Below are 65,423 nucleotides of genomic sequence, written 5' to 3' on the forward strand. Positions count from 1 at the left end.
ATGTCGTGGCACGAGTCACCACATTGTACCCCCCCCCCTTTTTTACCCTACACAATTTTGAAACTTAATTTTAATAATTACGAAAAAAAATTCCAATAACTCGCCCCCTCCCTTTTCCAATTTATTGGTTTAAAGTATAATTGCTCTGACAAGACTAGATAGGTTTTTCAAATTTGTAATAAATAATAAAAAGAGAGAAGAGATAAGACTTGTAAATATCTCGTAATATGTGTGTACTGTGTAAAGAGCAATAAATAAACAAATCCTAGAAATTTTTAAGGTTGTTACAGCTTTATATGTTCTTTTTTAAATTACAAGATATCTACAATAGTCCTCCTTCCTTTCATAAAAACAACAATTAAAACAGGACCAGGGACAAAGTTTCTGAAAAACAAATAGTAAAACAGACTATAGGGTATATTTCCTAAATCTTTTTCTGTCCTGTTTTACTATAAATTTCCCAGATGTCTGTCTGTTGATGTTGATTGAAATATCTATTGTTGCTCCGGCTGGTTGTCTGCTAACTGTTCTTCGTCTCCTAGACAATCATAAATGGCAATGATTTCAATAGATATGGACGAGGATATAATCTTAAATTTAATTCTTAACTGTAAAAATATGACTTTAGTAACTTAAAACGTTGAAAGAGTTGTTGATTAGTTCAACTTTCATTATACTATCCCTCCCAGAGAGTTATTAAGAAGAGGGTAATATAAGGATATATGTCCAACTGTTAGGATTCCATTCATGAAAGGGGATTAAAGATCAACCTTTATCAAATTTATATTGGCGTTATCCTCTTAGAAATTTTTTTTTTCAATTTTATACCCCACCCACTACCGACGAATAACTATTTTAGGTTAGGTTTTAGGCTAGGGAGCCGAGCGCTTCGGCTAGGCAGGCAAGGGGGCCGAGCGCTACGGCCAGAGTTCATAGTTCGCTGTCGGGGGGGGGGGGGGGGAAGGGGGGGGGGAGTGTACAAAATTGAAAAAAAATTTTCTAAGAAAATAATACCTACCTTTATATTAGATGTATTACCCTGGATGCTTATTCTAACATAAAAGTCTGCCTATCTTAAAAAGGAAATTCTAGCAGACAAAAACTTTTGTTCATAATATTCAGTAAAATTTTTCTCATTTTATTATTCTAAGAAATTTTAACTGGATGAAATGATAAAAAATTTACTTTTCATGCCACTTTTTAACCAATAATGAGGTCGTCTTGTTTCTGCACTTTGTTACTGTTGGTCCAATGATAGGATTGACCATCTATACTTTGTATTTTTATACTCTAGTTGTATATCCTCAAGGAACTAAAGGGATAAGACAATGGCCGATAAATTAATGTACATCCCATTCCCCAACGATGGTATGACACAAATTACCCCTTCTGTAGACTACAATTAGTAGTTGAAACGTTTGAACACTCAATTTAATGAACAAACCATTTAAAATAAAAAAGTCTCAAAGGATGTTAGGCCAACCAATAGGAAAACGTTATTATAAGACCTTTGGGACTAGTGAAATAAACAGTACAATGTCCCCTCAATCCCTGGTGCATACCTGATGGTCAGGAGGGGGTGGCCTCTGGGTCCCTCTCTGTGCCAAGCTGTAGCAAGGTGTTGTACTCCCGCTCCAGAATTGTCCGGGCACCTTGGTTCTAAAATTTATTTAATAAATTAAGTTTGTCTTATTTCGGGTTATCTTTGAGCTTATGGAACTAAAGGGGTGTATATTCTGCGCGGGATCCCATGCTGAGGTGGAAGGGAGAAAGGGGGTTTGTGAATGAGAAAATAAGGTGAATCTGTCATCAATTTTAAACAATTTTCGACAGAGAGAGGGAAAGAAAAGCTGGTTTCCCAATGGTTTAATAATTTGCAGCTCTAAGAAGCTTTTTACTTAGGTAAAAAAGCTTATATAAACGAAAAATAAGGGGGCGGGGGGAAATGATATTTTTTTTGCAACGTGGAAAAAATAAACTTTGCGTAGAATAAAAAAACCCTGTTGAATTAACAAAGGATCATAAGTGAATCTTAACGATCACGTAAACCATTAATCTAGTAATAATTCTTGTCTTGAAAAGACTATAGAATATATGATTTAGTGGGGATTAAGATAACATTTTAATTTTATTGACGTACTTATGATAAAGGTCAGAAGGATGAACATTGAAATGTTTATAGTTATAAAGAATTAGGAAGATTTATTGACAATACCTGTGTTGGAATTTGCAGGGCCAGAGCCATAGATTCCCAAGTAAAGGATGTGTCCAAAGCTATGAGAGCACCATGAACACCAGATTCTATTAATGCGGGTGCATAGTCCTACAAAAATATAAGATTATAATACCAGCAAGTGTGAGGATTTCCTCTAAGAGTAGCCTATTTTTCTATACTATGTACCTTTGCTTTTTGCAATTTTTTTTATCTTTTTAATGTATGCTTAGTTTAAAATACATATTTATTTTTAACAATCGTGTGTATGTATGTAGCCCTGATTCTCAGAAGTTAGGATTCAGATGCAAACGGAGATTGGAAGTGAGAGTCCTTTGGCCAATCGTAGATTGGTAAGCTTCGCGCACAGCTGAGTGTATTTTATATGAGTGTATGTGTTACATTATTAGCAGACCCGCAATTGAAAAGTCTTGCAAGATGCTTTCAAGAATTATCTAATTCTTTGTTGATGATAAAAGTATAAACAACCGCCTGACAAATCCTTTGATTGCGCATTTTTTGTTTTGCAATGAATAAAAAGTAGAGCCTGTCAATGGGTCAACCTACCACTAATGTCAGTTTCATGGATCTGACATAGCACCAGCAGGTAGGCACCTATAATTTTATTGTCTTTATTTATGATACGATTCATAATTATAATTGAACCTATCGACTAAATGTAAACAAGCTGATGCTCGGGGATTAATAACTATAAAGATTTTATTTTTATTACCTTTAAACCTATTCCCATGATCCATCTCATTACTCTATCATTACTCCAAACTAATACATCCTAGAAAAAGTATTAAATTCATTACAAACATAACAAAATATTTTTTTTTATGATTGGCCCCCTAGAATGCAAATTTTTATAACCATCCTCCTTTTTAAAAGTTGAATGCTCATAATGTTTAAGAGTTCACTTACATAGAAAAACTTATGACTGACAAAAACAAACCCGATGTAAATCTGTATGTTTTAAAGTTTAGGTTTGTTTAATTTTTACAAAAATACAACATAATATAACCTAGGATTACATAAAAATATGAATGTTTAATTATCAGTAAATATAAAAGACAAAAAAAAAAACATAGGGCCATAAAATAGTAACTGACATTAGTAGGATTAGAAAAATCCCCGATCCCCTTATTTTCATTTTATTTCAAAAATATGGGGGGAGGGGGATATATTTGTAACTTGTAGCACAAAAGTTATACTGCAAGGAAAGCACTGCTACTCTAATACTTACTTTAATATCACATTCAGCCTGTCTACGGCGATCTGTCAATTGGTCTCGGTCAAAATTTATCATCTTCAAACATTTTATACCAAACATTAGACTAGTCCTAAAATAAAAAAAAATCGTTAGAAAAAGTTTTTTTGTAAGGTTAGTAGGTAGTAATAAGTAATTTTTTCTCCTAGATCTATAAAAATACACATTTCTTAATCTCAAAATTCCACTTGTGGTCTAGACGCTATAGGAGTAAAACCGGTGAAATTCATTACAAAAATAGCAATCTACTCCTTGAAGTAGAAGAGCAAGCCAAATTTCTGGCTTTAGGCAGACAAGCAAAATGAGTTATTGAGTAGCTTCGCTACTAAAACTAGTAGGTAAAAGTTTAATTTTTACCTATGAAAACTATCAACAAGTTTAAGTTGCACCCTAAGGTCTTTTTTAGTTAAATGGTCTAACATCCGCGCATCTACTAAACATTCCATAAATGTCGTCCTAAAAAAAATAAATATAATAAAACAGAGTAGATTAAGATTTAATAATATGATTGTCACATCTTTCATTCCTTTTGTCTATTTGGCGGAGGGGTGTGTCACTCCTCCAAGAGATAGGTTTATAATGTCACCCTTCCTCCCCCCCCAAAAATCATTCTTTAATCAAGCAAAATAAATGTTTGGGGGTTCCAACCCGTACACTATAAGGGCTTTGCTATATAAGCCTAGGGGCGAAAGCAGCAATTTAAAAAAATAATCATCAATTTTTCTTATACTCTTCTGCCAGTCAATAATTCAAAATTTGTAGGTACTATTTCTTCATTATTAACTTACTAAGTATAATTTAGAAAAAATCTACATTTTACAATATAAAAATGTTCTACTTTATATTTAAAAGATTTTTAAGATTTATTTGATCTACAATACAATTGTTGACCTATCACTGAATATTTACATACCTATATTGTGAAAGGCCAAGTGAGGGAAGCCAATCATTGCCAATCCACTCGTGGTTCATATCACCGTAGGCTAGGGTTGTCCGGCTAGTTGCTGGCGCACTTGGAGAGGTCAGGCTTACCATTTCCTAGATAGATTAATAGTTGAATAAATGTTTAAATAGATGGATAGTAGAACAAAGTTGACCGACTGGTTGCTGGCGCACTAGGGAAGGTCAGGCTTACCATTCCTTAGACAGATAGATAGATATTTAGAAAAATAATAAAAGAGATGACCGGCTGGTTACTGGCGCACTAGGGAAGGTGAGGCTTGCCATTTCCTGGATAGGTAGGACAATTACACTAAACTTTATTCAATTATATTAACCTCCACTATCCCCCCACTTATCTTCCAATAATAATGAAACACAAACGGTAAAGTACATACAACATTCATTATATTTTCTCTAAACAATATTAGTGGGTTTTCTGCAAACAACCTTAAAATTAGTTTTGTATGCACAAGGAAGAAGCAAACGAGCCCGAAATGAACTGTACCTGAATAGCTAATCTAAGCTTGAGTCTGTGAAGAGGATTGCTGATGCCAATTTCTCTCTGAATTTCTGTGTCAGAAAGAGCTGACATGATGGCTCCAGACTTTACATTGGCACGACACGCGGCTACATACCTACACAGAATAAAATATAAAACATTGTTTAAAAAGCGACCCTAGTTTTGGATTTTCGCAAGAGTTACATGTTACCATTATTACTATTGATCATTTCCCCCGAGAAAATCACCATTTTTATCTCACCTTTCTTCGACTAAATTTTGGGTGGGTGGAGGTCCCATTAAGCTATCTTTGAATAAAGTTTAGCTCTACAAAAAAATTAACCATAAAGGCCTTCAAGGGAGCAAATGCTAGTTTATATATATAAAGCTGCTTACCATGCAGGCATGCCCACCCATAGTTCCAGCCAGGCCACAATGGTTGGACCATTCCATAAGGCGAAGGGTGTCCCAGCTTTCATTGCCTCCTCCAGAAGTTCATGCCTGAAATGCCTAAATACGTCAAGTGCTCCAAGAGCTATACACAAATTTGTTATATATTAGTGGAAAGATGTTCATATATCAGTCTGAATGATGATTTACAGATTTTATTTTGAGTTGGCTAAATAGTTCATGATAAAAAGCACACGACTGATTTTTAAAGTTTCTTTTTAAAATAATATTTAAACCAAAAAAAAAATAGATCTAAATTTAAACTCATTTTCTTCAAGTATAACAGAATTTAAAATCTCTCTTAAACTAGGTAGATATTCTAGTAATAAAGTTAAACATACTTTTTCTTTTTCCGCCGATCAAAGTCCCCTTTGCCGGCAAGGCCTCCCAGGCCGCCCATTAGGGGATTTTTTTTTCCCGGCTTTTTTTGAAATTCAAGTAGTGCCGTTGCAATTATTATGCCTTTTGGTGAAAAAACACTTGTGTAAAAATTTTAACCATTTTGGACAAGTATTATGCCCAGTAATTTCACTTTGAAATTTTGACGCCCCCCTTATGGGGGTCAAAAAATCATTGCATCAGAACTATGGCTTCATGGTGCTCCCTGAATAGGTCTTGAGGAGTAGAATCAGGAATTTTTGAAATTTTGAAAATATCTCGTTCCTAGCCTGAGAAAAGTTAAAAAAACCTATAAAAATTGGCCAATTTTCAAAAATGGCGTTTTTTAGGGGTTTTTTGAACTTTTCTCAGTCTAGGAACGAGATATTTTCAAAATTTCAAAAATTCCTGATTCTACTCCTCAAGACCTATTCAGGGAGCACCATGAAGCCATAGTTCTGATGCAATGATTTTTTGACCCCCATAAGGGGGGCGTCAAAATTTCAAAGTGAAATTACTGGGCATAATACTTGTTCAAAATGGTTAAAATTTTTACACAAGTGTTTTTTCACCAAAAGGCATAATAATTGCAACGGCACTACTTGAATTTCAAAAAAAGCCGGGAAAAAAAAATCCCCTACCGCCCATACTGTCCGACTGCACCATCTCTGAGTCCGCCAAGTAGACAGAATGCACTCCACCAGCATTCATTGGAGCCGTCACAAATCCGCCCGGCCGACCTTTTAGGCCCTTCTCCTTGCGGCCGAATATTCTGCCGAGGGATGAGCGAATGCCCTTCTTTTTGGCGGCTGCTGCAGCGGCGGCCGCCGCCCGCTCTTGAGCGGCAATTTGAGATATATGTAAGGAATCCTGAATATCAAAAAATATCTTTAATTGACCAAAAATAATTAACAGCAATAGTAAATCTTAATATATAATCGTAGAAAGAGATAAGAGATGTCAAAAATTTCAAAAATACTACTTTACAATATTTTATCCTGTTAGCCTTAGTGTTAAATGACTGACCTGACTAGAAGCTGCAGAAGAGAGAGGTGAAGGGGTGGAATGAGAACTTTCCTCCACGCTTGCCCTAAAATTAGAAATTATATGTATATTATTTTCAACAAATACTTTTTTCATTTTTTCCATCAAATGACTCGCTACGATTTTAGGCTTGAAAGTAAGAAATAAAAATTGAATGGGGTAAATGTTAAAAATGGATATAAAATATTAAAACATAGGTATTTGGAATATAGAATGAAAATACTTCTAATTTCACTAAATTGTCCTGTTAAAACTTTTCTTATAGTTTTTGTTGTAAAAAGGGTAAAAAATTAAATATGTTTGATAGGTTAATATAAGTTAATAATTCTTTATCTGAAATTTCAAATTAATCGTCAACTGTTCTTGATTTTAGGTAGTTCCTAAGAACCAGTTTGCAGTGCAAGTTAGATTGGGGTACATGGATAGGTTAATGGAGGATAAATTTCTTTCCTTTCTATTATATATTTGGATAAAGGTTTATTTATCTTTCATTGATCTATCTCTGTATCCCTGGTGTAGACTGGAATAGTTACAGATATCTAAAGATTGATCATCAATTTTAATCATGTTATGTTTCTGTATATTTCCAGCTTTAAAATATTCTTTAAAATAATTCATACTCGAATAGCGGTTGTGGGCTCTTTTTCAAAGGGAGTAAGAAATTGGCAGAAAAAAGGCATAAACCCAACCCAAGGCTTAATCCTAAAAATAAAATAGACTATAACCACCTCTTAACCTATGTGAGGCTTCCCTAATAAAAAAAGAATCTCAGTTTAAAAGTCAATAACCTTCAGACATAAAAATCATACTCCTTTAAATAATAGGATTTCAAATGTATTAAAAACACAACCCTCTATAATATAATTCATTCAAACATAACATGATTAAAATTGATAAAATTGGCTGAGTATCTGTTTCTATTCCAGGGTGTGAAGTGCAGTGCAGTAAAACAACATTGAATAATCAGGGAGATAGGGAAATAGTATCAGAAAATAATCTATTATATGCAACCAAAAAAAAATAATAGTAAAAAAAACAGAAAATCTCTCCAAGCACCCAGTATATTTTTCATCCTTTCTCTTGTTCTTTTTTTGGTAGGTATTTGTAAGTTTAAAAACCATATTTTTTGTTTTTATGAAAATAAAAAGATTATTTTCTGATTGTATTTCCCCAAGTCCCTGATAATGATAATATAGCAGTGCAATGTTTAATAGCATAGTTATGGTCACAACATTAGGTGCTGAACAACGTTTTTGGTGCATTCAAAATCATTACTATGTTAGCAAATACTTACTTTAAATTACAACTTTTCCTTTGTTAATTAAGTTATTGATTAAAATATTTTTTTCTTCTATAATGTGTTTCTTAAGTTTATTTCTTTTCGGGAATTCAGGATGGAAGAATCTCCCACAAATTTTGGGTACCTATGTAATTAAATTTACAGTCCAATGTCACCTCCCTCCCTCCCTGCTATGAAAGACATTCTGCCCTTTATAGCTGGTTAATCTATGTGAAAATGGATAGTTTTAGTAAATTAATTGAAGCGACATTGTCACATCCCTCCATTCTAACTTCGGTTTATGTAATACATTAACCAATAAAAGATTTGAAATATCAAATTGGTGCAAAAATAAAGAGATCATGCTTAAAGTAATATATAAAAGTTCTACTAAAGAATGGATATATTAAAATTGTTATATCTTGAATTTAATTTTTAGGTACCTAAACTGAAATAAGATTTTTTTTCCCTTATACTAAAGTAACAGGATGTCTGTTTGTCTGTGTGTTTTTACCGAAGGATCTCGCTAACCGCTGAATCGATCTGGTTCTCCTTAACAGGGTAGCTTCTCATAGGTCCCGGGAAGGTTTTTTAAAACTATTTTTGGGGAGGATACCACCACCCTCCCAAGAGTAATCGCCCCTACAAAAAAATACCCCCTCCCCAAAAAAAAATTTATTTAAAAAAACTAAAATAAAAAATGTTGGAATAAGGAATAATAATTTCATGTTACAAAAGCACAATTACTTCACAAAACAACATCAAAATCTTTTTTTCTTCTTTTTTTTAATATAAGGTCTAATTTGAAATTCAATTTTCTTAAAAAATAATAAATCAATACCTACAGTAACAAAATGGTGCAATAGAAATGAAAAGTGCAAGGGGATTATAAAACTTAAATATAAATTCGTTTTAAGTAGCAAAGCAACTTTGTAAGTGTTTATATCTGTTCTTATGTCTGTCTGTAATGATAGTGAGTTGCAAACATTTATTATCAAAAGTGCAGATAATTTATTATCCATTATTCTCTCCCTTGACCTTCCCTTACTCCCCAATCCCTAACTTCTCTTTCAAATATAAAAATCTTTGCTACTATTGGACGTAACCGTTCTTATTTTTTTGGCAAGCATGTCTTAAAACAAATAATCTTGCATAAACAACATTAATCATGCAAATCGGTCAATGGAAAAGGAAGAATCTTAATTAGGAAAAGGGAGTTTCCATGAAAGAAAATAGTCATTTTGGTCACCCAGCCAAGTGAATAAAAATCTATTTATATCTCTTTCATGGACTGTCTCCTTTAGGGCCAAACTGTGACTTAGATTAAAACAGGTGAATTTAATTTTAAAATTGAAAGCGTGCATGTAGAAAAAAAAGGCATTAATTTAACATACTCATGTTGGCTGAAGGTGGAATGGTGCGTATTTGTGCTTTGTGGGTTACGTTAGATTTTCTAATTTGTACCAGTAATGTTTCAAAAAAAGATTTCCTTATTTATGAAAAGGGAATCATTTATGAATAACCTTGTACATGTACATAAATACCCCCATATCATAAGTCAATTGGCAAAATATTTATTAGCCTCTCAATTGTTACAGGTACATATTAGAAAATTATCCAACAGTTTGAACACAAGAAAATAGCATCAACTTATTTAGGATAGGATATGTGTCATATCTTTTCATTCAAAAGGGTTTAGGGTGTAACCAGAAAGTGGGAAAATCAATTTATTTGATTCACTGGTTGCTCAACACACCTTATATGATCGTTAATAACAGCCGGGGTGGAGCGAGCCGACAGGAAACCGCCGTCCTGCGACGGCGAGACAGGCATGAAGCCAGCCTCGGCACCGCCGCCACCAGGCGATAGGATTGTTGGCGTTTCTTGGCCTCCGCAGTAGCTAGAGACCGGGGTTATGGTGCCCGCGGGTGAATACACGGGGGTACTCCTGATAGCAAGTGAAATATTTTCAAAAATTTGTAAATTATTTTTTTCTAAAGTAGGTAGGTACCTAACCCAGTTCCATTTTGGAATTTGTGCCAAAATATTAGATTTTTTAAAAAGAATATTGAATATTTATCTTTTTGAGGGTGGTGTGGGTGTTGAGAGAATGAGAATGATTACTAAATTCCATAAATACATAAATGTTTTCCCCCCAAAAGTGTTTAAAGTTACATTTAGAGAAAAAAATACAGATAATTGCCCGTTAGTGCACATTTATACATCAAAATCTCCCACTTTTTAAATAAAAATTTGTTAATTTTTTAATAGAAAACAAAACACAAAGTTTTAGTATTAATAAAAATTGACAGTACAAGAATATGAAAAGAAATAGGTAAAAATAATAATCAAACTATGTATGTAAGTATAGATTTCCTAATAAACTATAATAATCATTATTTCTAAATAAAGGAAGTGACTGTTGTAGAAATCTCGTAATCTGAATATTAGGGGCACATCCCAGAAAGGTAAAAGGTTGTGTATTTTAAACTTCTTAAATAAAATTTTACTAGGCACAATTGAAATAAATTGATCCCCCCCCCCCCCCCCTCATTATTTTGAATTTTTATCGTAGAGGTTAGACATAAAAAGAACCCATCAACTTTTCAAATTATTCTAAATAATAAGAGGAGGTTTCAGTGCTAGCTAAGCACTTTCAGAGCAAACATAATAAGTGTCTAAATATTGTTAAGCCGCAAAAAAAGCATTTTTACTGAGGTATAATTTTTCACAATGAAATCGAATTCTTTCTTGATCAAACTTTTACCTCATAAAACTTGTTTCTAGCAAGCTGAGCGTTAATTTCAAGATTTGATTTTTTAAGTAGGCTGAATACCAAGATTACGACAATTCTACAATAATCACCCCCCAACTTTTCTCATTAGAATAGTTATGTCTAAATAAATTGTAGTAGAAGTAAAGTTGCATGATAATTATTAGTAAACTAAATAAAATTCTATATCATACAATATTAGTAATACTGTCATAGGTAAATAAACATACTACACTTTTTCAAGATAAATATTGTTTCAGGGGTGTATATTTTCAAACCTCCCGCCCCTCTCTATATTTCCTCCAATTTTACAAAAAAATACTGAATATTTCCTTATTTTCAGGGGCTGTGATTCAGCCAATTAATTCCAATTGAACTTACCGAAAAATAAATTTTTTGTTGACGTATAGTTGGCGTAAAACTTGTTTTTTGATGCAGCTGAAGGGAAGTGGGTAAGAAGGGGGAGGGGAATAAGAGAAGAGGGTTGTGGGAAAATTTTCATTGTATCACATTCCCTGCTTATTTTTAACTATGAAAAATATACACCCTTATATTTTTATAATCTAAAAATCCAAAAACAAATCTGGTTTGTATGTTCATTTTCCTACACTTATAGGTAATTCACAAAGTTCTTCTATTATAAAAAAAAAGGTTTACCTCCTTAATTCTTCCTGACTAGCAGATAATTGGGCAAGACGTAGAGATCTAAATAAGAATAAATATTAATACCTACTTAACTATTTTTTTTGCAAATATTATGTATTATCAAAACATTAATTAAACAGGTATTCAAAAATTATATCCATTCTACATATTCTATATCCAATTTGCGTTAACGAATGCAAAAATGACTTCTAATTGCATAAAATCTTCTATACCTGGGGGTTGGCGGTGATCCTTCCATCATCCGCCGCTGTTTCTCCGCCTCCTCGCGGTTAAACTCTTGGCTAGGGGTGGCGAGATGCATCTAATAAATAAGATTTTTGTTATGACTTAAGTTTTTTGACTTCGAATTTAGTGAAAAAAAGGGGAAGAATATATTTATTTATCTTTTAAAAGCATGCTTTTAATTTGAATTTCAAAAAAACATTATCCATTAATACTTTCTTTTTTAAATTTTAATAAATAACTTACTGTATGATATTTGTGCGCGTAGGGGTCATTCCTTGGGGGCTGTAACATTGAGGGCGCTTTGGGTGTTGACCGACCCGACAAGGGCGGCGACGACAGAGGGTCGTAGTGGGGCTGAAGGCGGGAGCGAGGCGGGGGCTGGGGTGGCACACCCAGGTGGTTCTGCAGGGGTGTGTTGCCGCCCCAGGAAGGTGTTTGTAGCAGGGAGTGCATGTCCTGAAATAATGATTAATTTTACAAAAGACAAATTTAATATAAAAATGCAATTTTAATTGTTACAATATAAGTTCAGAATTATTTTTACACAAATTACAAGTTTAGAAAGCGCTCCTTTACTAGAAGTACAGTCAATAGTCAAATATCGCATCGTATCACAGACAGCTTTCCGTGGATAGGAAAACTAATGATTTATAATCCTACTATTCATAGAAAATTGTCTATAATACGACATGATAAATGATTTTTCAGTAGGGCTTAGAACCGGTTCTTATCCAACGGATATTAATCGATTTGGAAGCCATACTGAAAAAAAGGTTTACCTGAACACTTCCAACTCTGGATTCCAGCTCCTCTGCCCGCTGCTCTGTTGACTGCTTTTCTTCCTGAAAAAAAAATATATTTAATGTGTTTTTTAATATACTTTTATATAAGTAATTAACAAATAAGAGACGTAAAAATTATATATATTGTTACTTTTATGTATGACGTTAACAGAAGTAGTTACTTACAGGCGTTACTTTGATTAATACCCGTTTTTTGATATAAATTCCTGGTAAAGATCCAAGTTAATTATCATGGGGATAAGGTATAGAAAACAAGCGAAATAAATCTAAATAATATTTGGGGGCAGATAAAAAGGTCGTCAATTCTAATAAATGTTGGCCCCCAACAACAGCTGAAAATCACGTATAGGTTTCGTGATTTTTTTTTGTATAAATTTCGTTGTTGGTATAAGCTGTGAGTGTGACTAACCCCAACAATCTGAAGAGCAGTATTGTAAGGTAATATTTATGCTATAATAATTCATACCTGAATTAACCGGATTTCATTGTTGATGGCGTCCAGCTGTTCCTGAAGCATGCAAGCCAGTGTCTGGGCGTCCGCCTGACCGCCCGGCGATAACAGGTCAGTTATTACAGACTCACTGTCATCCGCATCTCCGTCAACACCTGTGATAGATAGATAAATCAATAGACAGAAAGATATTAAGAAAGGTAGATAGCCATAACAAAGTTAGTTTTTATCAAAACTACAATTTTAAAAATTATATACAGTCTCATGTAAATTAGATTAAACTTAAGTGGAAGCCTGGAGCTTTATCATATGATATACTGCGTCGGACATTCTCTAAGAGTAGATGTGCTACCCAAATTTTTTTATGAAAAAATAAACCTACCCATATCATAGCCCCAGGAATCATCTAAGTTATTGATATTGTTGACCTGACCTCTCTGCAGGGTGCCAGCACGACTACCTCCGTCGTTTCTGCCCTCTGAAAATAGACATAGATGAAGGCTATGCACTGCATGCACAGCATAATACAACTTACCTTAGCTTTGATTATTTGCACTTTATATTTGTACTAGCGGCTACGCCCCTAGAAGCGTCTAGGTGCACTTAAGGTAGGAGGGGTAAAAGTCGACCTCATCCCATTTTAAATTTAAGTTTCAAAAGAGTAAAAATAATATTTTTTTTTTTTGGGGGGGGTGATGACTCCCACTCCAAAATTAGTTTAAAACCTTTCCAGGACCTATAAAAAGCATCACTGTAAAGGAGAACAATATCGGTTCAGCGGTTAGCGAGATCCTTCGGGACAGACAAACAACGCTTACTACTTTATATAATAGGATGGTTAGGTATGTAATTCATATTTCTATTTTCAAATTTTCATGAGCTTTGCAAAATTTTCAGGTACAAATATTTTTAATAAACTAAAAAGAGTGCCTTAGCCTTAATTAAATAATCTAAATTCAAGCATAGTAATGTTTTCTATATCTTTTGACTTTGTATTACTTTTTTTTCAACATTCATTTTATTATCAGTGAATCTGAACCGTTTATAACATCCTAAAAGACCTTCCAGAAATAAGATAGGTTTTAAACATTGTGGTAATGATTGTATGTTATGTAAATTTTCATCTAAATTTGTTAACAACATTGTATCTTCTGTAACAAAAGAAACTATTCCTATTTTATCTAATTTGACTTGTAATTCGGAAAATATTATATATTGTATAACTTGTACTAAAGATAATGGAACTTGTAAATCTCATCCACAATATATTGGACAAACAGGACGTAAAGCAGTGGATAGATTCAGAGAACACAAAAATTCAATTGAACCAAATTCTGTAAAAACTGTAGGACAACATTTTTTACAAAATGGCCACAACCCTTGCCATTTACAATTTGTTCCTTTTGAGCAACTTAAAAGTAATAATCCTTGGATAAGATTAGCCCGTGAAAAATTTTATATTAGAAAATTTGAACCATTGTTAAATCGTAGAACTTGATTCAAAATGCAGTTGCAATTGTTTTTAAAAAAATATTATTTTCAAACTATATACCCTTCCCTTTCTCTCTCTTATTACACAGCCAGTTTGACCGCTTCTCCTTTATTTGTTGTTTGGTTGTGTTATAGTAAAGATCTAAACAGTAGCTGTGAATTTAAAATTTTATTTTTTATGATATATTTTAACATTTTATTTTTGACTATTTTTGTATAATTCTTAATGCTTTTTTTTCATTTATTTATGTTGTTGTTTTCTATTACAGATGCGATTGATAATGAAGATTTTTTTCTTTGAAATATATTTCGTTATGAAGCAGCAGTAGTTACTAATTTATAAATGTTATGGTTGAGATAGATTTATAACTGTTAAAAGTATAACATACTTGTTAAACAAAACCATATAAATTCGAAGATGCATTTTCTTTTAAGCTACAGCCCTCCGTTCTTTGATTCACCCTTAAAATTAATCTTCCCAAATCCAACAAGGATGACAACATCCATAAAAGCGAAGCACTTAAACAGTAGGAAAAACAGACATTAACACTTGTATAGTGTCAGGACTAAATCAGAATATAAATGTATAAGAGTCGGAGCAAAATTGTAAGTAAATTTGTTGAAAAACTGCTTGATACAGAATAATGTTTATGGACATACTTACATTTTTAGGACTTGATTATATAGTTGCTTCGCTTATAATATTGTACTTTGTTGTCCCAGGCATCAGTATACCAAAAATCAGATCAATCGGATAATAAATCACATAAGAAGTTGTTGTTAAAAAAGTAAAAAAAAATTAACATGTTTAAAATGGACGTACAGACATTCTGGTAATGATTATAGAGTTGATACGCTTTCTAAATCGTACCCAACTACTACAGGAATCACCATGCAAAGTTTGAAATCGATAGGACAATTCTAACATGCCTAAATTAACGAAAAAAGCTATCCGTTACGGACGGACGGACGGACGGACCGACCCTAATTATAGAAAAGCTTCCCTTTTAAAAAGAACGATATTGTAATTTTTCCTTAGAACTTAAAATATAAATATCCTAACAGAATAACTTTTTAAAAGCGAACCTTTTCTATAACTAGGGTCGGTCCGTCCGTCTGTCCGAGACGGATAGCTTTTTTAGTTAATTTAAGCATGTTAGAATTGTCCTATCGATTTCAAACCTTGCACGGTGATTCCTGTAGTAGTTAGGTACAGTTTAGAAAGCGTAGCAACTCTATAATCATTACCAGAATGTCCGGGCGTCCATTTTAAACATGTTGATTTTTTACTTTTTTGACAAGAAATTTTTATGTAATTATTCGATTGTTTAGATTTTTGGTGTACTGATTCCTGACAAAGTACAATATTATAAGCAAAGCAACTCTATAATCAAGTCCTAAAAATTTAAGTAGTCCATAAATATTATTCTGTATCAAGAAGTTTTTCAACAAACTTACTCACAATTTGGCTTTGACTCTTATTCATTTATATTTTGATTAATCAGTTCTGACACTATACAAGTGTTATAATGTCTGCTTGTCCTATCGTTTCAGAGCTTCGCTTTTATGGATGTTATCATCCTTGTTTTTTTTAATCTTCCCTCTTAAAGTGATCGCGAAGCTAATTTTTCAAATTGCATTTTTATTTACTTTTTCTTATGTTTTAAGTAATTTTCATTGAATAATGCCTTAAAAATTCCATAAAGGTAGAAATAAATTAATTAAGAATGCCGAGATCCACTTCTCACAAAAATACCACAACAATCTGTGCACTTATAAGACTAAGGAAAAATCACCCTTTTCTTTGCTTACACATAAAAACAACGAAATTTATACTACAAAAATTTTGTTGTACTACACCTCTTTTGAAATAAATGTTCAAACTTGGTTTACAATTAAATATAAAACCTGCGTTAATTTCGTAAAATCAGTTACCAAATATTGATATATCTATGCAGGTACACTAACATATGAAAAATTGTTGAAATCTTCAGAAAATACATGATTTAAGAATAAAATTGGGCAAAAAGAATAAACAAATATCATTTGCTATATATATCTAGCAAAAAAATTAGCAGTCTTACTAAAGGTTTTCCATAAACAGAGGCAATCTTTTTTTTCTCCCAATTATCGGAAAAGAGTCAAATTTTTCTAAATACCTGCCTATATTTAAACCCTAGATATCCAAATTTTGTTTTTTATTTAATTTTTTTTAAAGCCTTAAATTCATATTCCTACAATCAATATACATAAGTTTCAACTAAACATTATTTAAATGAAAAATCCATATAAAATAAACATTCAGGGCCCATTATTTTAAGTAGTTGTCTGTTTCATTCAACAGAGTTGGGGATTTAAAACAAAAAGGTCGTCAATTAAATAAAATCTGGATAATATATAAGTTGATTTTAATTAATTTTTATCCAGTAATATCACTGTTTCATTCACACAGAGTTGGGTCTTTGAAACAAAAAGGTTGTTTATCATTGAAAATCTTGATAACATAGATCATACTTTTCAAGGACGTCCAAGCATTTTTATTGGGGGGGGGGGGGGGGGGAAGAATTAAAAATTACAATTTCTGAGATGCCTACAGCATCACAAAGTTCATTTTGGGGGGAGAAATCTTTATGTCATAGAGTTAGTGACGTCTAAGCTTTTTTATTTTAAGGGGGGTAAAAATTAAAAATTTTGGGGATGCCTACCCCTTTATCCTCCACCCCCTAGGACGTCCCTGGTGATATTATGTAAAATCTCGACAACTTGGTTAAACAAGTTTATTAATTTATTGATTTATAATCATACAGATTTTGTTTATAAACCCAACTTATAGCCGTTTGTATTTCCCTCTTTCTTTCTTCGTCCCCTCTCTTACCTGTCATTGTACAAATGGTACCAACAAATTTTGTTAAGTTGAAATATAGAAACCAAACATTTTTAAATATTGTAAAAGTTGCAGTCCCTTCAGTGTATTTTAAGTTATAAGTTTGGACCAATATAGGACAATTTCAATAACTATAATAAGTAAATAATTGTATAACTGAAAAGACATGTTATTTTATAAACTGACTTGATTTAATATCTCAGGAACCATCTTTACGTAATTTTGTTTAGTATTAAAATAAAGCCTTGCTTTAATTATTGTACATCCATATACAACAGATTTATATATAAATTTATTAAAAGAATAGAATTTGTGTGCTCTTTATCCTATTCCATGTTTTGAAGAATAAACTTTAATACAATCAAGTTCTGTGGTGTCCGTACTCTGTCTGTGTGTGTGTGTTTAATTCAACCTGTCTGTACTCAAAAAACGCCTATCTTAGAAAACACTTACAGCAAAACCTTTAATTAATTCACATTTTAAAGTTTGTTTCTTTTAAATATCTTCTATAAATTTTAGTTAATTAATTAAATATAATCTAAGCAAGAATTTTACCCCAAAATAAAATAAAACCTTAATATCTGTAAAAACTTTCTCAATTGATAATAAAACTTTAAAATCCCCCAATTATGTGGGGGCCTATTCGTATTTTTAGCTCTGCAGTATGATTCCAAAAGAGAGTACAAACACACAGACAAACATCCTGTTACTTTATTAGTAGCAGGATGTTTGTGTGTCTGTATATTTGTGCCAAAGGATCTCGCTGCAATCAGGTTCTTCTTAACATGGTAGATTCTCATAGGTCCCGGAAAGATTTGTAACTATTTTGGGGGAGGGTACCACCACCTTCCTAAGAGAAATCACAAGAAAACAAAAAAATTATGTTTCTTGATTTAACAAAGAGCATTCAATGAAACATAAATGTCAAACGCAACATAGACATATTTTAAATATAAAAAAAAACATTTAAAGTACCATTAGAGGCCTCTAGGGGCGTAGCCACTAGTTAGAGCTAAAAAGCTTGGACTTTATCTTAACAATTTTTAATAAATGAATGTGTCTTTATACAAAATGAATATAATTAAGTCATATTAATGATATTAAAATATATTCTTATTAATATATTGATTGCTAAATATAAAACAATGCTTTGCTTTTTAAAATGTTTTTAGAAAAGCATTTTCTGAGATAAGCATTTTTTGAGATAGGCGTTAATTAAGATGATACATTATTGATGGTCCCGAGAATAGCTTAATTTTATAGTTTCAATTATATTATTATCAATTGCCTGTATGTATCCTGTTCAATGGTTATATTACATTTTATCATACATATACAAAGCAATTAACTGATTTTAAATGATTTTTAACGTCACATATCTAAATATCTACGTAGATATGTAGAATTAGATATTCATATAAATTTTTAAATAAAGGAAAAAATGAAAATCCAGGTACCATTATCAGTGATATTCATTACCATATATGGCTTTATTTCTGTGACCATCGGAAGAAAATTTTAAATCTATCCGTAGATAACAATTTCAACATTTTTTGGTTAGTTTAATACGGTATGTAACAAAAGCTTTTATTTTACTATAAATTTGCAAGTAAACTTCAACTAAAAGATTGTTATTTGTCGATTTTGATAGGTTTTTAGATATGTATAATAAAACACAAAATACAACGATGTTTTCAAGGGAATAAATTCGTTTTTTTAAAGTTTGATTTATTTTTCAATGGGAAGTATTTAAGACTTAATTCTCAAAAAAGTAATCTTAAAAAACATTAATCAGTGACATATATCAACTTAATTCCAGCTTCGTGAACACTTTAATATGTATAAAAAAAAGTAGTTTTAGCGAGAATCGGCGAGAATCTAATAATATATCATCCTATCATCTATTCAAGTATCTAAAGATTAAAATAGGATAAAAATACACAAAATAGATACCTAGATACTTTTCCCGCAAAGAGAAATGAATGTATTTAATTGAGTAGATTGGTATTGAAGATAAGTTTATGCGAGAATGGAGTTCTAAAATTATTTGGTGAAATCAAATAGTTGAGTCAATCTTCTTCCCCTTTCTCTTTCTTTCTCTCTCACATTATCTCTACCCTTGTCTCTATATCTCTCTAAGTCTGTCTCATATTCATTTTCAATGGAATAAAGTAAAATGCAAATTGTTACAATATTTTAAAGCTTTAAATTCAAATTAATCCTAAATTATTCACCATATATTTTATTTTGTCTGCCCGTCAGCATTAAAATGGAATTAGGTAAACAAAGCTGCTATCAAAGTTGTAAATATAAATAAACTGTCTTTGACCGTCAATCAATCCATATGAACCTTTGTGGAAATTATATAAATAAGGTTTATAAGTCTGTTAAACGAGATACGATTTTGATAAAGAGGTAGTTACACGAAGTGCATTTAAACTAGAATTTAGCGAACTGCATATTTTTTTTTCTGTTCATTGGTTTAAACTACATCTATATGACATATATTTGAAAGAAATCAAATTTTTTACCAGGAAGTTCCAAAACTATCAAGACTTGAAAGTCATGTTTTTAAGATATTAGCAATTTAATTGGCTCTTTTGTGGTGCCCTATTTATTGTAATACAAAAGGGGGGGGGGGTTAATTCCACCATCTCGTAATCAATGTATAAATGGCACTTAGAATTCGAATTTCGATCTGAAATTTTGCATGAGTAATCCTTGGTAGGTCTATTTTCCCTAAATCGAACAAAAAGTTGGAAAAGTAACCCAAGACCTACCAAGGATTACTCATGCAAAATTTCAGATCGATATTCGAATTCTAAGTGCCATTTATACATTGATTACAAGATGGTTGCATTAACCCCCCCCCCCCCTCTTATATATGTTAAATAGTATTCTTGTAAATTATGCATGCAATCAAACTTTTTAAAAGCATTTCATGCAACTATCCCTTTTGGGTTATCTTTAACTCGTTTTAACCGTCCGTCTGTCTATTTAAACCATTTGGATTGATAGATCATGTCACTTGACGTAATCATTGTGCTAAATTAGTGAACAAATTAATTATCTCTTTATCTTTGTCTTCCTCTCATACAATTATCCATCCAACCTAATTGAACTTTGGAGAGATAGATAGATAGAGATGGGTGATCAACACAAACCTTCACTTTGATATCATTTAAAACGATCAATGTATTCAATAACATGTAAAAAAATAAAACTTAACTATATGAAAGTGAAACAAGCTTAGTTTGTATGAAAATGGTTTATGTTCGACTAAATCTAACTCAACATCTAATAGGTTAGACATAACATGGTAGAAAGATATAATTGGTAGGCCCACAAATTTGGAAAATTAATCTAAGAAAGATTCTATGCGTTGAATTGGAATATTTTTCCTTGTGAAAGATACATTAAGAGGTGTAAATGAATAATCTCCCCAAAAGAAAATTCATAAAAATTCTTGCTAATGCTTTTCCTTCAATTGCCTACGGAACACTGAACCCCAACCCCTATTGTTAAAATACATTAAAATTACAGGGAGGGGGAGGGGACTAGTTTTTTCTTATGCTTAAACAAGATCGATGTCCTACCCATGAGAGACTTCCCTGTACCTAATGTAACCTGACCTAAAGCTAAAGTTAAAACAGACAAATTATAAATTTATTTAAAAATAAGGTGGTTGGGTTGTTGTGTGATCGAATGAGCATTTAAATATAAACCAACAACTTCATTTTATCTGACTCAAAATTTAAGATTTAGTATCTGAAAATCAGAAGATTTCATATCTCTGTGTGTGTGTATTTATGTGGGATTTGGGTGTGTGTATGTGTTTGTTTGTATGTGATTGCAGTAAAATTAGGAAAAGGTTTTAAAATAGTCATGGAAATAGGGTTTATGGATATACTTTCAATTTGTAAGTAAAATTTTATATAAGATACCTATGAAAAAAATAGGGAATTTAACTTTTATTATTACTGAAGTATAAATGACTATCTAATTAACGTGAAAAATATTTTTGTTCTCACGGCTAAATTTATTTATGTCATACCTTGAAATGTTAGAGAAATTCATTTTATGCTACAGGGTAATATGCGCAAACGAGAGCAAGTAATGTAATGAACCTTCCAGCAGTAATATTGCAAACTTTTTGGCGAATTAACTAAGTACTAGGTAATATATCTACATATAATTTAAGCTCAAAAATGGATTAATGACAGAATTTTTAAAAAATAATCAGGGGTGTATATTCTGCACAAGATTTATTTTTTTCCCCTGCTACAATTTTTTTTATTTTTCTTCCCCCCCTAGTTTTTTCTCACCAAGTAGGGGGGAAATAGAAAAATATTTAAAGAACTCTAAATTTTATTCATTTTATCCCTCCTACCACACATTTTTAAAGTTTTTTTCACCAAGGAGAGGGGGGGAAATGGAAAAAATGTTTTCAGTTTTCTTAATTTTTACATTTTTTTTCCCTCCAACCACTTAAATTTTATTTCCCCCCCCCCTGAGCAGGGGATCCAATGTATAATATACACCCCTGAAAATAATAAGAGGATTTTTGTTGAAATTTTATCAAATGTTTTGTTGAGTTTAAAGTGTATAAAAATACTTTTTATCGTTCCTACTTAGTAAGTGACTCATTAATTCCAGTTTTGATAGCCCCGAGGAGCAAAAGGCATGGGCTATAAAAACTGGTACTGTTTTTATGATTTTTCATTTTATTATTCATAGAAAATTGTCCATAATACGATATAAAACATGATCTTTCAGTATGGCTGGGGACCGTTCCTAATCCAACAGATATAATTCGGTTTACAATCCTTACTGGAATATATTGTTACCTGAATGTTTATTACCAGATCTGTCTCCATCCTGATTTCCAGGGGATAAATTCCTTTAAAATAATTAAACAATTAAAACAAAGAAACAAATAGGTAATAGATATTTATGTTATATGGGAGTGAGGAGAATTGACACTTATAAAAATTCAATAATAATTTAGGTGAATGAAAATATGTGTCGTAATTTCTATCAATGAAACTTTCGGATGCGCCCTTAGCATGTATAAAAGGGGTAAAAGCAAAAAAACTAAAACCATCCTAATACTTACACCAACTAGCCCAAAACCATCTCGGGACTTATGTTAAGTATCAATTAAATGACAAAATTAATTGGTTTAGTAGCTATCGAAGTCTAAGAACAGAAGTAAGAACAGAGAATAAAACTTATACCTCATATAAAATTTGCTTTGACCGTCAAACAATATTAACATATTTTTAAAAAAGAATTTGTAAAAGTGACAAATCTTCCCCTCCTTTTATAAAGTTCTTGTACCCAGAACCGCATTAGATAAAACCAGCAATACAGCTTAATGATTTATTTCTTTATATTTTTAACTTTCTAAGGTATCCTTAGTAACAGAAAATGAAACTTATTGAAACTTCATAAGCATGATAAAAGACAATATAAGATGAAATACTGAAATATCTAACTGCAGTAATGGTATGAGGAACATTAAACTAACTTCAAAAGTTTCTATTCTAAATAAAACAACTATTACATGGACAGAGGAAAGTATTTTGAAAGACAGATAATTCAAACTTGCGTCTTGGGTATTATTATTTATAGGGCAAATCTTTGAAAATAATGATTTAACAATTAAAATAATTGTCTAAAACTTTTTTCTTGTTTTCAAAGTACTTCACCTTGTCCATGTAAAATTATCAAAACATTAGTTTTCTACCTATACAACTAAAAACATTTTCAAAACAAAGTGTAAACTAAAAATAGGGGTCAAAAAGGTAAAAATAAAAATTTTAAAGCTAAATTATATATACTTCTTATCATATAAATATAGAAAAACCATTGAACATATAATTCTTTTACTTAACATTGAATGGGCATCATCGACTTTTTGTAGTAGATCTTTTATATTTGCCTTGTTTTCTAATATCATCAATAATTGAAAGAAGGGGAAGGGGGGTGGGGGAAGTTCACCCAATTTAATTTTTTAAGTTCGAGATTTTTGGAAGGTTATATATTTTCATGTGGCAATATCTCTTGGACGGGAGATGGTACTCTCCCCTAAAAGAATCGTAACTTTCCCTAGACCTGTAAAGAGTTTTACTCTAGGGGAGAAGCATATTAGTCCAGCGGTTTAGCAAGATCCTTAACTACATACCAAAATACAGGCAGACACCCTGTTACTTTTAAATAAGGATAAAAAAAAACATTAGGCTAAGACATAAAGATGTGATGAGACTATTCTAAATGTTTTATGCAAATTCTTAGGAGTGAAAATGAACGAAAATAAAAACTGTACAGATTTGCTCATGCTTTAGTATAAACAATATCATACACATTATCAAATATAGGTTAAAATGAACAAAAAGAAAATAGTAAAATTTAGTATATCCTGACTTTAAAAAAAATGTAACACTTATCTAAAAATATATCTAAATCTATGGGTAAATTGTTAAAACTGAATAACACATACTAAACCGATAAGCAAGGAATGGTTTTTTGGGGAAAAAAACGGTAACTTAACAAGGTAGCTTATTGAAGACGCTCTAGGAGGATAAGAAAATAATTTTTGTTTACTTTAAAATCGATAAAATGCGGTATTAGAAATATTGTTGAATTTTTTTACCCTCTCTTGCTGAATGGTAAAAATGGTAAATAAAAACGAAAAAATCTATTCTATTCTAATTGTTAGAAATCCATCCATGTGTCTCTCTAACCTTGTGAGAGCCTCTGTTCTTTGAATATTAAATGTTATCTCTTGTTGAAGCATTTGGCGCTTCAAGTTCTCGCTCTCGAGGCGAGATTTAGCCAGCTCTTTCGTTGTCTCACCCTGTAGATAGGAAAATATTATAGTTAATATAATGGTAAAGAAATTACCTAGCGGCCCCCGTGGCTGCGGCGGAGGATTTGAATTCGCGCACCTCAAGGCGCAGGGAAGCAATTTCTTCTAAATTTCTTTCCTAAATAACCAAACAGTGTTGCATCTTAAAATTAGCTTTTCAGGGGGGGGGGGGGGGTTCTTTATATTTCAAAATAATTTAGAAGAATAAGAGAGTTTGCAATAGACACTGAAAGGAAAGGAACGTTGAAAGGGACATAGGACTTTAAAGCTCTATTGGTTGGCCTCTTATTTCTTTAATGAAAACGATCTAAAGAAGGAGTAATTTTGTTAATCGTTTTAAAGGGTCGGTCGTACATCAGACAGGCCATTGTCTTCATTATTATTATTATTTAAATTATTATTTGCGATATGACATTTTCCATAGAATCTGAAAATATTTTATCAAAATTTGGATTTCATGTGAAATTGGATTTTTAATGCATGCCTTTGTTTTCTTTGCTTGGTATTATTTGTAATTTTTTAGTAAAAATAGAGATATACCCCTTCCTATCCTACTTTATAAAGAAACTTCATAAAAAAATACTCATTTGTAAAAATAATGGATTGATTAAATAAAACTCAACTTTGGACGACTAAAATAAATGGTTTGACGTACAAGCGTACAGATAAAATAATTATCAAGTAATGAAATAAATTCACACAAAACGAAAGTTTAGATAAACTGACCTTCTGACTGATAAGTTCCTCTAATTTTTTCTTGGTTTGTTGAAGCTCGTTACTTAAATTATTTTTCTCCTCCAGCGCGTGCATTCGCTCCTTCAAATGTACCTGAAAATTTAAGGATTGGACGATTTCTCAGCAGAATAAAACTGGTGACTAGAGCATAATGTAAAGGAAAGAAACAAAACCGGTTTAATAAATCCTCCATTCGTCCTAAACTTATCCAATATGAAAGGCAGCATTTTACTTTGGAAGGAAGATTATTAACAGGCCAATATCCTAACCCGAAAATTTCAAGGAATCCATAAGTTGTAAAAACGGTATTTGGTGAGAATTTCTGTTCATACCAAGAAATAAACTAGGACATAATAAGTTTTTGGAGCCTGAAGCTTAAGATTTCTGAAACAGCTGCTCCAAGCGGGTTGTACTTTTTAGAATGATTTACATGTGTCTTTGGTTGGTTTTAGGCTATTTTCATCACCTTTCACTTTTCCCTAGGGGCTAGGGTCGGAGTAACAGGTATAGAATATATTTGAAGATTGATATAACTTATTAGGAAAGGAGATAAAAGGGGACTATCCACGAACAAGAGCACGTGATTCTAAGTACCTTCCAGCATTGATCCTAAGTATATTGACGAGAAAATTTATATTTCACCACTTCAAGTTTAGGAAAAGTAAAAAATGTCCAGCATTTTTAGTCAAATTCTATCAAACGTTTTGTTGAGTTCGAGGTGTCTTTAATTGTTCATGTTGTCAAATGATAAAAATAAAAAAAAAATCAAAAGTACATTAACTAATATCTATTTCTCATTTGTATGTTTAAATTAACGCTAAAAAGGATTAATTTACAACATATATAACATGAGTATTCGCATATCTAACATCAAATATCCATTTTATCTAAAAATTAGCTTCATAAAAGTATTTGTTACTATATCAATTTCTTGTACATAAAAGTAAAACATATAAATATATATTGAAGTCATTTATACTGTACCCAAGTCGTAGTCAAAATATGTGTCTGTACAAGTCAAGTTTTTGAGTAAAAGATTTACCACATATATCACATTATTATAAATTTTCAAAATCAATCAAAATACCTAAAAAAAAACTGGTGAAACATAAATTTTCTCGTCAATATATTAATGATTAATGGTGACCTATTATATTATGAAAGAAAATACTTAGGATCAATGCGGCAAGGTACTTAGAATCATGTGCTCCAGTTCGTGGATAGTCCTCTTTGCATTAAAATCTCCACCCCTTTCCACTCACTCCAATGTTTAAAAGCTAGGAAAAGCAGAATTACACACACTTACAAATAGGCTGCAGATTAATTTATCATCCATGTTACTATCCCTGGACAACACTGACCTGTAATCTTTCGTTGCTTTCAGTAAGAAGTTTATCAACTGTGGCTGACAGACGTTGATTATGCTCTTCGTTCATTTTCAAACGTTGTGATAACCTAAAATAAATATAAACTTTTTACATCAACAGAATAACATTTTAAACTATTAAATGCATGATTTTATAACCGATTAGAAAGCAGCATAACAGACAAAATAAAACAGTCAGACGGAGTCAAACAAATGATTTTCTTGCAGATTCAAAAATGGTTTCAGTACTTACTGAAACTTTACCGATTAAATTTAGTGCAGTAATGAAAGGTAGGGATTATGATATGTCAGCCTCCCACAAGAATTAGTTTTATCAAAAATTATACCACCCCTCCCTCCTCTCAAAAAAGATTTAATTTATTTAAAGCTTGGAAACCGGGTCACCCACTTCTCTTTGAGACAAGCAAGTTCAAACAAGATTAGTTTTTTTTTAAACTAGTTCCTATTATGTGTACAGATAACTAAATCCCTTAACGTTTAGAATTTATTTTTAGGAAGCTAAATAATTGAAAATCTGAGGAAAAAGGTGAAGATTTAATTTAAACCAGTGTTGTGGAGCCGGAGCCACTTCTGGAAGCGTGGGTTAAGCTCCGGGGGTAGCTTAAAAAATATCTAGAAAAAAAAGATTTTTATACCTTGATTAGGTAAACTTAATGTTTAAACTTTATAATTTAGAAACCCTGTTAAGTGTTTCAAGTCCATTTTTTCTCAAAAATTTGAATTTTAAACCTTTAAAAGAAAAAAACAGACTTGGAAAAAAATTCTATTGAGTTTTTTGATTTTAGGTAGGATTGGGATCCGGGTTCATTTTTTTCAGAGGCAGCTTCGCGGAGCCGGAGCTGGAGCTACAACAAAATCGAGCGGATCCACAACACTGATTTATACAGACACACACATCCTACAACAAAAAGGCATAAATAACAAACCTGCTGAGATCTGACGTTTTCTCCTCTAAGGAGGCCTCCAGCTGCCGCACATGCTCCTCTGCCGTTCCCTGCCGCTCTTGGGCAGCCGCCAACGCCTTGAAATTAAAATATATTAGTTTCTTGTAGCTCTCTATTCTGAAGAGAATTTTTTGCTGTCTGAAGTTTGTATGTCCAGATGAAGAAATTTTGGCTTTCATCTAAAATAGAAGCCGAGTTAAGGTCTCCCCATAGAATTTCAATGTCCCCTGAATTATTACAGACTGACCGACAATTTTAATGAGGCATGCAGAATCTTCCATAAAAAGCAACCGCTTAAAAAAAGCAGCGAAGAGAAACACGATTCCTCCATGAAAGCTTCAGACAAATGGAATGATGCTGCGCTACTTAAAAAGGTTTTACATACCTCCATCCTGTCCTTGAGCTGTTCCTCAATATCTGGCATGGAGGCGAACTCTATCAACTTTTGTTCCGAGATGTCCAGCTTCTCGGTGATGGCTTTGATTTTGTTCTGGAAGAGATTGATTTGTTCGTCCTGGGAGAAAATAAGAAGATTAATTTTATGAAAAAACGTGCAAAGTACGTCCAGAAATTTTTAAAAAATTCTGGAAAAGGTTACCATAGGCCGAAATTTATAAAGAAAAACCGACACCCTTGTTCTCAAAAAAATATATTCTACTACTAAAAAAAAACTTTAAAAATCTATTAAGGATAACAGTTATAGACGAAAATTATGAAGAAAAAAAAAATATTTTCCATATGAGTACCTTATTTTTAATTTCTTGGTCTAATCTTTCATTGAGATCATGTAGCTGCGTGGCTTCCCTTTGTGAGTTGAGATATCTCTTCTCCAGGGTTGCTATCCTTTCCTCCTGGTCCTCTTTCTGGGCCATAGTTTCCTGAAAATATTTCAGTCAAAAATCTTATATTTACAGGAAGGGAGAGGCTATTAGACTGCAAATTATACTGGTCCCAACGCTTTCTAAACACATGCATTCGTTTGCTTAAAGACTTTGGGTACTTTGAAAAAATTAAAATAATAATTTAATCTAAAGAAGTTTTGTTTATCCTAATTGGGGATGTACTGTACTTCAATTTATCATCAATTGTCTTATCCAGTAAGATCTCTGATTATTTTCCAGTCAAGTAAATTGGGTAATATCGATAGGAGATCTTTAAAAACTTACATATATACACAATTAAACCTTCTATTACTTTAGTATGCATATTTGTCATAAAAAAAACATTATATGAAATAAGTAAGTTTAGGTACTTTTTCTCTATATGTATTATTTGGAAAATAATTTTGATATTCTGTATGTTAATAATAAAGGCAATTGTGTATAATTGTATACAGATAGATTAATAGCATTTTTTTTCCATACCAGCTAATGGACTTTACTAGGGACTAATGTATGGTAAATGGCATTAAAAAATAATGTTTTTCTGTTTCATAAATTACAATAACCAACAATGAAACAAAACGTATAATTTTTCCGTGTGTTTATTCTTTTATATTGGGAAAGAAATTGGTTCAATGTAAGGTGACAAAATTATTTTCTTTTTTAAATGAATTATTCCTTTATCCTTGAGTTTATTTACAACACACTGAGAAGTAAAGGGAATATGCACGGGTGTGCCTCAAATTCCGCATATAATAACAAGCACAGGACTAGTTTAAATAGAAAAAAAACTGTTTGATGATAAAGAGGAGGTACCTCAGGTAGTGCAGGGAAGTTTATTCTGTTGTAAAACTAAGCTTTGCTGGCGATTTAATAAAATTATACAACAGCGGTATTAAATACACACCATACGCATGACAGGGCTAATTGTACGATGCGCTATAATTTCCACCAATTTTGTCATAATTAGAAAATGTTTCATTTAAGCTATAAAAAAAACACAATAGCAAAATATTAGATTAGGTTGTTTTTAAATATGAGATTTAATGGAAGTCATGATTCACAAAAATGTTTTGATAATTAAAACTAATTTATTGTTAGGATACCAAAAACTATTATCTTAAAGAGACACGTCTTTAAGAAAAAAAAATTGTCTATTTTTGCACTAATCTTTACATTTATCTCCGTCTTTTATAAAATATCCTCTAATTGTTAATCTTATCAAATTACCAATTAGCAATGATAAAACACATGAGGACCAATTATATAATAGATTTACATTCGTGTGATCGTTATCGTTATCATTAGTTCATTGATTTAAATCAATTGAAAAGGGAATTTTAATAGTTATTATTAAAGAAAGGGGCATATAAATTCTTAATTAAAAACACGAGAAGTATCCAAAAGGCATTAAATTAGCATGTTTGAAAATCAAAGAGATATGTTGTCTTCCCTTAATATCTCGTTAACTGCTTTGCCAAATCTTATTAAGTGCAGCTTTATATCGGCCCTGACAATATACTTTAATCTGATTATAGAGCAAGTTAGTCACTGCCCAAGAGAAAAATGTGCTACAATGTTGATATACCCAAAAACTTATTTAAAATATTCGACATTTCAAAATTATATTGCTAATGCATAATTAAAGTAAAGAAATGGCTTCGTTTGTAAAACTATGTATATAAAAAGCCAAAAACATGTTAAAAAGTTAATTATGTAAACACCATCTGAACAATATTTACTTAACAGCAGTCTATATAAACATAAACATCTAGTTTTTCTTATATTAAGAGAAATTATGTGTTTTAACGTTTTTCTACACTTAAATTAGAGACATGGGATAATAAAACTTTGTTACGCCCGACAAAAACGAATTATTAAGACGAAATGATTTACATTTAAGTTGCAAATTGTAAACAAGAAATAAAAAAATTTTTAAACTGGCAAAAGTTGTTGTAAAATAACATTTCTTATAAAATCATTTGCCCCCTAGTAAAAATGATCTTATTAAACATTCCAAACATAATATTTGCTCAGCTGCTGTTTGATGTAGATAACATATTATTTTTCTTGAGTGTACCTTGACATTAAACAGTTAGATTCTCAATTTTGATATATTTATGAGTTTCAATAGGCTTCGATGTAAGGACTGAAGTAACTTTCGCTAAATATGGATATTACCAACCTTGTTTTAATGAACTGTACGTTCTGACATAATATTTTCGTATATTTTTCTCCAAAAAGTTTCACAAAGCACTAAGCAATTAAGATATTAAGCAAAAGAAAAGGAAATAATTTTTGATGAAAGAATTTAAGATAGATAATTGAAGGAAAATAATTTTTAAAAATCACCTTATTTAACATTGCTATTGACCAATTCATCTAAAATATGAACATGGTCAAAATCATTTTAAATAAGTTTTTTTTCATAAAAAAATAGGTATTACGGGCAAATAAAACTTGTTAATTATGATAAACAAAAGAGGGTTAATTAAAAATAATTTTCATATAAAATAAAGTATATTTCTACACATTAAAATCTAACTTAACAAATGGATTCAATCTAGTTTAATTTGTGAAAAATCAAACTGTTAAAATGCTTAAAATAAAAGGGTAAATATATATTATATAAGCTCATGGATAAGATACCTACACAATGGGAATGAGGGAACAATTGTAGATAAATTAAAATGAAAGTGAGAGGTAGGTTTCTGGTAAAATCCGTAAAGGTTATGTGTTATAAGTTAAAAACAGTAGTAGAACGATAAAAATTTATGTTAACTTTAAAAAAAAATAGTCTTTAGTTCTTTTCAATAAGAAATACACATATTTAGTGAATACTATCGTTCTACTACTAGTTTTAAGCCTTAAAACACACACCTTTACGGATTTTACCCGAAACCTACCTCTCCCTTTATGATTCATTATACCTAATGTCTATATCCCAGACTAAATGGTGTGCACTTACTTCAACATATTTATCACATTCGCATAAAGTTTTAAAGTCGCAAAAACAACATCATGACAAGTAGATCATATGAAATGTATTATGATGAAGGTAAAGCTCATGGAAAGGAGCAATTAGTTCCAAAATGAGAATTAATGCTCTGACGATTTAATCATGTGATACAGTTAGGGAAGTGAATTCACCCCTTGAATATAATACCTTGAATTCATGTTGTAGGGCCTGGTTGAGATCCTGTGCAGCGTGGAGGTCCTTGTTGTTACCAATCAGTTTGTCCTCCAGATCTGTCACCTTAAATTAGGGATATATTTATCGGTATTATCCTCTTAGAAATTTTTTTTCAATTTTGAAAATTTGAGTACCCCCCCCCCCCTCCCCCCGACAGCGAACTATGAACTCTGGCCGCAGTGCTCGGCCCCCTTGCCTGCCTAGCCGCAGCGCTCGGCCCCCTTGCCTGCCTAGCCGCAGCGCTCGGCCCCCTTGCCTGCCTAGCCGCAGCGCTCGGCTCCCTAGCCTAAAACCTAACCTAACCTAAAATAGTTGGGGGGGGGGGGGGAGGGGGGGATGGTACTCAAATTTTTAAAATTGAAAAAAAAATTCTAAGAGGATACTATTTATCTGTTTGTAAACAAAAAAACTGGGCCATTTATTTGTGTAGCGCAGTAATAATGGATATAGGATACTTGTGATATTGTGAGAGAAACTCGCACAACCTGATAAAATCCTTATCACTTTACTCCATCCCGTCTACTGACTGTGGAGGAACGAATTGACCAATATCTGGGGACTATATTTGCAACAAAAATTGACGACAAAATTCCCTTGTCAAAATATCTACGTATTCTAAATCCATTGTAGTAATGTAAGACCTATACCCAGGGATCTACAGTGATAACACAATGGACTATAATTTATTGTACATCCCCAATGATGATAAACAAATTACCCATCTATCCGTAAAAATTAGTTGAAAAGTTTGGAACTAAGAAATCTAAATTCAATAAAAGTACCCAAGGTTTTTAGCTAATGAACAAGACAACAGGATGTTAAAACTGTGGGTACCTTTATTTGTGTAATTTACAGTCCAATGACCCCACCCTGCCTGCCGGTACCTCTTGGGATGGTAATTATTTGAGCCGGTTTTTAATACAAGGCATTAACTCGACTGACCCGCTTCATATACCTGCATTAGAAGTCTCTAATGTGATGCAGCGCAACCTGACACCTGCTATAAAGGCATGGAGCGTAGAAACATGTATAATTACCTTTGTTCGTAGGTCTGTAATAGTGCGGGTAGCATTCCCCAGGTCGTTACTCTGTTTTTCTACTTGTTTCCGCAACTCCAACACCTATAAATAAAAAAACAATTTTTAAAAAGAAGTTACTTAAAAAACTGTGCCTTTTTTGGCGGCTAAATTTCTATATTTTAAAAATAAGCTTCTAAAATATAAAAAAGTAGTTGTATTTTTGCAATAAAAATATAGCAGTCAGCCAACCGGCTGGCTAATTATCATTATCTACTACTCCCTTAAACGCAATCCTAAATTCATAATTCATACTTTGTCAACAAGTCTTTTTTTATTGGAATTATTTAAAATAAACCATTTAGTATTTGCATAATATTTATTGCCAAGAAAGTTATGTAAATAGCAGCACTCATAAAACTTAATTAAAATATTTAAGACTCTAAAATGTTTTGGGTATGCGATCAGGAATAAAGGACATGCTTAAAAGAAGTAACAATAAATTGTACTATAAATAATCTCTTACTATTTGCTTGCAACTTTTCCACAAATTGATTTCTTTATGCATATCATATTTTTCTTTGTTGAAAAAATCAACACTCAGTCCAATTTCATTTATTTTGAGTAAAAAAAAAGTTAGATTTTCATCTTATTTTTAACCCTTTACTTCTGATTTGCAGCTTAAGATGCAATCTTTTAAGAAACATTCTTCAACTTGAGGTGGGTTCTAGAGCCCATTGTAACATTAATATCACACAATGTTTACATGGTACCCAAACTAGTTGTCTTACTTTGATCTTGAAGTATGAAATAATCCTGGAACCCAACTTTTCCTAACTACTCCCACATAACTTGCCAAAATGTTGGTGGAATCCTACAATTTTCCATTGGACCAACCCTACTCCCTTTAACCCTTTTCATGTACTTATTTTAATGAATAAGATTTAATATTTTAGAGATATCAAAACATTTATAGACTAACAATAAATTGAGTACGAAACAAACTAAGGACAAAGCATTTGAAAATAAAATATGTTTGGTGTCAATGAACTATACTAGTATACAATCTTTTTAAAAAAAAACAGATTTTAACCCTGTGGGGCTTTTTTGACAAGTATTTCTTCCTATTTTTAACAGAAACATGTTTTAGACTCAAAGAAGGTAACCAAAGGGTAGGGGGATATTTTGTCCGCTAACAAAATGAGTATTTTGTAAAAATATTTTATATAAACGTTGCATTATTATTACTTATAATTTTTAGATGAAAAGCACTAACGCCAGCAGAATAATCAACACGAGTTGATTGAAGCAAGAGAATCATCAAAAGTTGCTTAGAATGGATTAATCAAAAGAATTTTGAAACTTTATAGAAACGTAACACTTAATTGTAGAAAAGCTGCTCTGAAGACAACCAAAATCATAAAACCATTGGTAATAAATAACAAAATTTCTGTATTAAATCAAAATATTGTTTATTTTTTGAGATGAGGTAAGGGCAAGGAATTTGTATTCATTAAAATTTTTGTGTAAAAAAGCTGTATAATGTGTGATCTTTCGATTCCTTCTTTCTCCAAAAGTAAATATTTGCAATAGGTTAATCCCTAAATAAAGAAATTATAACTATGTGTTGTTGTTGTTGTGTTTCTTTCTATCGGCATCTTTTACAGAAAGTTTCTTATATGCCACAGAAGCTAAACCAATTGCATGCACAGCGATTAACTAGGGGTATGTAAAATAATTCGAGTTAAAAAAGGGTACAGCAGCCCTTCTAAATTTCAATTGAGTTTTACAAACCCTACACCTCGCACACCAATGAGCTCTGAAGTTAGCCTAGGCCGCTGTGAATGAGCTTAAACAAGGAAAAAGACACACAACCAACACATGATTGAATTCACTGAATATCAATATCTGTTCCTGGATGCTATTTTGTTTACATTCTCAATTGTTTACCTAGTTTAGTTGAAACAATAATTCATACTTCAGGTATGTTAAAAATAGGAAAAAATAATAGTTATTTATCGCAGATTTCAACGGATATCAAAATGAAAAATTATAAGATTAAACCAGTTTTGTTAGACCCGACGCCCGGTCTTACAAAACTGGTGTTAATTTTTATTTTCTTTTAATATTCGTGGAAATACGAATACGTTGCTATATATGATTTTTCAGTATGACTAAGAACCAGTTCTAATTCAGCGGCTATCTATCGGTTTTGCAACCACACTAGAAAACCTAGTCGTACACAAAACCACCATGACCCCCCGCCCTCACTATTTTCCTGATATTGTTTATTACTTTATGTGTAAGGTTAGGTTATATAAGATACTGAGTAGCCTCGCAGGGTTCGGGGCCAGGGCCCTCCGCAGGGGATAAACATAGGAATAAAAACCGCCCTTATTTTCAATTGATATAAAAAAACAAGAGGGAGGGGAAATACAGTGCTCGACAGGCCCTTTGAGAGAAATCACCAGGGAAGCTTACCTCTGGGTCCAGAGTGCCATTCACCTTCTTCTCTCCATCCTCTCCGTTGGCTTTGTGTTCTCCTTTCACCCGTTTCTCCTCCTCCTCGATTAAACCAAGCTTGTGGTTGCTAAGCTCATCTCTGCAAATACAAACAAGATTAGTTATTATGAAAACTAATTTCCTCTTAAAAATGTAAAGGCTACCTGGCCTGATGTCAAGCCTCTTAATATATGATTTTATGGTTACATCAACATCAGATTTTTTTTTTGAGCGGGGGGGGGGGGGTTGAATTTTTAAACCACCGGGGAACCCCTTAAAAAATTACAGGATTAGAAGGTATATACTTCTAAAGAGTCAACAATTAGGGAAACCTAATGGAACCCATTTAATCAAATAAAGATATCAAAACAGTATAGTTTTATCCTATTTTACAATTGCTCGTCTCTAAAACAAAGCACTAGCAGCTGTGGCCATAACCAACAGTTGCTAAAACAAGCTTCAATACTATTTTAATATATTTGATGTCATTGTTTCTGTTGTATAAAATGTAAGTTATAAAGTTGATGTAAAGAACTGCGTATCTTGTGACAGGGATAGAGAATTATATTCTGGTAAATGCCATGGACAATATGTACGTCCGTCTAATCATTATAATGTCTAATCTATAATACAGAGTAGAATAAAGTCTGTCTGTTCGGAAAAATCTTTTAATCTTGATAAATGTAAGACCGATTTAATTCTTCTTTTCAGAAAATATTCCCACTAGTGATGACAATATTTTAGACTAAATTTAGGCTTCTTTCTAAAAATTAAAGGCCTAAATTCTACATTTCTTTTCCGTTGCCAGTTCTTATTTATGGTTCCATCGGGATTGAACCCAAACGGGATTGAACCCAAACGGGATTGAACCCAACGGGATTGAACCCACGGAATTGAACCCGCACGGGATTGAACCCAATGGGATTGAACCCAACGGGATTGAACCCAAACGGGATTGAACCCACGGGATTGAACCCACCGAATTGAACCCGCACGGGATTGAACCCAATGGGATTGAACCCACAAAGGTGTAGGTTTCCCCCAATTTTTTTTCTTCAATTTTTTGGGGGTTAAGTCTCCTCTTCCAATTTTTTTTCCATAAATTTTTGGGGGTTGAGAGCCTCCCCCACCAAATTTTTTTTTCTCAACCCCCTAAAAAATCAAGAAAAAAATAATTTGGGAGGGGAGTTTAAACCCCTCAAAAAATTGAAAAAAAATAAAAAATTTGGAGGGGGAGACTTACACCCCCCCCAAAAAAAAAAAAAAATTGGGTGCAGAGACTTAAACCCGCCAAAAAATTGAACAAAAAAATGGAGGGGGAGACTTACAACCCCCAAAAAATTAAAAAAGAAAAAATAAATAATTTGGGGGAAGACTTGCACCACCCAAAAATTAAAAAAAAAAAAATTGGAAGAGGAGACTTAAACCCCCAAAAAATTAAAAAAGAAAAAATAAATAATTTGGGGGAAGACTTGCACCACCCAAAAATTAAAAAAAAAAAAAATTGGAAGAGGAGACTTAAACCCCCAAAAAAATTGGGGGAAACCTACACCTTTGTGGGTTCAATTCCATTGGGTTCAATCCCGTGCGGGTTCAATTCCATGGGTTCAATCCCGTGGGTTCAATCCCGTGTGGGTTCAATCCCGTTGGGTTCAATCCCGTGTGGGTTCAATTCCATGGGTTCAATCCCGTTGGGTTCAATCCCGTGTGGGTTCAATTCCGTGGGTTCAATCCCGTTGGGTTCAATCCCGTGTGGGTTCAATCCCGTGGTTACCAAAATATTCGTGTATCAGAAAAATTATTCCTAACTCTGATTTTGGGTGGAACCCTTTTAGATAGACATCATAATAACAAGGATACAACCGACCCATGTAATGAAGCAAAAAATACAAGTTATCCCTAATCTTATATAAAAGTAACAGGATGACTGTATTTAAGTGTCTGTCTTTAGCAAAGGATCTCTAATTTATATGGTTTTTCATTACAGTGAAGCTTTTTATGGGCCCAGGGAAGGTTTTTAGACAATTTTTGGGGAGGGTAAAGGGAGGAGTAGGTTGCTCCAAAAATCTGTAAAGGTGTCAGTTTTAAGGCTTGAAAATAGTAGTAGAACGATAATATTCACTTAATATGCGTATTTCTTATTGAAAAGAACTAGACAAATTTTTTTAAAGTAAACATAAATTTCTATCTCACTACTTCTGTTTTTAATTTAAAACTCACAACCTTTACTGATTTTTAGCGCAACCTACTCCTCCCTTTATTCTCTTAAGAGAAATCGCCCCCTAGAACTGATAAAATAATCTTAATTGTTGTTAGTAGAAACAACAAAATTAAGATCTAACAAGAACAGACAAATAGGATTATATCGTAGCTACGCAACCAAAATGCGCATCAATTAAGGGATGCACTAAGATTACGTAATATATTTTACTACTACTGCTAAGCTCAGTACAGAAATAAGAAATTCTTATCTTATTTGATTTTTTGTTGGTATAAAGAACTTTTATTCAGATTTTACACTCAAATTCAATACACCCAAAAGAATTAGAGAAAAAAAAGGTTATGTTTCAAAATCGCAGCTACTATATGCTACATATATAATATTGCCTATTTTTCATTTATTGCCTGTCCGACGGAATACCCTAGTTGAAGAGCAGCGTCAATATTAGTAAACAAGGATGACAAGTTACAACATCCATAAAAGCAAAGCTCTGAAACGGTTGGACAAACGGACAATAACACTTGTACAGTGTCAGAATTGAATAATCAGAATATAAATGAATAAAAGACCAAGCAAAATTGTGAGTAAAGGGGTAGTTTCACGAAATGCATTTGAACTTAATTTAGTGAACCGCATATTTTTTCTTAGTTAATGAGTTAAACTATATTTATATAGCATATATTTGAAATAAATTAAATTTTCTACCATGTAGTTTTTAAAATATCAAGACTTGAAAATTGTCTTTTTGTGATATATGGAATTTAAAAAGACGATTTTCAAGTCTTTATATTTTAAAAACTACGTGGTAAAATTGAAATTTTTGCCATATAAATGTAGTTTAACCATTTAACCAGGATAAAATATGCGGTTCACTAAATTAAGTTCAATTGCACCTCGTGAAACTACCCCTTTGTTGAAAAACTTCTAGATACAGGATAATGTTTATGGACATACTTTACATTTTAGGACTTGATTATAGAGTTGCTTTGCTTATAATATTGTACTTTTTGTCCTAGGAATCAGTAGACCAAAAATCAGAACAATCGGATAATTAGATCACATAAAAATTTGTTGTTAAAGAAGTAAAAAATCAACATGTTTAAAATGAACGTACGGACATTCTGGTAATAAGTATATAGTTGCTGCGCTTTCTAAATCGTATCTAACTACTAAAGGAATCACCATGCAAAGTTTAAAATCAATAGAACAATTCTAACATGCCTAAATTAACAAAAAAAATATCTGTCTCGGACGGACGGACGGACTGACCCTAATTACAGAAAAGCTTCGCTTTTAAAAAACTTGTGAATCTTATTATAGGATTAATAAGGAAGTAATGGCAGAGTGAATATCAGATTACTTTTCTATGGAACATACAGGGTTAGGGGGGAGGCGGATGTGCCACTTTTTGAAACCAAAAATAACAAGGATGACAACATCAATAAAAGCGAAGCTCTGAAATGGAAGGACAAACGAACATTAACACTTGTAGATTGTCAGAACTGAATTAGCAGAATATTAATGCATCAGTACAAATAATATTTTAAGTAAATTTGTTGCAAAACTGCACAAATAGATAATACTGTTTAATGTTTAAGGACATACTTACATTTTTGGGACTTGTTTATAGAGATGCTTCGCTTATAACATTGTACCTTGTTGTAATAGAAATCAGTTTTCAAAAAATCAGAAGAATCGGATAATTTTAACATACTCAAATTTGTGATTAAAAAAGTTAAAAATCGACATGTTTAAAATGGACGTACGGACATTCTGGTATTGATTATAGAGTTGCTACGCTTTTTAAAATGTACCTAACTACTACAGGAATCATCATGCAAAGTTTGGAATCGATAGGACAATTCTAACCTTTTTAAATTAACGAAAAGATCTAACTGTTACGTACGGACGGACTGACCATAATTATAGAAAAGCTTCGCTTTTAATAAAACGTGCATGATCTCAGCCCATAAAAGAGTTACAGCTCTAAAATTTGACACAGCAGTTGCTTTTGAGGAGAACAATATGGAACTGTGAAGAAAGGGCGGCGGAACCAAAACTCTGTAAATGGTAAGTCTAATAATGATATACCTTTTGGGGCGAAGCCGCTAGTAACATACAAAGAAAGAACTATGTCTAACCGTCTAAAGCGACAACACAGCCTTACAAACCTGCTGTTGTATAGGTTAGCTGCACTATTTGTATGAAGCTCCTACCTGACTTTATTGCACTCCTCTTCAAGGCTGGCATTTTTCTCCAATGCAACGCGCAATCTTTCCCGAACTTTTTCATCTAAAAACCAAAAAAATTAGGCTTGGTTAAGTATCTATAATAATATAAATAATACGCAGATCATAATACAGAGAAAAACAACAGGAGGGGGTGGGAGGCACTTCCCATCACTTGGGGCGACGCCCACAGAAGCTAGATGCGAAGCCTCTAGTATATGTCCATTGCTGTATATCACTGTGGTTCCCTAAATTTTATAAGCCTGCTCTCTTTCTAATCAATTGATAGTTTTAAACTGGTAGTGTGCATTTCTTTCAACCCAATAATTTTAATCTACAGAAGGGATAATTTTGTTTTTCGTAATTTGGCCTTTCTATTTATCGTCAATAACAAATAACCTAGGCCATAGTCTTAACAATATCAAAGCATAATTTTAGGTTATTTATAATCACATTAGGTTCAAACTTCTAATTAACAAATAAAAATGCTAAATAACACACAAACTTTTACCTAAGGCTTTGTGATGTTCAAACAGTGACTTGAGTGCCTTCAGCACCTCAACCTCGCTGGACACGCCTGACTGGCTGGCGGTCTGGCGCTTCACAACGGTCATGCGCAGTGACCGCTCGTGGCGGGACACCAGGCACTCCAAGTGCTCCAGCAACAGGCGGGTGTTGTTTCTTTCAGCCTAAATATATCTTATTTTAGAATTGACTGGAAAATCGGAAAGGCATAAATCTTGAGCGAATAAGCGATCTTATGTTGGAAATATTAACAGAAAAATCCAGCATCTATTTTGGACGGCTTCCAAGAAAGTAGTTCCCTTCAAAACGGAAAGACATGCATTAAAATGTAGCTTCGCTACTAAAAAAAATACTGTATGTTTTTAAGAGAAAATGTCATGATAAAAACACTTATAGTACCTATCAAAATGTAACATGGTAACATGAATGGGTAACATTTTTTACAAAAAAAATATGAACAATTATGAAAGAATCAACAACCTACTCTATTCTTTAGAATTATATTACTTTAAAAAAAACTTTGTAAGGTGCAATGTTTGTTTTTGAAAAAACTAAGCATATATATTATATATTGAAGCAAGATTGATTAGAACGTGTAAAAAATATCATTATTTGAAGGATGTAGGCTTATAAGCAATTATTTTTTTTTATTTCAAAAAATTATCTTGTTTTTAAAGAATTACGCCCAAATTTAAGAAAACCTTCGCTCTGGAAATCATCTATTTGAAAGAATTCAGCTACAGACTAATCCGTCTTTTCAGCAATGAAAAATTTCGCTCATTTGTTTTTGGTCTTTGTGTACTTTAGGCTAGAAATTAAGGCCATTTAACATACTTCAAATATTCAAAAGAAAATGAGTCACGGCCTTATAAAAAACAAGGACAATTAGATTAGATAACACAAATAACAAGTTATCATATGATGTTTAATTAAAGGGGGGATAATAAATAATACATACCTTAAGCTCCGAGATTTCTTCATCCTTTTCTAGAATAAGTTCCCGGGCTTGATTCAACTCTTTGGTAAGACTGGCAAATTCCTGAAGAAGAAAAACGATTTATGTTCATTTAAAATTAGTTTGTTTTAAAATAACTAGCAGCTACGCCACTAGAGGCATCTCGGCAGGGTTGGCATAAAAAACCCAAGTAAAAAACCCAAGTTGGGTTTTATTGGGTTTTCAAACTCAAAAAAACCCAAAAAACCCGGATTTTTTAAAATGTACCTTTTTTCGATAATGTTAACTCTATTTTGACTCATAAGGAGTACTATTTTCAAACAAATAATAGATATTATAAAAAATATTTTATTCTAACTGCTTATTTTTATATATAAGTAACGGAATGTCTGTCTATATGTACCAAAATAACTCCCTAACCACTGAACCGATATGGTTCTTAATTACAATTAGCTTCTCACGGGTCCGTTGAAGATTTTTAACTACTTAGGGGGGGGGGGGGGGAGGGCAGATTTCTCTTAGGAGATTTGTGGTGCCATCCCCCTAAATTGGAATAAACCTTCCCTGGACTTATGAAAAGCTACCCTGTACAGGAGAACCATACCGATTTAGCGGTTAGCGAGATCATATGGTACAGACAAACATCCTGTTACTTTATAAAAATGATTTAACCTTATATCTTAAAATTCCTAGGTATTAATCTTTAGAAAACAATAAAACCCAAAAAACCCGGATTTTATTAATAAAACCCGGGTTTTATTAATAAAACCCAATGGGTTGGGTTATTTTTAAAAAAAAACCCGGGTTTTTACCAACCCTGCCTCGGTGTACTTGAGTAAAAGGGGGGTGGAGGAGGGTAGACCCACTACCCACTACTCTTTAAATTTAGTTTTAAAAAGAAAAAGAATACTTTTTTGTTTGTAGGGGGGGCCCGGGGGGGGGGGGGGGTAGGCATTTGTTTTTTGGGTGATTTCTCTAGGGAGGTTGGCGGTATCCTCCATCAAAATATCTATAAACCTTCAGTTTAAAGAACCATATCGGTTTTTCAGTTAGCGAGATCCTTCGCTACACACAAAAAGACAGACATCCTGTTACTTTCATATAAGGATAGAATAAAAAGTTACAGTGTTAGATTTAAAAACTTCATAAAATCTGCATTACAAATCGGATTAAAGACAAAGCTTGCTTTTGTTTAACGTGTAGTAGAAGAGGATTTTTGTACATTTGATACTTTCCAAACTTGCACTTGGAGATCTTTATCAACTAGGACTTTTATGTCCATAGGTAAGAAAGGCCTTAACAGAAAGTTCTAAATTTTAATAAATATTGTTTTTAGTTTTTATTAAAGCTTTCCCTTAATTGGACCGAAAGGAACATAGTGTAGGAACAATTCAACCATATTATTGGTAAGAAAGTGTACCAAATCTGGTACGATATGGCAGTATCTTATATTTCATAAAGGGGGGGGGGGGGGGGTAAAATGTGGTGACTCGTGCCACGACATACCAGCAATTTTATTTTGGGTGCTACTCCCTTAGTTTTAGAGATAATTGGATGAAATCTTTTGGGCTGGGTCACTAATTACCCCAACTATTGGTATCTTTTAAAAAAAACGGCGGCGGGACCGCCGCCCGCCGCCGTTTTCCGCCGCCACCAAAAAAAATTTTTTTATTGCATTTCTCGCCGAATTAGGCAATTTGGAATCATTTGAGACCATGTTATTTCTTTCAAAAATTTTTCCCCCTACAAGCAACCCTGCTTTTTTTTTAAAATTCTCGTTTATGCACAATGGCATAGACTCGAAATAAAGTATTACCACACTTTACCAATAAACTGTAAACAAATATGATAAATATACAAGCAAAATAACAAGTTAATGTTGAGATTCAAATCCTTCTCGTCCCTTCTTAAGCATAAAATGAATTTGAAAATTTTTAATTTAGATTTTAATTTCCTTATAAGGATGTTGTTTTTATATGTCGTCTTTATGACAGGTAAATATTTTATGAATATATTTCTTAAATTATATATATAAAAAAAATATTGTACGATAATATCAAATTAAATCAAAAGTATTTCAATTTGTTTTATTTTTTTGGTGCTAAAATCATCCCTGTCTTGAATGAGATAAAAAGTTTGTTTTGATTAAAATTGCAGAAAGAACATATCATTAAAATACACAATAGTCTCTTTGTGAGTTTAAATTTATAACATTATTTTTTGTTAATGAATTAATGAAAAAAATTTTGTTTAAAATTTGACTTAATGGCATCTCGTATAATATACTTTACATTCCATCTTAAAAATAAATCTGTAAGACATATATGTTTAGATATCTGTAAACCACCAATTTATGACTATTGAAATTTGATCAGCTGATAGGTTTTAATAGTAGATGTTTTTTAAGTAGCGCAGCTACTCTAAATCTAGAGAATAAATCTAATTTTGCTTAGAATTTACTTTTAGGTGTTTTAAACATTGTAAATTAAAGATTTTATTTTGATAATTAATATTTTAAAACAATATCTTCTATAAACTGTGAGGAAGTTTGATAAAATTACGTTTATTTTGCAAGCTTGATTGAAAATACTTCATTATTTTTATAATTCTGACAAAATAGATTTTCTGTTTAAATTAATAACATAGCCACAAAAAGGTTTAAGTAGTTATTGAAATATTTTATTACTATTCTTGCTAATAAAATATTCTTTAACTATGTTTAAATTGCATTTTTAAAATAGACAAGAAAAATATCCTACTTAAATGGTAATTTTATGAAGTTATCTTAAACCTTTTCCAAAAGTTTGTTTTATAAAACTATTTTATTTTCCATTGATTTTATTGATTATATAGGTTAAAAATATCAAAAGTATTTTTTAAAGGCACTTACAATGTAGGTAAAGCATCAATAAACAAGTTTAAACTTAAAATTAATGCAATGCTTAAAACTAAACCTGATATACTGTTCGTTCAGGATATTAGATTAAATAATAAAGAAAGTATTTTCAGTAAAGAACTATGTTTTAATATGGCTGGTAGCTATAAATCTTATTGCAATAGTTCAAAGGGGGAGAGGGGTGTAGCGATTTTAATCAAACAAACTTTGAAATATGAAATAATTAAAAGCTTTAGTTCCATTGATGAAAATGTTTTAATTTTGGATTTAAAAATAAATGAATGTAGAATTTCATTAATATCATGCTATGGGCCAACTCAAAATAACAACAAATATTTCTTTAGACAGTTAAGGGATAAAATATTGAGCATTGGAAATACATTTTACATTATCGCAGGAGATTTGAATGCAATACCTACAACTATACAACCAGAACAAGGTCTCGTACACTTAGACTTGATAAATACAAATTCATTGCCAAATTTAGAACATTGTAAAGAGCTTTCCTTGTGGATAGAGGAAAATTTTTGTGTAGATTTATTTAGATTGCTTCATCCGACTAAATTAGAATTTAGTTATGTTCCTTTCTCAAAAACTAAGACAAACAGAAGTAGAATCGATCATATTCTACTGAGTCCGCAGCTTGCAAATACTTTTAGCTCTTGCAATTATGAGCCATTAAAAGCTTCCCTCTTTGACCACAAACAATTGGTTTTCAATACATATCAAAATATCTCAAAACGTGAATGTACTATAAATTCTTCTTTATTAGATATTGATGGTCTTACTGAGGGTGTGAGAATCCATGTATACGAGCTGGTTCTACAACATTCTGAAGTTCCTAACAAGCTACATCTACAAGACATTATTTCTCAGATAAGTTTAGCATTTAGATTAAAGAATGACCTAAGTTTGACAGAATTTAAAAATGATAGGCTAATATTGTTCTGGATTGAACAAAAAGATAGGGCTATAAATTATCTCTTTGATTTACTTCCTCCTTTAAATGAATTGTATGAAATGCCTTTAAATATTAGTCATGATGCTTTCCTTGAAGTTTTATTGAATTGTATTAAAAATTCTATAATAAGCTTTCAATCAAACTTTCTTAAGAGCAGTAGAAAAATACAAAAAGATTTGTCAAAGTCATTAAACGCGTTGAAGTGTGGAAATGTCACAGATGAAATTGTACTTAATAAAATCATTGATATTGAAAACAGTCTGAGTAAAATGGAAGATGAAGAAAATTATCGTAGGTTAGAGACTTCTGGGTATTTCCACATTTTAAATGCAGAAAAGGCCTCAAAAGCATTTAGTAGTTTGCTAAAAAATTCTAAAAAAGCTGACTCTATCTCACAAATTAAGAATGACTTAGGTGAATCTTTTACATGTGAGAATGAAAGGAATGAGTTTTTAACAAATCACTTTAAAAATAAATTTGGCACAGCCTTTATTTCCAATTCTTCTCTCTTTGATTTTTTAGGCAATAATGTAAATCACCCAAAAATATTAGAACATAAATTAAATAACACAGATAGAGAAAAATTAGAGGCAGACATTTCTATTAATGAATTAAAAGAGTCACTTTGTTCAGCTAATTTAAATTCTAGTGTAGGACCAGATGGTATTCCTTATAGAATGTTGGTTAAGTTTTGGGACATTTTAAGCTTACCTTTACTGAGAGGCTTTAAAGAAATGATTAATAAAAAACAGTTAAGAGGCATGCTAAGATGTGGTAAAATTAGACTTATAGCCAAAAAAAATTCTGACCTTTCAAAAATTAAATCTTGGAGGACAATTTTTTGTTTGTCTACTGTGTACAAAATTTTCTCTGGGGTTATTGACAATAGGTTAAAAAAAGTAATTGACAAAATAAATATCAGATCTCAAAAAGCTTATTCTTCTAAATACACTATTCAGGAAAATTTGATTCAAATTTATGAACTAATTTCTAAAACTTTAGCTTCCAACTCGTCTCTAGCAATTGCTTTAATTGATTTTCACTCAGCCTTTGACTGTATTGGACATGGATATTTAAGAGATGTATTGGAATTTATGAATTTTGGCCCAAATATGATAAATATGATTTTAACATGCATGAATGATAGATTTGCCCACATTCTGACCGATACTGGAATAACACCTAACTTTCCCATGAAAGTTGGTTATATGCAAGGTGATAGGCCAAGTCCTAACATTTTTAAAATTGCCCTAACTCCTTTATTACTTACTATATCAATTAGCAATGAAATTGTAATACCAAGAGCTATACCTTTTAAATTGACCGACACAGATACACAGCCAGACCCTGAATCAGCATTTGCCGATGATTGTAATGTTGCATTTACTCCAACTGCCATTGCTTTAAAAACTATTTTTCAAATTCTTACCTACTTTGCACAAGTTTCTAATTTAAGAACTAATGTAAACAAAACCAAAATTTGTGTTATAGGTAGGAAGCCATAAAATGATTTTTTTCTGGAATTGGATTTAATTGGTATTGAATTGGTTGATGATTTTGATATTTTAGGTTTACATTTTGATTCAAAACTGTCTAATATGCAAAATAATTGGAACAAAATTGTCACTAAAATGTCAAAAGTTAGAAATTTTTGGACACTTTTCTACCTTACTACACCTGGAAAAATTGCAATTATAAAGGGATTCATGTTACCTTTACTGAATTATGTAGGGGCAGTTGTCTTTCCATCTGAAGAAATAATTTTGCAAATTGAAAATCTCATTATTTCTTTCTTATGTCAAAGTAGACCTATTGCAAAATCTAAAATCTTTTCAAGTGTTGAAAATGGAGGTTTAGGAATACCAAAAGTAATAGAATTTTTACGCTCTTTAGATATTTTAATGTATAAAAAATCCTTATCTATAGTAGATACCTGGGCTTTAGAAATAAAAAATACTAGATGTCAAGCAAATGATCCATTTTATTTCAATGAAAAATTAGATAAGAATGTTAATCCTATTTTATCTAGAATTATTGAATCATATATAATATTTTCAAATTCATTTTGGCTAAACCATGATAACATAAAAGATATGAGAATTTTTAAAAATAATTTCTTCTGTAATAGTGAAAAACAAATTGTAAGCAGGGCAATTTTTACAGAAACAACATGGGTACGATATGAAAATGATATAAAGTCAATTTGTTTTGGAGACCTGTTAAATATTGATAATATATGTCTAGATTATAGAAACTTTAACATCAAATCAAAGGTCAATTTTAATTACATGGAATTTTTGAGACTTCGAGGATTTGTTCAGCACAATATTGCTTTATATAGGTGTAAACTTTCAAAGCCCCAAACTAAAATCAGTTCACTTTTTTTAAAGCCAAAAGTAAAGTCAAAACATTTTCGTTACTTCTTATCAAATGATGATCAGAGGATAGAAAAGTGTAAGTCTTACGTAAATAGGTATAACTGGGCGAAAATAAGAGAATTTGACATAGAGAGAGAGCGTAAATGGCAAAAAGTATGGACTTTTTCCTTTTTACCAATAAATATCCGAGAATTCGCATTTAGGTCCATTAACAATTATAACTATTTTAATGCTAATATCTCTAATTTTAGGCCAGAATCTCCAGAATGTACACTTTGTAAGTTGGACCGTAATCTACCCGCACCGAGAGAAACAACACAGCACTTTTTTCTGGACTGTCCCGTCACCACAAACTTTACATCAAACTACTTCACAGAATTTCTACAGAATATGGAATTTAATTTCGACTCAAGCTGGCTGTTAGTAGGAGTCCCAAAAACGCTCACCAAAAACATTATTAATGTAGTTAATATTGAAATTACACTTGTCTTATTTTTTATCTTTCAGTCAAGACTGAAAAAAAAGATCCCTTTAAATTCAAATCTACTTGAATTTATTTCCTTTCAAAGAAAATTTTTGCTTAAAAACAAAAATTATAAATTAGGATATGAAAAATTAACAACATATCAATTCGACCCTGGATAAATGTCATACTTCGAATATAGAAAGAAAACTACCTGCAAATGAGGGCATTTCTAAAAAGTGTTTGTTTTTTCAAATCCATATGTAATATATAATTCCTACACTTTACACTTACAACAAACACACCAAATCTTTAGACACACTTAAGTATTTCACCTCAACTTCATCTCACCTGTAGAGTTTATAGGTGGGTATTGATAAATTAGTATAGTAGAAAAAAAAATTATGATCCTGAGGATTATTATTTCTTGTTATTCTAACTTTAACCATGTGAATTTAGGCCTGTTTTTCACATGGTTACAGACAAGAAAAATTACCTCATCCAATAGAGGGTCAGTATATAACCTAAACAATATTCTTGAGGTGAAGCTTTCGGTAGTCTGCCCATTAAAGCATTCTGCAGTTTTCATTTAACAGGCCACACTTATTTATCCAGGGATAGATATAACAAACAATGGATTTAATTCTAAAATAATATTTAGGGGGCAAATAGAGAGGTCGTCAATATTACGATGTGTTGCCCCCCAACGACAGCTGAAAAACATGTATAGGTTTCGTGACTTTTCCCCCGAATTAAATTCGTTATTGGTATAAGCTGTTATTTATCCATCATTTACAGTTTAAAATTCAGCTTTGTATCCTTTACACAGTTTTAATCAGTATATATTTAGGATTAGTATTGACCTAATATTTGTATCATAAACATTTTTGTAATTTCTTAATGACCCTTATTTTTTTTCTAGAACTTACTGAAGTTCTATCTTTTTAGTATAAAATTGACATATTTTGAGAATAGATTTGTTGAATAAGTCTTGACTTAATTTAAATGTACACATTTTATGATAAACGGCAATTTTTCTTTCTCTTTTTTTTACTTCTGGTTTACAATCAACTAACACTTTTTTAAAGAGAATATCTTGGAATAATCTTTGTTTAATATTGTAATAATAACTCTTATAATTCAGATGTAAACGTTTTTATGTATATAATTAAGACAAATAAAGAATCAAATAATAATAATTTTTTAAAGGCTACAGATTAATTTTGATTAATTCCGATTTTTTATTTTTCCAATTTTTTTCAAATCTAAAAGAATATGCATGTCTTTTCAAAGAATAGATTATATAAAAAACAAAATTAAACATATTCAGGCTATCAAAAAGTAAAAAAATATTCTTTTTTACCATTAAATCGCAAATTTTTAAAATCATTAAATTTTAAGCTTATTTTGCATGGAAACACATTTTTTCAGTTATTTTTTCTCAACAATGTATCTTAAATGATTATTACTAAAAACTTTTATGAAAATGTTATTAACCAAAACTTCAAATAAAGGAAATAATTGCCGTTTGCGAAAATGTGTGCAAAAAGTTGCCAATATCTTGTTAGAAGGGACTTAATGGATTTTAATTCTTACTACTTACAACTTAGTGGACTATAAACTATTAGAAAAGTATCACTTTAAGGTGAAATTTTGAGGGTCAACTTTTTTTCTTTTAAAATTCGCAGTGTATGAAGGTATATCTTAAATACAGTATGCTACTCCCTTAGTTTTAGAGATAATTGGATGAAATCCTTTTGATTGTGTCACTAATTACCCCAAGTTTTGGTATCTTTAAAAAAAAACGGCAGCAATACCGGCGTCCGCCGCCACCAAAAAAATTGTTTTATTGCATTTCTCGCCGAATTAGGCAATTTTGAATCATATGAGACCATGTTATTTTTTCAAATTTTTTGGGGGGCGGTGGCGGAAAACGGCGGCGGCGGATGGCGGGAGCAAGGTTGCTTGTAAGGGGAAATTTTTGAAAAAAATAACTTGGTCTCATATTATTCCAAATTGCCTAATTCGGCGAGAAATGAAAAAAAATTTTTTTGTGGCGGCAGAAAACAGTGGCGGACGGCGGAAGCGGCGGCTCCGCCGCCGTTTTCTTAATTCAAATATTTTTTACTTACCAACCTAAAGAGATTTGTTTAAATATCTTTAAAAGCACAGGAGTAGCTCAGAATATACATTGATAAACGAGAATTTGAAAAAAATGACCCCCCGCAGGGGTGCTTGTAAGGGGAAAATTTTTGAAAAAAATAACATGGTCTCAAATGATTCCAAGTTGCCTAATTCGGCGAGAAATGCAATAAAAAATTTTTTTTTGGTGGCGGCGGAAAACGGTGGCGGACGGCGGTAGCGGCGGTCCCGCCTCCATTTTTTATTCAAATATTTTCAAATAATTTTTTACTGACCTACCTAAAAAGATTTTGTTTCAATATCTTCAAAAGCACAGGAGTAGCACTGAATTTAAGATATGCCTTGATAAACGAGAATTTGAAAAAATGACCAAGTCCCCCCGCTGGGGTGCTTGTAAGGGGAAAAATTTTTGAAAAAAAATAACATGGTCTCAAATGATTTCAAATTGCCTAATTCGGCGAGAAATGCAATAAAAAAAATTTTTTTGGTGTCTGCGGAAAACGGCGGCGGGCGGCGGAAGCGGCGGTCCCGCCGCCGTTTTTTTTAAAAGATACCAATAGTTGGGGTAATTAGTGACCCAGCCCAAAAGATTTCATCCAATTATCTCTAAAACTAAGGGAGTAGCACCCAAAATAAAATTGCTGGTATGTCGTGGCACGAGTCACCACATTTTACCCCCCCCCCCCCCCTTTTATAAGGAAACATATCATGGGACTAAAAAAAACAACAAATAAGCCTGTTATAAAATCCTTCTAGCTTAAATTGGATGGATTGACTATATAGGGTAATAAAGGGGGAGTTAGGTTGTGCTAAAATTCGGTAAAGGTGTGAGTTTTAAGGCTTAAACAGTAGTATAACGATAATATTCACTAAATATAAATATATAAATTTTTTGTATATGGTTCTATTCAATAAGGAATACAAATATTTAGTGAATATTATCGTTCTACTACTGTTTTTAAGCCTTATAACTCACCCCTTTACCGAATTTTAGCACAACATACCTCCTCTTTATATAAGATATGCCTATAATATAGAAAATAATATTAAAACTGTGGACAATAAGCGTCGCTATTATAAATATTGTAAATGATACTGCATAGTTAGTTGTAAAGCTTGTGATGCGTGTTTATACATGAATGTATATTATATTAATACAATATCAGTATCTGTAAGATGTTGACTATGTTCTTATTAATAGAGGGGTGGGATACAACCATAGGAAAGCAGAGAATAGTTTTATAGAATAAACTATACGTGCTATTTTGTAAAAGACACACTTATGATTATCTGAATATGTAACCATGGATGATATCAACATAAAAGGGGGGGGGGGGGGTTTTAATGCAACCACCTCGTAATCAATGTATAAATGGCACTTAGAATTCGAATTTCGATCTAAAATTCTGCATGAGTAATCCTTGGTAGGTCTATTTTCCCTAAATCAAACAAAAAAGTTGAAAAAGTAACGGCTAACGGCTCAGCCGTTTAGCCGTTTTTTGGCTATTTTTAGGGCAAATCTGTCATAAATTACGTAGGAATCAACTTTTTGAAACATATTTTTGCTTTAAATCATTTGAAATGATACAAAAACAACATTTTTAGATTTCTAGTACCAGCAACTACCGGCTAGAACCGTTTGAAAAAATTTTGGAGCAGAAAAAAGTATTATGTGGAGATAGGTTTCGTGATGATTTGCATTGAAAATAGCCAAAAAATGGCTAAACTGCTGAGCCGCCAGTTGTTAGCCGTTATTTTTCCAACTTTTTGTTCGATTTAGGGAAAATAGACCTACCAAGGATTACCCATGCAAAATTTCAGATCGAAATTCGAATTCTAAGTGCCATTTATACATTGATTACGAGATGGTTGCATTAAACCCACCCCCCCCTTAAATTAAACAAGAACTTGAACTCTAATAACTTGTATAACATAAGATTACAAATGGTCTATGTTGTTTTTAATCCTAAAAGATCGGATACTTTTGATACTACATTGTATACATCTAACTATTCATGTATATAAATAATAATATGCAAATATATGCATTAACATAACCAGCCAATATACAATAATTTGGACAATATACACTACATCATACCACTTTTTAAAACTCCTTTCTATTCCTGCAAAATTTTATAGACACACATAAAGCTTGTAATATAGGTAAGATTTTAAATAATGTAATTTTAACCTTACATTTACTAAACACATCATAAGATTTTTAAAAATTGTATTGCATTCAATAATCTTAATATCCAAAATAAATGTTGCCATAATCACAATTTTTCTTAATTTTTCAATTTTTTTGGGGTTTTTGGCATTTGCCCTTATTTAAAGAACTTCATAAATCAAAGAATAATAAATTCAACTATTAAACTTATCATTGATTAGTGAATCTAATGCAATTTGACCAAATGTAAATAACCAGCTAGAATAGTCTGGTATATGGTAGCAATACCATGGATTTATTGGTATACAACATTCTAATTTTATCTCATATACATATTGGATTAGATTGTATGCTTAAAGAACAGACTAACTCTTAGGGCTTAAAATTGATATGTCACATTAAAAATAAACTTTTTTAGTCTCAAAATCATTTAGAACAGTAAATTATTAAAACAAGCAAATACGCGGCTAGGGTATATCCAAGGTTAATTCATGATTCAATTTGGTAAACTACATTTATTGTGCAAGAATTTTACAATATGTTTAAAAAAAGTTTTTTTACAAAAATGTAAATCAAATAGGGTAAGGGGGGGGGGAAGTTTCGGTAAGGGGCTATTCTCGGTAATTTCGACCTACCTTCATTAAATGACCTTTTTCTCCATGTTCCTTTCAAATGACACAAAAAAACATAAAAGCAAATAAGGGTACTTATTGGGTCTCAAAGTCGGACGAAAATTTTTTTTTTCCAAAAATTTTTTAGTAGGTGTGTAAAGATCGACCTACACAAAAATTGGTAAGACCTAGAGCTGATCTGAAAAACTTTTTGAACTAGAAATTGCCCGCTTTTTCCAAATCCGTTGAGAGCTTTAAAATCGGGTTAATATTTTTTTCAAAAATGACCAAAGTTGGCGCCGGGGGAAAAATCGGTAATTTCAAAAGAAATTAAAATTCAACTTTTAAGGTCATGTTTTCATGTTTTCTTTTGTCAAATCTATTATTCCATATGGACTTTTTAAGAATTAGGCCTAAAAATGAATAGAACAGATGAAACACAAAAAAAAAATAATTTTATTTTTTGAATCAAAATTTTGCGAGGAAAAAATCAAAATTTCTTGTCCTTTGAAAAAAAAATATTTTTGACATAGGAGGAATAGTCCGATCTTTATGAATTTTTTTGTGGTTAATCCCAATCACCTATACTAATTATGATTTATTACGCTTGTTTGGTCGTTTGGCCTTTTTTCATCGATTTTTTAAAGGTTAAAATGTAGTCAAGATTTTTTGCAAAGATGACACTTTTGCTTCAAATTCAATTTTTGAGGTCAATTTTTAATCAATTTTCATGTTTTTTGGACTAAATCTATAGTTCAATGTGAGCTTTTTTAGGATCAGGCCTAAAAAGTAATAAAATACGTTTTTTTCTTATATTAATTTTAAGTTTAAAAAAAAAAATTTTCGAAAAAAAAAATCGAAAATTCGCGTATTTCAAAAAAATTCATTTTAAACATAGAAGGAATAGTCCGATCATTATGAAACTTTTTGTGGATAATCCCTATAACCTATACTAATTATGATTATTTATGTTCGACTGGCCGTTTGGCCGTTTTTCATCGATTTTTTTTAGGTTGAAAAAAATTACCGATATTTCCCCCGGTGGTGGGGAAATATCGGTAACTTTTTTGCGGTCAATTTCGGCCAACTTCTAAAAGTCCTAGGATAATGTCCTTTTAGGACCTGATAGTCCTTTCCGTAAGCTTTCTACTGGTCTTGGTTTCATTTGAAAATATTAATATTTACCCCATTTTTTTTCAAAAAAACCAAAAAAAAACGAAATTTCCCCCCCCTTACTCTAGCTTTTATAAGTCAATTAGATATTAGTTAAACTTATATGAACTTGCTATATTTGCGAACATTCTTGGTATACTTGGAAGTCTGTTATCATGTCCGTGCGTCACTCAGTACGTACACATATTGATATTTCTAAATCATTTACCTATAAATCTACAAAGGAGGCATTGATTGTACAGATCTCGTAATCAAAGTGGTAATATCACTTAAATTTAAGATATCCTATCCAAGTTCTCGTTTTTTCTCTTTTAGACCGTTAAGATATCGCTAACTTTTGAACAAATTTAGTTCTTTTTTTTTCAGGAAGGCTTTATGAAGGTTTGGGATGATAGAAGAAATTTTCCTGCACCACCCCCCCCCCCCCCGTCACCTTCAAATACCGAAGATGCCAAGGGTGCAGCCGCTAGTGACCAAAATTTTTTTTTAAATTGTTGTAGTAAAACCTGTTTCTATAAAGTTTAATGTGAATTTTTAACTCTTGTTGAATTAGCCGGATTACGGAATCTTTACAATATTAACGTACACCAAAAAGTTTTATGGACGTACCTGGGGTAAGTTTTGGTTGAGCTGCCGCGTCAGCGAATCTCGTTCTTTGGTCAAATCTTTTACTTTCTGTTCCAGATCTACGGTTTTCTCCTGAAAGAAGTTAAAAAATCAGACTGTTTAAATGGACGTAGGGACTTTCGGGCAACAATTATAGAGTTGCTACACTATCTAAATCGTATCTAGCTAATAAAGATATTATCTTGCAAAGTTTGAGAACGATATAAAAATTCCAACATGCTTAAATTACCTATAAGAGCTAACCGTTACGTACAGACTAACGTGCGAATTATAGGGAAAATTTGCTTTAAAAATACTTTATTTTGTTGTGCAATAAAATGTATTTGAATGAGAATCATGGAATGTTTGAGCTCATTTTATTATAATCATTAAATACTGGATAAGACAGATGTCCTTTTTTTCTACCTTACAAGTAGTAAGCTATAGGTAGTAATGTAACGTTTTTTTATTTAAAAACTTTCGAATTGTTAGAGTGCCTTAAAATGTCACAAAAGTGACTTGGTTGAAAATTCATTTGGTTATATAAGTAAGAGTTCAACAAACAACGGATTGCACCAATGCAATGATCCAAACTTAACTACAATAAACCTCAACTAATCAATCTTAATGAAAACTTATCTGACATTGCCTTTTCCCTCAATGATTTTATTTAGACGCACCTGTTCATTTTTCAATGAATCCACTAATTTGTCTCTTTCATCCAACATGGACACCATGAGCTGCTCAAAATTTGCGTCGTCCCCAAACTGTGAGGATCGCTGGGATATTGAATCCTCAGAAATAGTGGGCATCACATCACACATCATGTTCCACATGATTAGGCTGGGAAAGAACTACTTTTTATGGGAAATAATTGGTTAGGGGCTTTAAAAAGCGCCTAGCTTTTGTAATTTCACAATTTTATCACTTTCCCAATTGGAATTTTTGTTTTTACTTTGATACATTTATAAAAATTGGTATTAACATATAAAAATGTCTTTATGGCAATTTTAGTGTATTTATTACACTCATTTTTGTTATGGCGTCTATTTTGGTATAAATAGAAGCATTTCTATCTGAAAATATTATTTCGATTACAAACACAAATTCAATAAAAAAAGACTATATAATAATTTAAATTATTAAATAATATTTTAAATTTTTAAAGCTTCAGAATTTTCCTTATTTCATATATTTGAGAGTAAAACTGAAATAAATACCTATGTAGGTATCATTTTTTAACGATAAAATACCGCAATTTATCGTTTTATTTTAAATTATCCATTTAAAAAACGTGTTTATATAGCAAAAATTTTGAGTAAATTAAAACAAATGCAACATGGTATTTTGTAATATTTAAAAATATAATATTTTTACTATGGCTTGAATTAACATTTATAATGCTTATCTATTTATTATTATTAATTATAATTAGCTCTAAAATGGGGATTGCAGGGATGGAGAAAAATAGGATAAAATCATGAAAAGTTTAAATTTAAGAAAAAAGGATACCCAGACAAGCATAAGTAGAGAAATTAGCATCGATTCAATGGCTATCAATATCTTAACATCAAACCAAAAAAATGACTATATTATATAATAGAAAGAATTGAATATTTATTTTAATCATTTATTGATATATAATATCGAAAATTGTATATCCACAAATTGTACTATGTATTATAAGGGTAAGGTCATGCAGAAAAAATAAATAAAAAGCCTAAAAACATTTTACTACTTAAATTACAAATAATCTTTTAAAACTGGTTTCCTCCAAAGGCAATAATCAATGGCACAGTAAATATGGATAAAAATGCAATGTGGGGCTTATACATAAAAAATAGACATTAATTATTTAATGTTTTTTTTAGGCCGGGTTAAGAACATAAGCTTTTGGGCGCAATTTAACCAAATTAAGTTTATACATTGAAACCAGAGTTATAAATTATATTTTGTCAGAAGTGAATCACAATTGCTAGCTAGCTAGCGAAACTATTACTATAATCCTACTTTTGTCCCAAAATGTGTAAACTGTGGAAAAATAATTTCAAATTTACACATTTACAATTTAAATTTCACTTGAAATTTCATTACGATTCGATATCATTAATTAAACTTTCACATAGTATATCAAAAGCACTAAAAATTATATTTTTCTTAATTCTAACTTAAATAGTGATGTCCCTCTCCTCTGTCGGTCTTGTGTTGTCTGTGTTATGTTTTCATTCAACTCTATTATTGTAATACAGTGTCGCCATATTGAAAAATGTTGGAGGTTGGGTACAAGGTCTAAAAGTATTTAGACAACTCTCCCCCGGTCCAACACCGGTTAAAATCGCCTTATTGCCCTTCTTCAATTACTTTTCACACAGAAAGCTTAACGAAATCAATAACAAACATACAAAAATGAACATAAATCACTAGAAATTACCTAAATGACGGCTTCATTTTTAAATTTTAAGCTAAATATCTGACAGAGAAAATTTTGTGCATAGTCCGAGGTTGCTGACAAAGAGATGCCAACTTTTTATAATTTACCACATTTAAAAAAAATAATGATAAGTTTTTTTATCTGTTCCAAAAGATGCTTTCATTTTTATAGATTGTTACATATGACACCATAACAATTGAAAACCCCCAATTATATAAACCTAACCAATTAATTATCAACACGTTTAACCAAGACTTCACCTTTGATATAGTATTATAGATATTCATTCATATCAACTTGTAGGCGTCGTGGGCAACATATACAGGAAAACGTTCTCTGACATCTTTTGACTCACATAGGTAATTCAACTTTGAGGGAAGGGAGGTCAAATTTTAACCTAATTTATAAAAACTAAGGGCCAAAACTTTATTGCTGGGGGGGGGGGGGGGAAAGGGTTTAAGAGGTTTTGGGGGTTGGATAGCACCTATCAAAAAATAAGAATAAAATTATTTGTTAGGGGGGGGGGGGGGGGAGAGAATGTAGCACAGATTTTCTTGGGTTAAGGGTTAGATGTCAGACCACAACCATGGCTCTGTTAAATTGGAATCTTATCCCTGTATCCTATTAGAGAGGTTGCATGCTTATGGCAGGTTCCCAGCAAGATATTTCGTCATGGAATTGCCATCGAGCTCGTGCAGTGCAATATATGTACCGAGTCTCATGCTACCTCCAATCCCCTTTGCCATGAATGACCACCTATTTTTTTGGTGATAAACATTGGAAAATTGGCCTTTAAAGCAAAAGGTAGCATGCGAGTTCGCCATCAATATTGTAGCAGAGTATGGGGCGAAGTCGCACAATATTAGCATAATTTAAAAGAGAGTGAGAGAGAGAGGAGAGAGGATAAAAATAGAAGAAGTGAGAAAAAGAGCTCAGAGGAATTTATACTTTAGAAAGAACCAAATAGAGAGCAGCATTACTTTATACTACTCTGCTACAAAATCAATGGCGAACTCGCATGCTAACTTTTCTTGAAAGGCCAATTTTCCAATTTTTATCGGCAATGATATTGAACAATGTAGCATGCTACCTTTTTTTGTTAAAGTTTTGCTGGGTTAGGTTAGGTTGGTTAGATTAATCTAATATAACCTAACCTAATAAAGCTTAACTCTCACATACAGTCACAATCACATGCCACATAACCTCTCTACCAGGAAAGGATGCAGTGAGGATAAGATTCCAATGGAACAGCTCAACATATTACACATTTGCTTGTTGTAGATTGGTCTTTTTAAACATCAGCTTGGTAAAATAAACTTTTTTCTCTCCTACAGTTATAACTAGATTCAGTTATATTTTCTGCCTGTTTAAGAACTTTCTTATTATGACTTAAAATTATGCTGACAATGTTAGACATACAACTGTTTGAGATCTTGATGGTGTTTCTGTTGAAATACTTTCAAAGATTCTATTGTTTGGAAATTGGTATCTACCAGGCGTAAGAATTCTTTGCCAATATTTGTTGCAACAGCTGAGTTGTAAGGTGGAGTAAACCACATGTTATTCCTTGACCTGGAGCGGTTTTAATGAGTATTTTGTTGTCTATAATTATTTTTAAAAATTGATTTGTGTTTATAGCCTGAGGTTTCCGGGGCTTCTTGGTAAATATGTTTTTCAAAATCAACTGATAGATGTTATTTGAAAGGTTACTAAATCTTTTCTCTACCATACAATGCAGATCTTATTAATGCAGGCTGGATGATAGGATCTTATGTTGATGTATTTTGGTTGTCATCTTTTATAAAAGTTTTGTATTCTTCAGTTACTAAATTTAGGTTAACATGTAGAATATTTGTAGTTTCAATTTTCATATCAACTGTTATTTTCAAACTCTTATATAAAAAAATTGTATTACTTCTTTTCTTATTCTGTCCATTTGTTTCTCTGAAGCTGACACAATTGTTGATCCATCCATAATCTCCGTATAGTCCTACCTGATTCTTGAGAATAGAAGTTTCTAATTTGTTTAGTAAATAAGGGTCTACTCAATTGGATACTTCTGCAGAGTCATACTTACTAGGGTGGGTCAATTTATGACATTTTTTATTTGAGACCAAAGTGGGAATATGCATTTGATTTTTATAGATATAATACACCCCTGGATGATTTAAAAATCTTATGTCTTAAAACCGCTGACATCCAGACATACAATTTTATTGCTATTTTTGAAGAAAGAAATTAAGGGTAATAGTTGCTGTTAATTATAAAATATGATTTTGGTTTCATACATACATGTGACAATATATAAAGCTTACTTTTGATTTCTCAGATGTTAGGAAATATGCAATTTTTAGGTCTTTTTTCTTGTGAAACATCCAGGTATAAAGCATAAATATTGTTTTGACTGAAACAAAGTATTTTATGTTACCAAAATACTGAAATATTATCTAGTAGTACATTCTATATAAAACATATTTCCTTCCAATCACCAATTGCAGTAGTTGCACAGTACAGCAGCCAAGTACAGCTGCTGCTGCTGAAATTTATATTTTCTGATTTCTAATATGAAATTGACATAAAAATAAATATTTCCTGAAAAAATGTTTTTCTAGCTTAAGAAATAAGAAAATTACAACATTTTAAATTTTGCAGAAAAGGACATAAAACAAAGGTTGGTAAATAAAAGGGTAAGAAAGCAAGAAGCTTTGACTGACTTATAGTCGGATATTCATTATCAAACTGGGGAAATGCACAAAATATTTAAGCCCTCTATCTCTAATAGGAACGGAGATAGTAAGGGGAGAGGATTTGATAATAATGTCGTCTTTGCATATTTTAAGAGTGAAATACATTTTTAAGTGGTCACATTATAAAACTCAATTTTTTTAAATTCTTTTTTTGGTCAGAATTTTTTCAAAGTACATTTTATCTGTTGCATATCCCCTCTTTGTCTAATTCCTATATGAACCCGCCCAAATACCCAACTATAGGAACATCAAATTTTTTTCCACTTTTCTTTATCCATGGAATCCATCAAAGAAAAGAAATGTTTTTTCTTGAATGGAAGATAATGCTTGTCTTGTTCTGTAATGTTGACATATATCTAGTAGAAGCAAGAATCTCATAATCGGATTAGAACTTTTGATAAATCAAATTGAAAGAATTTTAGGGAGCTTTTGTTTTCAGTTTGTTAAACCATGATAGTGTGTCTTGGGTACTTCTCCATTTGTTTGAAATGGTGCTGGCTCTTACAGTTTATTTTGTCCAAAACATTTTTTAGATATTATTCCAATTTTTGGTTTAGCTGGATTTATTAATCTGCATTCAGAATCAACACGACCAAGGAATGAATCTTTGTGGTCCTTAAACTGTTTTTAACCTATTTTTGAATGTGGGGTCAAAAATATACTAGGACACCTATAGAATCAGACTGCAGAGCCCAAATTTGAATTAAAGCCCCAATAAACTTTTTTTGGGGGATTTAAAAATTAATTTTTAGTGTTGCTGTAATCATTTTTACCGGAGCAAAAGCTCTTTTTTTACTTCGGGTAATATTGTGGCTTACAGAACATTTTTATATAATTCACTTTATATTGATACAATAAAAAAACATTACTCTGTTCATTGGAAATAATTTTTTTTCCCAAAACAATTAATTTCATTGAAAAATATAACATTTACAATAAAACAAATAATTCTGAAATCTAACCAATAAGAGGTCTTGTTTTATTTCAATTCTTTACAATTCAAAAAAAGAGTGTTTTCACAAAGTGACTCATTTCCAATGTAGTTAAATATTTTTTATTTAATTAAAATGAAAAGAATGAAAACCATACACATAAAAGATACATACTTTTTAAAATTATTTTAAAAGATAAGTTTGAATAATCTTATTTTATAACACATTTGTATATGTGACAAAAATAAATTTGTTGTATTGCATAAACATTTGTTGTCATTTAACCCTTTACAGCCATTTTTTATGTTTTTAAAATAAGTGAGAGAACACAAACATGTTAATGTTAATTCGTTGATATATTATTAAGAATTAACTTTTTAGTGAATTTTTATAGTAAAATCATAAGGCCTAATTTTACTCTATACCAGAATACAATATTTATGAAGCAAAACACTCTAAAAGCTACGAATTTTACCCAAATAAAAAAAAAACTTTTGCTTTGGTCAAAATGATCACGGCAACAGTAAAAATTAATATTTAAATCCCCCCAAAAAAGTTTATTGGGGACTTAATTCAAATTTAGGCTCTGCAGTCTCATTCTACTGGTGTCATAGTATATTTTTTATATACGTTTTAAAAATAGGTTAAAAACAGTTTAACTGTTATATAATGCAAAGGACGTTTAGCTGATACCTCAATCCTGTCAGCTACATTCTGCTCTTCAACATTGACTTGATCAATATTATTATTATTTGATTTCTTGTAATCTTTGGTGACATTGTTTTTTAATGTTTGATGGTAATTTGTAACAGGAATCTCGTACTGTGTAGATGTTCAAACTCTGTGCAGTTGGTTTGAGCACTATAATCAGATTTAAATCAAATTGTTTTTTTATCATCATTGGTTTCTTGGTTGATAAAGTACCAGAACCATCTAAGGCTGTTATCAAACTGATGTACTTTGCTGACAATTTTTTTTTGTATTGAAGTATTGAAGGATTTGGTATGTTTTTAATGAGTATGTGATCTCAATTGTTGTTTTCAAAAGCAAAGCTTTTCTATAACTACTATATTGCATAATCATTTGGAGAGGTTGTTTAATTTTAGCAATGTACCCTTCATTCTTACTTAAATTATTATCATTTTTCTAAAGTGATATATTTATACTTTATTTGCTATGCACATTTGTGCATTAATTTATTCGCTTGCATCATATTTCATCCTCAAAAAATATTTCTGTACAAGAATGATCAAACATAATTGTCATTAATTTTTAAAAAAATACCCTGCAATGAAGCATTTCTAAAATCATCAATATTGGTGATATTTTAGAAAGGAGTTGAATTTCATGGAACCCTGACGGGATAGTTCCCTGGCATAATAATTTTAGATGCTATTTTGCATAGTGGAAAAATTTTATGACCTCATGATTGTTAATATGACATGTCTCAGTCAGTATACCAATAACAAAAATGAATTCGAAAAAAATTCACGAAACCTATACGTGTTTTTCAGCTGTCGTTGGGGGGGGGGGGGGGGGGAACAAATATTATTTTAGATTTATTTTGCTTGTTGGTTATACCTTATTCCTGTGTCTCAGTGGGAATCATTTCTATCTAGAATAAAACCAAAAATTTGTGTCTCAATGCAATATGATGAAAAATATACTAATTATTGACTTGAATAGAATTGTCCTGATTTATTACTTCATTTTTTACATATAATTATAATATAATTTCATATACAAGACAATAGAAGTAATAAATAAAAATATGACAATTATCATCTTAATTTCAATAAAGTTTCGTAAATCAGGCAAGTTCCCAGTTGAGGAGTGAGATTCTACCCCATCTGAAAAAATAAACCCCCCCCCCCCCGCCATCTATCAAATTAAACCCCCCCCCCCCCCCGGCATCATGAAATTTTTACCCCATCTTATGATTTTGTCCCCATCATGTTAATTTATCCCCATCTTCATATTTTGTACCTCTCCAAGAGAAACAAAATAATGTCAGAGAAGGGATAAATTATTGAACAGGGGACAAAAATGAAGGATGGGGTCTAAATAGGAACATGGGGCCAGGATTGTAAGGTGGGGTCTGATTTGACAGATGGGGGAATGATTGGCAGAAGGGGAAATAATATCTGGGTAGGGGGGAGGGGAGAGTCTGGAGGGGTTTGCGAGGTGAGCCTCGCGCGAAAGAATTTATATTAGGGTAGCATAAGCTACCATACTCCACTGTAGTGAAGCTATGCCTTTCACTCTTCTATATTTTCCTATATTTTGAATAAAATTTGAAAATGCCTCTATTTATTTTTTTTATTTCTCTTTTAAGACTTTTTTTAAACTAAATCACCAACATATTCTAATACTTTACTTTACCTAATATTTTAAGATAAAAATTTGGCTCCATTGAAGAAAAAAAACAATTGCTTGTTTGAAATAGGAACATCTAGTGGCAGATTATTGAACTACATAATATACATTTTTCTGGATGTCAACAAACATGATGATTGGTTGAAAAATACAGATGGGGTAGCAACCAATGCTATGATATTAAAATTGAAGCAAGGGGTTAAAACTCACACATGGTGATCAAAAAATTAATATGGGGTATTTTTTTCATGATGGGGGTAGTTTCAAGTGCTTATATCTTGAGAACCGTAAGAGATAGAGGCCTAGTTGCTTGACTGTGGTAACTCAGATTTACATAAGGAAGCCATTTAGGCACATGGGGGACCAAAACATGATATGGGGTATTTTTTTCATGATGGGGGTAGTTTCAAGTGCTTATATCTGGAGAACCGTAAGAGATAGAGGCCTAGTTGCTTGACTGTGGTAACTCAGATTTACATAAGGAAGCCATTTATGCACATGGGGGACCAAAATATGATATGGGGTATTTTTTTCATGATGGGGGTAGTTTCAAGTGCTTATATCTGGAGAACCGTAAGAGATAGAGGCCTAGTTGCTTGACTGTAGTAACTCAGATTTACATAAGGAAGCCATTTATGCACATGGGGGACCAAAATATGATATGGGGTATTTTTTTCATGATGGGGGTAGTTTCAAGTGCTTATATCTTGAGAACCGTAAGAGATAGAGGCCTAGTTGCTTGACTGTGGTAACTCAGATTTACATAAGGAAACCATTTGTGCACATGGGGGACCAAAATATGATATGGGGTATTTTTTTCATGATGGGGGTAGTTTCAAGTGCTTATATCTTGAGAACCGTAAGAGATAGAGGCCTAGTTGCTTGACTGTGGTAACTCAGATTTACATAAGGAAGCCATTTATGAACATGGGGGACCAAAATATCATATGGGGTATTTTTTTCATGATGGGGGTAATTTCAAGTGCTTATATCTGGAGAACCGTAAGAGATAGAGGCCTAGTTGCTTGACTGTGGTAACTCAGATTTACATAAGGAAGCCATTTATGTACATGGGGGACCAAAATTTGATATGGGGTATTTTTTCATGATGGGTGTAGTTTCAAGTGCTTATATCTGGAGAACGGTAAGAGATAGAGGCCTAGTTGCTTGACTGTGGTAACTCAGATTTACATAAGGAAGCCATTAATGAACATAGGGTACTAAAATTTGTTGGGGGTTTCTTTTTTCATGATGGTGGGTAAAAATTGAAAATAGGGGCCATTTGTTATGGTGGAGAGGGAATTAGGTTAAGTTAGGTTAGGTAATATTGAGGAGCCCTGCAGGGCTCCTCAATATTACCTAACCTGTGCAGGAGACCCTAACTCTGCAAGGCTATTCAATATTTCCTAATCCCTTCATGAACATAGGGTACCAAAATTTGATAGGGTTGTTTTTTTTCATGATGGTGGGTAAAAATTGAATATAGGGGCCATTTGTTATGGTGGAGAGGGAATTAGGTTAAGTTAGGTTAGGTAATATTGAGGAGCCCTGCAAGGTTAGGCCCCCCCGGGGGCCCTAACCTTGCAGGGCTCCTCAATATTACCTAACCTGTGCAGGAGACCCTAACTCTGCAGGGCTACTCAATCTTAAACTAACCTAACTTAACCAATTTTAAACTAACATGAACCAACTAAACCTAATCTAACCCATTTTAATCTAACCTAACCCATCTTAACCTAACCTAACAAACTTAACCTAACCTAACCCATTTTAACCTAACCTAACCCATCTTAACCTAACCTAACCCATATTAACCTAACCTAACCCATTTTAACCTAACCTAACCTAACCTAACCTAACTTCACCTAACCTAACCTAATTTCAACCCCCAACCCCATCATAAAAAATTGGCCCCTATATTCAATTTTTACCCACCATCATAGAAAAATGACCCCCATATTAATTTATGTACCCCCATGTGCATAAATGGCTTCCTTACTTTAATCTGAGTTACCACAGTCAAGCAACTAGGCCTCTATCTCTTACGGTTCTCCAGATATAAGCACTTGTAAGTACCCCCATCATGAAAAAAATACCCCATATCAAATTTTGGTCACCCATGTGCATAAATGGCTTCCTTATGTAAATCTGAGTTACCACAGTCAAGCAACTAGGCCTCTATCTCTTACGGTTCTCAAGATATAAGCACTTGAAACTACCCCCATCATGAAAAAAATACCCCATATCATATTTTGGTCCCCCATGTGAATAAATGGCTTCCTTATGTAAATCTGAGTTACCACAGTCAGGCAACTAGGCCTCTATCTCTTACAGTTCTCCAGATATAAGCACTTGAAACTACCCCCATCATGAAAAAAATACCCCATATCATATTTTGGTCCCCCATGTGCATAAATGGCTTTTTTATGTAAATCTGAGTTATCACAGTCAAGCAACTAGGCCTCTATCTCTTACGGTTCTCCAGATATAAGCACTTGAAACTACCCCCATCATGAAAAAAATACCCCATATCATGTTTTGGTCCCCCATGTGCACAAATGGCTTCCTTATGTAAATCTGAGTTACCACAGTCAAGCAACTAGGCCTCTATCTCTTACGGTTCTCAAGATATAAGCACTTGAAACTACCCCCATCATGAAAAAAATACCCCATATCATGTTTTGGTCCCCCATGTGCACAAATGGC

The 65,423-nt window shown here is 32.0% G+C and overlaps 1 protein-coding gene across 7 annotated transcripts; it reads right to left on the reverse strand.

The window, feature by feature from the left end:
- Window positions 1–237: 237 nt before the first annotated feature.
- Window positions 238–55,309, reverse strand: Liprin-alpha (PTPRF interacting protein alpha). 7 transcript variants are annotated; one of them, XM_080162430.1, is made up of 35 exons: window positions 54,912–55,309; window positions 54,235–54,324; window positions 40,832–40,912; window positions 39,860–40,037; window positions 39,337–39,412; window positions 34,879–34,999; window positions 32,419–32,502; window positions 31,355–31,444; window positions 30,541–30,570; window positions 28,054–28,185; window positions 27,693–27,821; window positions 27,290–27,384; window positions 26,338–26,431; window positions 24,968–25,069; window positions 24,117–24,229; window positions 22,218–22,270; window positions 13,378–13,473; window positions 13,011–13,150; window positions 12,521–12,583; window positions 11,985–12,197; window positions 11,729–11,817; window positions 11,508–11,555; window positions 9,834–10,025; window positions 6,781–6,844; window positions 6,395–6,624; window positions 5,718–5,768; window positions 5,323–5,427; window positions 4,933–5,062; window positions 4,399–4,523; window positions 3,843–3,941; window positions 3,462–3,558; window positions 2,946–3,005; window positions 2,216–2,323; window positions 1,563–1,659; window positions 238–538 (listed from the first exon to the last, which is right to left on the reverse strand). In XM_080162430.1, the coding sequence occupies exons 1-34, from the start codon at window positions 55,065–55,067 to the stop codon at window positions 1,570–1,572; spliced, it is 3,624 nt and encodes a 1,207-aa protein (XP_080018556.1). In that variant the 5' UTR covers window positions 55,068–55,309; the 3' UTR covers window positions 238–538; window positions 1,563–1,569. The 7 variants fall into 7 exon arrangements, with proteins under 7 accessions (XP_080018556.1, XP_080018555.1, XP_080018557.1 ...); XM_080162429.1 differs by having other exon boundaries at window positions 5,323–5,436; XM_080162431.1 differs by lacking the exon at window positions 24,117–24,229 and adding an exon at window positions 24,277–24,359 and having other exon boundaries at window positions 5,323–5,436.
- Window positions 55,310–65,423: the final 10,114 nt, after the last annotated feature.

The sequence above is a fragment of the Acartia tonsa genome, chromosome 5 (assembly GCF_053477335.1).
Source record: "Acartia tonsa isolate MP-2025a chromosome 5, ASM5347733v1, whole genome shotgun sequence".
Classification (NCBI taxonomy): Eukaryota; Metazoa; Arthropoda; class Copepoda; order Calanoida; family Acartiidae; genus Acartia; species Acartia tonsa.

Coding starts and splice junctions, on each gene's coding strand:
- Liprin-alpha (XM_080162429.1), bottom strand. CDS start 55,067: ATGTGGAACATGATGTGTGATGTGATGCCCACTATTTCTGAGGATTCA. Junction 22,271..24,116: donor AGAACAGAGGCTCTCACAAG/GTTAGAGAGACA, acceptor ATTATTTTAAAG/GAATTTATCCCCTGGAAATC. Junction 5,063..5,322: donor TGGGTGGGCATGCCTGCATG/GTAAGCAGCTTT, acceptor TATTCTGTGTAG/GTATGTAGCCGCGTGTCGTG.